Source organism: Juglans regia, chromosome 15 (assembly GCF_001411555.2).
Source record: "Juglans regia cultivar Chandler chromosome 15, Walnut 2.0, whole genome shotgun sequence".
Classification (NCBI taxonomy): Eukaryota; Viridiplantae; Streptophyta; class Magnoliopsida; order Fagales; family Juglandaceae; genus Juglans; species Juglans regia.
Window position 1 is genome coordinate 12,204,346 of NC_049915.1, and position 72,089 is coordinate 12,276,434.

Genomic DNA, 72,089 nt, shown 5'->3' on the forward strand with positions numbered 1-72,089 from the left:
TTTTTCCTATCACACACAAAGTGTAATACCCAGCCCCTGAAACCCAAGCCCAGACAGTATGGAAACCCAACCTTTCACGAGGGAACGACGCCGTTTTAGTAAGATCTTCCTCCTCACATTTCAATTGCTTTCCCGATTTCTTATCTTCCCTTTCAGTTTTCTTTACTCTCGAAGTTTGCTCTACCCAGGTTTCCAAAACCTCCACATCTCTACGGTTTCTCTTCTACTCCTTATCCTCATATCACAACTCCCCTCTTTAGATCAGGCTCTCTCCCTCTTATAGCCACTGTGAAACTTCAACATTCTTCTCACCGCTACCATCTTGCACTAATGCTGTGCAGACACTCGAAAACCACCATGCATCACCGAGTATAAGCCGCCATCTTCTCTTCCCTTCACATTGTGGTCACCTGCCCTTGCTTTATACCCCAACCGAAGCTTCTCCCTTCGCCGTTGACCACCTTGGAAACAGCCCAGGTGCACGGCTCAACGCATGTACAAGGACCTCTGTTTTGGTCAAGCTGAAACAGAGCACCCACTCTCTCAAACTTTTTCCCCCTTTGTGTTCGGTTCCTCTCGGTTTCCCTCTCCTCACCTCTCTGCCATTGCTGCCCTTACACGCCAGATGAATATAGGTCGCCGTCATTGCTCAACCACCACGTTGCCGCCCATCACCGAACTACCGCAACTGACCATCACCAAGAGCATGGTTCCTTTAAAAACAGCTTCCATGCTAGCTGCATGGTCACTTGCCGTCCGTGCACCGTAGCCCAGCCGTTAACCAGCAAGTGGAGCCACCGCAGATCACGAGCAAGACTCCATGGTCGGACTGCAGCCCCCATGTTGCATGGTCCGTAACTCCCTCTCCCTCTTTCTCTTGGATTCTATCTCTTTCTCTCTCACTATCAGTGCACTTCAGCCAAGCCGTACACCGTAGATCTAGTCCAGCCGCCGCTTCCGTCGTTCCTAGCCACCCCTCTCAGTGAGTATGGACTGATCCTTACAAATGGTTTGATTTTGGAAGTTATAATCTCATACTTTTTTATTTTTTGTGACCATGCATGCTTTGCCCAAAGAGCCCTTGTATATATTTTTATTTCCCTAAACACCTTGTCATCAGATGGTCCAAAAGGTATTTTTTTATATTAAACTTGATTTCATAGAAAATATTTAAAGACTTTAATTATACTATCAGGTATTAGTTTTATGGTTTGATTTTGGTAGAAAATTGTAAGTGTTTAAAATTATATTTTTAAAACACTTTAAGCCTATTATATGAAATAAATCTTGGATAGTTTTAAATTAGATATCATTAGAAATTTACGATGATTTTTAAATATTTTATGAATTAATATTGCTTAAGAAATTTATGACTTTCTACTAGATTATAGGTTGGCAGTATTAAGTTAGTGTTGTAATAATAGTTTATCGAGATACGAGTTTTAATTATGATTATGTTCATTTTCGAAATGAGTTTAAGTTGTTTTGCCATACTTGATAAAATTATAGTATAATAAGTGAAGATTATTTTTAACGATAATATATTTATTAGATTTCTGATACCTATACAGTTATCAAAGCCTTTTCCATAGTATGAATTTAAGTAGATGAAGAGTTTTAGCAGTTCTTTTAGAAGTTTGGTAACGTTTAGTATTCTGTATATGTGACAATTAGTATTTATTCGGCACGATTATGAAAAGATTCAGTAAAGTTAAAAAGTCCAGGTAAGCGGGGTTCTTATGTTAGATTTGTATAAAAAGAATGAACTGATGTTGGTTTGTAAAAATGTGCATGTTGTTTTTAAAAAGAAAATGTGAAAAACAACCTCAGTAGATGTTTTGCATTCACTCATGAGATATGTATGAAAGAGAAAAGAAGTGCTTTTGACATGAATAGTGTAGACATGAGCAATATTTGACATATTTCTGAAATGTGCAAAAGAGTGAATATGATATCTGTGAATTTTTGTATATATGATATGAAAATGATTTGGATCTATTTTTGATTAAATAGAAATGATATGAATGTGTTCAACACGTGATTTGATATGATATGGATATGAAAAACCTTTGACATACTTATCTGTTTTGATTCTGATTCTGAATATGGTTCTGATATGATGATACTAGTTCACGTGATATGATTGGTACCAACATGATATGATATGAGTGCACCCACTTTGGAAACAAAGTGGTCTTTTATGTGTTCTTTCCTATGTGCACACTCAGGGCCCCGAGATTGAAAAATGGAAAGTTTCACAATATGATAGTGCTTGGTTTGGCCACCTAGGATAACACAACTCTACCACGGGGGTTAAACATAGTATATGATACGATACGATATGATACGATAAGATGAAGATGTTCAGTTATGTTATGCCAAAGCATTTTTGAATATGAAAAGTGTCTTTAAATATGAACAGTTGGTTTTTAAGCATGAAAAGATTGAAAAATCGCTTTGATTTTCTGATAACACGTTTCTGAGATCTGTATATGAAAATGAAATGTTTTATTTTTGCATACTGAACTTTCTAAAAATGGCTCATGTTTACATGCTAGTATATATTCTCTGCTTACTGAGTTGTTAATAACTCACCCCTTATCTCCATAACATATTTCAGATATTTGATGGTACAATTAGGGATCAAGACTATAAATCTTGTATAAGGCTATGTGAGCATAGTGGAATAAGTACAAAGATGATACTTTGGTTATTTGAGCATTTTATTCAATAGTTCTATTTTTGCTTTGGCGATTGGGTATTTTGGAAGGTTGGGGTTTATTTTGAGATTTTGTAGTGTTTTAAATTATTCATGTTGGAGTAGTTGATTTGAAACAATGAGTTGTATGTGTCATCGAAAACTTTGGAGTCTATGACTATATGATTGAGACATGATTTTGAGTGACTGGTAGTAACTCTCCGACCCATCCGGGACCGTGGCGTTACACAAAGACACTCTCTCTCTATTTATTTACCTTTGAGACGAAATTCATTCATTGGCAAGCAGAGAACTCTCAATGAGCTAATGCAGTGGCTTTGATTTGGAAACTATATACTACCTAGAAATGCTAGAAATCCAATATTCATAACGAAATTCAAAACTCATGTTTTAGATATATATTCACGTACTGTCCAACATACGCATTTTTGCAACTGCATGCACTTAGACCTGCGCGCTGGCATATCCACAGAGATGGAATTTAACAAAATTAGAAACCAAGCTATGCATGTAGATTTCTTGATGTTTTGATCATAAGAACACGTCGTTTTCTTCCAATCCACGTAGTCATCCACGGCGGATCACCAGAGACAACTTGATAGCCTGCACTTGCATACAATTTTCGTGCACCTAAATCATCTTCATAAGCTCGGAGGGCAAGATACTCGAAACCCCAAAGCGTGGAGAGCACGTCGCAGGCTTTTAGCAACACCGTCGCGATTTTCTGCCTCCTGTCAAAACAGCAGAACATGATGACATCAATCATGGTAAGTGGGAGGAGAAATGAAGCAGCAGCAGCAGCTGAAGTGATGAAAATAGAACTCATACCAAGTAGGATGGACGTATTTCACCTGAATTCTTTCAAGACAGCAATCCCAGACACATAAAGATACTCTTCTGCTCCAGCTGGAAGATGCTCAAGCACAGCTTTATCTCTCAACACTGTAACATCTACAACGCCCACAAGTTGCTTTTGTACATCAGAAGCATTGGTGTTAGGCTCAGTGACCAAGCAAGCGTATCTGTTCATGATATATATCAATTGCAGGGCCGAATTAATGAAACGCTTTGGCTTAAAAAATTGCTGTAGTGATTAAAAGTTGGCAAATTCATTTTCCCCTTAAGAGTATTGTCTTAAGAATATAATATCATTCCTATGAATTATAGATGACATAGTCTTGATGAATTCATGTTTTTTTTTTTCATGGTCAAGGTTTACCTGTTAGGAGGTGAGTTCCTAAGTTTGTATAGAAGTCCAGAAAGCACTTCAGCCTGTATTTTCAGCAGGACACCATGAAGCTGTTATAAACTGATGTTGATCCAGTGATGGAAACAAAGCTTAATTGTTATTCGATTTCTTTTTTCTTTTTCACTTGGGTTAAGGAAGATAAGGATATCGTCCAGAGGATGCATGCTCATATAAAAATACAATGAATTCTGAAATACCCAATTTTGTCCAGGCTAAACCAGTCCAAAAAATAAAACCATCATTAAATTCAAACCCAACTGAAGATACTGCTATGAGGGCCCTGATGATGATTCAGCTATGGACCTCTCGGATTCCCTCCCAAAGACGAAGGGATGTGATCAGTCCCCAAGGAATCATTTAACATGAATGTTCATCTTCCAATGCAAACAAAAAGTGCAAAATGCGAAACCTGTTGCCTAGGTCATAAATAAATTCAGTCTTAAAGCAATTAAGACATGACAAGCAACTTAATTATGATCAACCATTCTCCTGTCAGAAAAAGGCAGAGTTCTACCCCTAATATAAGCAACTAGGCTCACAGACTCACGAGCAACCAAATATTTAAAACACAGTAACACACCAAGCAAAATATCTCACTCAAGCACCAGTCTCTCCCATCCATGGTGCCCTGCTCCTACAGTGGCCTTAATGCCTCTAACTAAGGTCACCCCCTCCAAAGCTGCCCCGGGAGAGCTCACTTACTCCTGTACCCTTTATGCCCTCGAAGTGGATTGTACATAGCCTTCAGGGTCAGACCTTATATAAAACAAATATTAGTGTAACCAGAAGGACAACCATCCCCAGCATTGAAGAAACCGATCACCACATACCTCTTCTGCCCAAGAATTGGACCGGAGGAAGTAACCTCTAGAGGTTCTCACCCACCACCAAGGTAGACATATCTTCCCTCAAAATGCAAAGAATGAAGCCAACCCTGCCAAGCTCTTCCTTGCTCAGTGTTGGTACTTCCAAAGCTATAAACTGAAAAGGACAATAGTTGAGGTAAGTAGTAGGGAAGGGAAGAAAGGACAAAAGAATGCCCACCTATTCGTCCGTCTCCTTGACTCATGGGAAAAAGCAAGATCTACACCCCAAGGAAGGGTGAAAGACAACCCAGACAAAGGCTTGAGCATCATCATCCCACGCAGCAAACCACAACCATCAGTATAGGGTTCTGTTGGCCTATAACAATATAGAAATTGCCATACCATCAAATTGTCAAGAGCCCTAAACGAACAGGCCATAGCACACCATGCAAGGACCAAAGTCCTTCCATCGTGAGGCAGGAGCTACTCAAGGATAGCCTTGCCATTGAAGATCCCGTACCTAGTGAGGCATGGGAAGACGAAGACTAGCCTTGAAGGTGGCTTCGAACAGGCTGCGTCAAGAATCAAGGTGTTATCTCCAAAAGTTGGAAAGCTAAGGTCAATTGACTATGATTCTCAAACTATGAAGATCAGCTGAGAGAGCGAAAGTATATAATGAGGGGACATGAGAAGCGAGACTGAACTGTGAACAGGATTCCCTTCTGTATCTTTATGCCTCGAAGTCAACCAAAAATATCATACCGCAATGCCTCAAATCCTTTCAAAAGATAAGGAAAATTAAGCAAGAGGAAGGGCCACTCCGAAATCCCCACCACAATGCACATGCTGCCAAGGAAATCGCTCACTCAATCATTGCTCTCTTGTCTCTCCTATCTATGTTTCCCCTTCTGGGAACCTGTTGGTTGTACATGCAAGCGTCCAATTGCGCCATCAAGTGCAAATATACTAAACCAGAAGAAACCAGAAGAACTTGACATGTGGTTTAAGGCATTCTTTGCTCTTAACGATATTCAGAGTAACTATTCATTATTCATTAACCTACACACTGCTAAGAAATGTCGAAATATAATACATATGGAAAACAGCGAGCAGAGAAAGAAAACGTTGTAGCCTCTCATTGAATGGAAGCGGGCATTTAGCAAAAAAAATTCTTTTCTTAAAAGAAAAGGGGTTAGATCCCAAAAATCAAAAGTTAAAAATTAGCGAACGCAATAATACATGTAATTAGGAGAAAAATGTGGGGGAGAAACCTGAAAGAACTCGAAGAAGAAGTCATTGAAAAGAGCTACAGGTTCGTGGAATGCTTCAGCTTGAACTTGAGCTGCCTTTTTCATCTCATCTGCCTTCACAACCAGCCTTCTCACCCTCCATCCATACTCATCTACCAAATATCTACTCTTTTCCTCTGCGTTAATTGCAGAATTCCCATTTCCAACGAAACCCACTTCCTGATCAGCTGATGAGGTTGAACAATGCACTGCAAAAGCTCTAGCTTTCGCTAAATATAGCAACGGCTGCTCACTTTTCCCCCCACTTGGAATTGCATTTCTCCAACTTCCACCAAAATCCATCAAACTAGTCCTCCTACCTTGTTTATGACATGTAAAAACATTGGAAGGTTCTGAATGCAATCTTCTCAGAATATTATTGTGATTTGCTAGCAAATGAGCCATGTGTTTTTTAGGATGGGGAATTAAGTTTCTGAAAGATACCTACATTACACGACGTTGTAACGAGTGCGTATGCGTGCTTGTCCCAGACTAGCTATCGAGAGCTACCAAAGGAAAGCTGTCGAGGGTATGTTGATGGGAATCAGGGCTTATATTTCTATACCATCTGCAACTCAACAGTTGATGCTTTGGCCGGATGCCCCATCTCAGACATAGAAGATCAGCATTGTCGTTTTAGTTGAGGTGGGAAAAGGTTGGACTTTAATTGGAGGGAAAGATAAAGGGATATGCGCACTGAGTGGTCATGAAGTCTCGCCTGCTTAAGACCATGAGAACCAAAGACGTCGACGTCAAAAGGGAACGCAAAGCTAAATCATGTCTCTGTTATGAATTGTTTTTAAATTCACATGTCTGTGTTTGATTATTTATTTTATTTTATTTTATTTTTGTAAGTCACTCATGGGACTTCGCTTTTAATAAATTGAGGTTTATTTTTCTCCAATCTTCTGTTAGGATTTCTTCTCTTTTCCTCTAGGGTTTGAACTTTACATGATATTAGACGTTTTTTCCTTCCATGGCGCTGTCTCACAAATCCATCTTTGAGGATGCTACATCTCCTTTATTTCTTCATGTTAGTAACAGCCTTGGTGTTCTCCTTGTCACTCAGCCCCTTGTTGGCGACAACTACCATGCTTGGTCTCGATCAATGTTCATGGAGCTTTCGGCTAAGAACAAACTCGGTTTTGTCAATGGATCTCTCACCATGCCTTCGGAATCAACATATCCTCTTCTTTCTTCATGGCTCCGATGCAATAATATGGTGATATCTTGGCTCTTAAACTTTGCTTCTCGTTATATCTCTGCTAGTATTTTATACATTACTAATGCGCATGAGATCTAGTTAGATCTTAAGAACGTTTTTCACAAAAGAACGGTCCTAGCATTTTTCAATTGTAGAAATCGATTTATGCTCTCTCTCAAGGCTAGGTTTCCGTGAGTAATTATTTTACTCACCTAAAAGCTCTTTGGGATGAATTAGCTAATTACAAGCATGTTCCTGCTTGTTCTTGTGGAGCTATACGTACGTTGAACTCCTATGTTTAACAAAAGCATGTTTTACAGTTTCTAATGGGATTGAATGAATCTTTTGCACCTACTTATACTCAGATCTTGCTTATGGAGCCTTTGTCTCCTTTTAATAAGGTGTTTTCTCTTATTTTACAAGAGGAACAACAACGAGAAATTTCTATTGTTTCTTTGCCTTCTGTTGATTCACATGTGTTTGTTTCCAAAACTGATGGAACCAGATTTGTTAAATCCTTTTCTAAGAAGGATAGACCAGTGTGTAAACATTGTGGAATCACTGGTCACGTGATTGACAAATGTTACAAATTGCAAGGTTTTCCACTAGGCTATAAACCAAAGACAAAGAAACAGTCTGTGGCCAATCACGTTGTCCTTAGTGATAGTAATTCCTCGGCTGCTTCTCCCTTTTCCTTTAACCAAGGCTCAGTATCAACAGTTTCTATCCATGCTTCATCCTCCAAACAGTACTGATGAGGTTTCTCCTGCTGTAAATGTAGTCACTACAACTTCTCCTTTTTTCTGGTATAACTTTTCCTCACAACGATAATCAATATTTTGTTTTCTCTTCCATTCAATATCATTTGATTCAAATGTTTGGATTCTTTATATAGGAGCCATAGATCATATGGTTCATTCTATTAATTGTTTTTCTTCTATTACCAAATCTGTTAATGCCTCTGTTAAGCTTCCTAATGGTCAATCTGTGTCTGTTACACATATTGGCTTTGTTCATATTTATGAACACCTTGTTTTACATGGTGTTCTATGTGTACCTTCTTTCAAATTCAAATTAATTTCTATCAGCAAATAGACTCAGTCACTGACTTGTTGTTTTTTGTTTTCATCTGACCTATGCTTCATTCAGGACTTGACTCGTTGGAGGCTGATTGGAGTGGGTAGATTGCAAGGACTTTATATACTGCAACAATCATGTTCTTCTTTTTCTAAACCTACTTCATATACTCCTTGCTTACTTGATAACATGTCTTTACATGCTTGTTCTGTATCATCCAAAAGGTCTAAGTATGAACTTTGGCATAATAGACTTGGTCATCCTTCTAATTCTAGGATAATATTTGTGAATAAATTTGTTCCACATTTGATTGTTCGATGCAATCCTTGTATGGTTTGTCCATTTGTTAAACAAAGAAAATTACATTTCCCTAATAATGTTCATCTATTTGCTGCTCCTTTTGATCTTGTGCATTATGATATTTGGAGACCATGTTCTGTTCCTACTGTTGACGGTTATAGATATTTTTTTACTATTGTTGATGATTCAACTCATGCCACATGGCTTTGCCTTCTTAAGCATAAATATGAGGTTTCACATGTTTTTAAAGTTTTTTTTTTTTTTAAGTTGATTAAAACATAATTTCATCTAAAAAAAAAAAAATTCGTACTGATCATGGTGCATAATTTTCTTTTTCTCAGTTTCTTCATTTCAAAGGTATTATACATCAACATAGTTGTATTGAAACTCCACACATAATTCTGTAGTGGAGAGAAAACATTAGCACATACTTAATATAGCTAGATCAATGATGATTCAGTCTCATTTACCTATTAATTTTTGGGGTGATGCTATTTTAACAATCCCCTGCATTATTAATAGGTTACCTACTCCTCTTCTAAATCACAAACTCATTTTGCCTCCACTTTGCAAAGATCTCACACCAAATTTGATCCTAAAGCTCGTACTTGTATTTTTCTTGGATATCCTTTTGGGATCAAAGGATACAAATTTCTTGGTATTAAAAAAATTCAATGTTTTATATCAAGACATGTTGTTTTTCATGAGCACATTTTTCCTTTTTCATCTAAAACTTCTTCTCATTTTTTGTCTCTTCCATCTATTGTTTTTCCTTGTCAATCTTTAACTTTAGATCTACTGCCTATGCCTTCAACAGTGTCCTCTTCAAATGATTCACCTACTGATTCTCCATCTTCTCCTTCCCCTATTCAAACACATGCTCCTGCCACTCAACCTACTATCTCACCAGTCACTTCTAAAATTCCTAGAAGATCCACTAGATTCAAAAGAGTCCTGGTTACTTGCAGATTTTCACTATAATTCTTCTTCTTCTGCACACTCCACATCATCAGATCTTTCAACAAGTTCTTCTTCATCAGGTTCTTCTTCATTTCTTTCTTTACATCCTAAATATGATATATTCAATTTCCTTTATTATGCTCATATTTTTCCTCCATATAAATCTTTTTTTCATGTCCATCACTGGTGAATTGCACCTGAGTCTATCATCAAGCTGTCAAGCACTCTCATTGGAGAGATGCCATGTCAACTGAGATTGCAGCCTTGGAACACACTAACACGTGGACTGTTACTTCCTTACCTCTTGACAAGAAACCTATAGGTTGCAAATGAGTCTATAAAATTAAGTATCGTGTTGATGGCTCCATAGAGTGTTACAAGGTAAGATTGGTTGCTAAGGGTTATACCCAAAAAGAATGCTTTGATTATTCTGAGACTTTTTCTCCAGTTGCTAAAATGGCTACTGTTCGAATCCTATTAGCTATCGCTGCTGTGAAATGTTGGCATCTTACACAACTTGATGTCAATAACGCTTTTTTACATGGGGACTTATCTGAAGAAGTGTACATGACATTACCTCCTGGATTTCATATTAAGGGAGGGGGAATCCAAGGTTTACAAGTTGAACAAATCACTTTATGGTTTAAAACAAGCCTCACGACAATGGTTTTCAAAGTTTTCAGCTTCTGTTATAAATCTAAGATTTAAACAATCCAAAGCTAATTATTAACTCTTTACCAAGTCCAAGGGTTCTTCTTTCATTGTACTTCTAGTTTATGTTGATGATATTCTCATAGTTAGTAATGATTTGAAATCTGTGGAGCATTTGAAGTCCTTGATGAAAAGTTCAAGCTTATGGACCTTGGCCAGCCCAAATATTTTCTTGATTTAAAAGTGGTTCGGTCTCCTACTGGCATTTCTCAATGTAAAAAAAGAAAAAATACTCTTTAAAGATTCTTCAAGATGCTGGTTTTCTTGCATCTTTCTTTTCCTATGGAGCAAAATGTCAAGTTAAGTAAAGAAATAGGAGATTTATTGCCTGATCCTACTGTCTATCGTAGACTTGTTGGTAGACTTCTTTATCTCACATTGACATGGCCAAATTTGTCTCACTCTTTGCATAGATTAAGTCAATATATGGCTTAGCCAAGATAGCCCCATTCACAAGTAGTCTATAGAATTTTACAGTGCATAAAGGGTACTCCTAGTCATGGCATTTTTTTTTTCCAGATGTCATTTCTCTATCCCTTAAGGCCTTTGCAGATTCAGATTGGGCTTCTTGCCCCAACAACCGTCGATGTACCAGTGGTTATTGTGTTTTTCTTGGGAATTCTTTGGTTTCCTGAAAGATAAAGAAACAATCAATTGTTTATCGCTCCTCAACAGAAACTGAATATCAATCCATGGCTTCTACTACTTGTGAAGTTATCTGGTTCCTCACTCTTTTGTCTGATTTTGGCATTTTACATACTAATAGTGCTCAACTTTTTTGTGATAGTCAGGCTGCAATACATATTGCTTCCAACCCGATTTTTCATGAAAGAACAAAGCACACTGAACTGGATTGCCACTTCATTCGGGACACGATTCAGGCTGGCATTATCAAGACCTTTCACTTGGCTTCACATCATAAACTTGCTGATGAGTTGGATAAACCTCTTGGTCATCAAAAATTTCATCACTTAATAACCAAGATGGGAGTTCATTCCTTCTACCCTTCATCTTGAAAGGGGTATCATGAATTGTTTTTAAATACACATGTCTCTATTTTGTACATACTATAAATACTGTTTTTTATTTTATTTTTGTAACTCACTTACAAGACTTCACTTTTAATAAATTGAGGTTTATTTTTCCCCAATCTTCCGGACCCTTTCTCTGCTAGGATTTCTTCTCTTTTCCTCTAGGGTTCGAGCTTTACAGTTCGCTCCTATGTATGTGTGGTCATAAGTGAACTATACTGATTGAGAGAGAGTTCATTTGTGTTTAGGTAAAGAAAGGTAGCTAAGATTAATGTTAAAAGATCTCTGAAGTCCACAATTGGTAGAGAGATTGTATGAAGTAGACCCTACTACAGTATATATTGTTGTCTGTATCAATATTTCAAACAATATTAAATAAGCAATAGATATTGTAGGTATGACTGTAAATGAACAAGGCTACTTGATAGGCAGATCGAACTCGACTTGATTAAGCTCAAATTCAATTTGAGTTAATTATTAAATGGGACATTCGCGAACTATGAATTAGACTTGATTATTAAATGATATAAACTCGTATAAACTCACCCGATTCATTTAATGTTTGTGAACAAATTCGTATAAAACTTGAATCAACTCGTCAGTTCGACTCATATATATTTATACATATACACCCAATTATATAAATTGTATTACCTATGTATTATGTATATAGTCCACTACATATACTATATATATCTATATATATATCATATAGAAGTTATGATGAATGCATATATTATGTACGTATGATATATGTATATATACAATATTACATATCAAATGTTACAAAACTTTATCCTATAGTTATCACTTATCACGTACTATAGCTATTATTTTATGTAAGTAATATGCATATTTAGTATTGATATGCTTAGCCCCTGTTTGGATGTTAAGTTGAGTTCTTTATGAATAGTAGTGAGTTGGAATAGTGGAGTGAGTTTTGTGGGGCTCACTTAAGATGAGTTTATATATGTTTGGATGTTAAGATGAGTTTAGATGTATTTATGGAAAGTTAAAAAAGGTTGTGAGTCCTGCTTGTAAAGAGGTGTTGAGTTGAAAAATATTATGGATCCCACGTGTAAAGAGGTTTTGAGTTGAGATGAGTTTTGTAGTTTGAAAGTTGAGTGTTTGGATGTTAGAGTCAGTTTAAAGTTAGACTGAACTGAGTTTATTTCAGTTTAGTCCAAGTTCCAAACGGGAAATTAAAGTTAAAATGTTTGCTTAAAGTTGTTAACAAGTTCATATCATAGATGACATGTGGATTTCTTTTAAAAAACTTTCATATATGGTAGGGACATGTCATTATATAGATATTGGTTGGCATCTTCAGAGGTGTGTGTTGAACTTTTGTAGCGTACCACCTCCACATGATGAGTTACTTATTGTTGATGCTTTATATAAGTGTTTTTGAAATTGGGGAGCTAAAAATAAAATTAGCTCAATTGTTGTAGGAAATGCAAGTTCCAATCATGTTGCCAATAAGATCTTGAAGGATGATTTTAAGTTGAAGAAAATATTGTTTGTTAAGAGGAAAATTGTTTCATATATGCTGTTGTGCACATTTGTTTGTGTAGTATGGACTTGGGGAGATCAGGGAGATTGTTGATTGTGTGAGGGTTGGCATAAAAATTTTGGTAACAACAGAGAGTAGGTTAAAACGGTTTAGCGAAATTGTGAAGTAGTTACAATTACCCTCAAATAAACTTATTTTAGATGTACCTGTTAGATGGAATAACATATATTTAATATTGGATGTTGCACTTCAATTCAAAGAGGTGTTTCCCATATATGGTGATAGAAATCAAAGTTTGAATGGGTTCCAAGTATTTAAGAATGGGAGAAAGTTGCAAATGTTTGTCAGCTACTTATGATTTTCAATGAGGTAACTAATATTGTATTCAAAAATGATTACCCAACAACAACCATATTTCTTTCTCAAGTATGGAGAATGCAAGACATCTTAAGTGTGACACCCCCAACCCCTCCTTGGGATTTGACAGTGATTGAAACGTCGAGACATGTAACAATATGTTACATACCCCTTATACATGATTGTTAACATGCAATGCACGAACATGTTTCTAGCGGTATGAATAAATCACAACGGAAAAACAAAGGGTCTTAACAATAATTATCGTACCAAAATAAGATTTTTATTTCATCCCAAGATAATGTCTTTAACAAAACTATATATCAAGGTTCGGGTTCCAAATATTGACCTTTTCATAAAAACCACAAAATTTAATATATTGTTTTATACTACATAATTAAAACTTTATTCATCAGTCCCCAAAATCTCCTTAATTTCTGCTATCAATTTCAAGACAATCTCTAAGTAATGGTCGATCAACTCGAGTCGATTCTCAAAAGTAAGAATCTCTTCAACTATCAACGACCAGTAAGGCTTTCATTTTCCCATCTTGCTCACCTTCTTCTGAACCAGCCACAGCTTCTACGATTCAAAGGGGAAAATGGTAGTGAGATTACCATAGTGAGATTCCTTGAAACCTCAATAAAGTTTACCACAAACATATACATAGATCACATAAACATGATTAGAGTAAACATGAACATGAATGCATGAGTATGAACATGCATTTTCATGAGACTATATTTTTTTCCTATCTAGATTCCTTTTAAAAACATAAGAACTTTGTAATGACATAACATGCATAAAACCTCTCGTTTCCTTCCTTATTCTTACTTGTTCTTATACTTACTTATGGATACCTCACGATTTCCAGTAAAATGTGTGCACCTTCTTATTACTGCACCCTATCAGGTTTTGCCCGAATGTGACTACGTCATCGGAGAAGACATACTCAGGTAGATCGTAATGCCTTCACCATGAGCATTTAGTTACTTTGGCAGATCGTAACGCCCTCACCACTAGCATCTAATTGCTTCAATAGATTGTAATGTCTTTACCATCAGCATTTAGTTGTGCACCCACCAACGTTAAGTGCTTACAACTTCGCTCCAACAACCTTTTGATCCCCATTCAAACCTTAAGAACATTTTAAAAACAACAACAGTAAGAATGTTCTCATTTTTCGACAAAAGCAAGAACTTTAAGCCTATGAGCTGCCAAACACAAGCTAGTAATTTAAGTTAAAGTCTAATGTACAAGCAACCAATTAACTAAATACTAATATTTCCTTTCAAAACACAAAAACTAAGTATGATATATATATATATATATATAACATGACTAAACTCACGCTCCACATACATGTTAATTAAGAAAGACCGATTAATTACTTGTTTACTCTAATGTTTCAATGCTTATAAATGTCAGGCCTATATAACTTCATTGGGAATGGCTTCATCCACCCAGGAACAAGAAAACCTCATTGCCAAGAAATACATAATTCCCTCATCCATAAAACAAAGCCATTCAATGATACACTACACACCATATATCAAACTAAGTGTACTATCTACATACTTGGAATTTTATAGAAGGAAAATTCCAAGTAGCCATACATCTTTCTTCCAAAGTTTCAAGAGTACTCAAATGTAAACAATGGAGATGATTACTCCACATAAAAAAAAGTACCAATGCAAAAAAAAAATACTATTTTTTTATTGGTAGAAACAATAATACTATGAACAATAAACGAGAACTTAGCCATGCCTTGAGAAACGAGAGTTTAAAAAAATTATAACCGCAAGACAATTGAGGAAATTGATAGTAGTATTTATTAGGGGATGTGAATTACAAAGAAATCATTTCAAGGCAAGATTGGCATGAATCAATCCATATAATATATAAGCCCTACCATAACATTAGAATAGCCACATCTTTTATCACAAGGCAAGGGGTAAGACGGCCAAATTCTAGTGTTCTTATTAATAGATTACATAGGAAATTTCAAAAAAAATGTTCTTCATACACAGGGAAACACCAACAGTGCATAAACAGATCAAGTGTCTAATAAGTTAGGGTTTCTGTTACAAGATGGCAATCCAAAATCAATGAACATAGATTTGAGCCTCGAAAATGTAACAAAAGGGAAATCATGAGAGCAAGGGGGAAAATTACAGATATATATATATATATATTCTAGCAAAACATGAAGAAAAAACAAAAGAAAAGAAGAATCAAAACTCACAAGGGAGTGGCAGATGAGTAGCAAAATCGCGTGGGGGCCGTGGGTTGCGAATAGAGCAAGGGAGAGACGGAGGGCCTTGGGCTGCTGGGCTAAGCGTGGAGGAGAAGGGGGCTCTGCGGAGGATTGGCGATGGTGTCAAGGTGTGAGTGGTGGCGAATGGTGCCCCTAGTGGCGACGATATAGAGAAATGAGAGAGAGAGAGAGAGAGAGAGGTCGATGCCAAATTTGGGGAAAAAGATGTTTCTACCATGGGGGTTGGGGGAGAAGGAGGGGGTGGCCGTCGAGGTGAGGTGGCGGTGGCATGGTGGGGTCGCTGAAGATAGGCTGTGCGCAGCGGAGTGGGTTCAGGGAGAAGAGGGATTGGGGAGGCAGAGTGGGAGAGGGAAAGAAATGAGGGGAAAATGTAATGCGTTTAAATTTAGGAAAAAGCTACTTTGCCTCCCCACTTTGACCACTCTATTTAACCGCTGGTCAATTTTTTATTTTTTTTTAATGATTAAGGAAGTGATTTTAAGTGTATTGGTGTATTTTTTTTTTATTTTTTTAAAAATATTTAAATGTATTAAAAAATGTGAAAAAAAAAGAAAAAAAAAAAAACCGCCCAGCAGTAAGAGTGGGCATGCAGAGTAGCCCCACTCTTAAATTTAATTTAACTTTTCCGACGATTTGGATTCGTTGCTAATAACATTTAAGTGACTGCAAATGTTCTTATGGCGACAATGTTCACAGCAAATAGTATGTGTTGCGTCGATTTTCTTAATCGACGAAAATGTTTGCCGCTTACTAAAATCGACAACTTTTTGTGACGACAAAAATTGCCGCAAAAAGTGAAAAGTAATTTTTACTCCATTAGTTCCAAAATTTGAGATGGAAAGCAAGTGGCGACTCGGAAATTGCCAAAAATAATGTCTATTTGGGGTTAAATTTTTTGTGACGATTTTAAAATCGTTGAAAAGGCTTGAATTTTCTAAAATGCTATTTTCAACACTTTTTATTCGCCACAAAAGTAGCTATTGTGGCGATTTTACCATTAACCAAAAATAAAATACCGCTACAATTACAAATATTATTTGCAGCGGCGACACTAAAGCACTGCAAAAGGTTGAATAGTCGCCACATATACGTGAATAGTAATTTTAGAATCAAAATTTTGAATACATTGCTTTGGATTTCAGCAGCGAGACGAAAATTGTCGTAAAATCTGGAAAATGCCTTATTTCTTTTAGTGATTAAAGTTAAAAGTTGAATAAAATATTGTTAGAATATATTTTTTTAATATTATTTTTGTTTTGTGATTTGAAAATTTTAAATTATTTATTTTATTTTGTGTGAGAATTTGAAAAAATTGTAATGATTAAATGAAAGAAAAATGTTAAATATACTTAAGAAAAACTTATAAAAAACTTGCTTCTTCTCATGTCAGTTATTGATACATTGAAAATCATAAAATTTGAAATTCAAAATTTGAATTTTAAAAGAAAACTAACAAAATGAGTCTTGTAAATAAAACTGAGACATTACCCCAGTTTTTATTATATGGATTATTTGGATTCGGTGATGTAAAGCACGAATAGAGGATAGAAAAATGTCAGTTCAAGCGTGTTGGGAGCAGATTCTGTTTTGTAAAGAGAGTTGAGAGAAATTGTAAAGACAATCTAGGCCTAAATAGGATATTGCTCAGCCTTGAGAATGATAGACACGTTGCATGCATGGCATAAAACATGATGATAAAAAACTCCAATAACCATGCTCAGTTTTCCCTCCAAGTTTTCCTTCCATTTTCCATTCTTTCAAGACCAATAGGTGGCCTTCTTTCCCTATGATTAAGCTCATAAGATTTGGAGTACATAACCTAACAAAAACCCTAAGATCTTGTTGGTTCAAGTGGGCGTCAAGGTGTATGCACATGACCTTCATGAGTGGCTAGGCATAGGCCATCGTGTCCTCCTTAATGATGTGCCATTTTTCACAATCCCCTCAATAAATGATATTATCTCTCCATTAAATGATCTGAAAACATATTAATTAAGCAACCTGAAGCGAGGATTTCAGCCATAATTTTCTCAAATTCTCATATAAAATATAATAAACAATTCAACTTTTTTAAATCTTAAAATATTAATAATATTAAAAAATAATATTCTAACAATATTTTATTCAACTTATTTAAAATCATCTCATCTCATCTCACAATCAAACAAGCCATAAATCTAACCCTTAATAAATGTACTACCTAATCATCATCACCTATTAACCAAAAAGCTGCCCAGTCTCAAGTTTATTAATAAACCTTTACTTATGGCGGAGGAAAACCGTGATAACATCATTACACTTGGGAGCTTACATGATAAATCGCTATAAACTAACCCAGAAACCAAGTGTAAAAAAAAAAAAAACAAATCTAAAAGAAAAAAAATTCTAACAAGCCTAATAAAAAAATACCAGAACAAGAAGAAAGTGCAATTCAACGTAAATCTGACAATTACATAAAGCCACAAACGTGAATCAATCATGATATAAAAATCATAACTGACCAACATGGAACACAGTCATGACATAAAAACGTAAACATAAAACGAATTAACGTAAACTTAAATGCCAGACCAATAAAATTAGCTGCTACGATGTAAAAGTAAAACGTCAAAAACCGCAAATGTAAAAAGCATCAAAGATACAATTCAACGTAAACGTAAAAAATAAAATGCTAGACACAAAAAATAAAATTTAGCTGCTACAGCGTACCTGTAACTTAAATCCTGTGGATATGTCTAAACACCTCTACAATAAGAATCTGGCACCTCTAAAGATATCAATATGTGCAATATTTAATCTTTTCTTTCTTCTCATTTTAATAGATATATTCCTGAACCAAAACAGAATCTGCTCCCAACACGCTTGAACTAACATTTTTCTATCATCCATTCGTGCTTTACATCGCCGAATCCAAATAATCCATATAATAAAAACTGGGGTAATGCCTCTTAAATGTTCTAACTGCGACGACCTTTTTCCTTTGGAAATCCAATTCCACAACCTTTCTCTCCAACTTTGTTGCTGTTCAAAATCAACTCCCAACAGGTCCGAAACCATTTTCCACAGCTACATTGCAAAATCCCCCTCTCCCAAAACGTGATCTATCGTTTCAATCCTCGGCTTCTCACAACATACACATGACGAACATAAAGAAATACCCAATCCCTGAATATTGGTGTCTACACTCAAAGCCCCTTGTAATCAATTCCAGCATACAAAAGAAATCCTGAGAGGAATACCAGGATCCCAAATAGCATTTGCCTTCCTAACTTGCTCATTTTTTATTCTGCACAACTCCCACCCATCTTTAACAGTAACATTCAAATTGTTTGAGGACTTCCAAAATACCTTACCTTCCAATTCCATCCTACCCAGCTTCACATTCAAACAAATATACCGAGCCTTCTCTCTACCTATCATCTCCGTGAGCTGTTCTTCATGCCACTCCATTCCTATAATCATCTCCCACAATATTAATTTTGGTTGATCTATAACTTGTACTTGCCTACCCAGAATACTCAAACCAGACCAATTTTCCCACCAAAATGGAATTTTTGCCTTGTTTATTTGCTACCTTGAGTATTCCATTACAACCCCAAAACATGATGCAATTGACTTCAATCGACTTTCATTAGACCCTAGGTTCAAGATGGGGGCTAATCTAATTTTGTTTTCCTTTAATTTATGAAGAGCCAAATCTTTCAAGAATGTTGACAATGTCTCTAAAGTGGTTGCATGATAAGTATGTTTAGGAATACAATTCAAATCTTATGGGACAAAGAGAGTAGAAAAATGTTCAAACAAACTCTTCCAGTGGTTCCTTCATTGATGGGAGAAACATGCTGAGTGGCTATACATTGTTTAAATATTTTGTTAGAAGTGTTGATACTGTACAACTGGTCAAATCAAAATTGGGCATCTATTTAAAAGATCATCAACTATGACGGCAAGTGTTATATTTATTTATAACTTTTAAGTTGCTGGTTTATTATCTTATATAACAGAAGTACTAACTACATCTTTCTTTGCCAATAGAAGATGTTCCATCTACAAATCAGATTCTTTTGCCATTGGTAAAAGTATTTTTATTTGATAATATGTAATCTAAACTCATAATTATTTACTTTTGTATGTTTGATGGATTTGTAGTTTTGTTCGATGCAAAATTTTGCCAGTGTGTATCAGTATATGCATGTATAGATTCTAGAGTGGACATAACTAGAGAGCCTTTTAAATTTGGTGTTTACAAATTAGTGTATGCAGGTATAGTTGCTTAAGTGTACTTAATTGCAGGTATAGTTGTTGAAGTTTGCATGCATCTTCGAATTTTCTAGGAGATTCAATTTTTATTTTGGTTGTAAATTTGTATTTTATTTGGAAATTGCTATATCGTGTTAGTACATATCAAATATACTATTATCAGTTGAAGATTAAGAATCTTACACCTAATTTTATGAATGGACAATCTGAGAGGCCTATTATTGCAATGAAAAAAAATCACCAATATGACAAAATATATTTTGTGAAGGAAAATTAAATTTTGCATTATTATCAAATAGGGCTGCTACCCACATGGTGCGGGGTGGGCCCCACACCATGTGAGGGTGGGTTTTTTTCCCCGGCCCCTACCTAAGCCAACACATTGGGTCTAAAAAAAAATTTTTTGATTCAAAAATATTTTTTTTGACCTAAATTATAATAAAATTAAAATTAAAATTTATAAATATAAAAAAAATTTAAATTCATTAGAATTAGATTTTAGATTGTCTTGACCTCATAGGCCAACCTTTATATATGAAGTCAATACAATATAATAATCATTGAGACTTAGTAACAATTTGAAAATCTAGGCAATGCTCTAGCCTCTTACTCTCACTCTAGAATTTTTTTGTTTTTTCAGCTTTCTTGTAATCACCAACTAGGTCTGAATTCCTAATAATTGCACTAACTAAAATGATTAGAATCTGACTAAAAAGGTAGGAGTTCCATTAGTGAGGAGGATCATCACACGACAGATAAGAGCAGTAAGGATGAAATGCCTGATGGAGGGGCTCGGCATTGTCGGCAATGGGCCTTTTCTTTCACTTTAATTTTCCAGCTTTCTACGGCCAATATATGACCCTGAAATTCTCTCAAGTACCTGGCCAGAAATTATTAGAATGACTGACCGAAGATAGTTAATTTCATTGGTTTTGAGGGGCTGCACACACAGCTGAAGCATGGCGACAAAATTCTGAAAAAAAAAATTATTAAAAATAAACAAGCTTGTGTATAACGCTTTTATCAACCGTTTATTATATGAAAAATAATATTTATAATCGTGAGTATGTAAGTATTATATAGTTATTTTAAAAAAATAAAAAAATAAATATAAAATTCATGTGAAAAGAAATTAATTTTTTAACAATAAATTCTATTCTTTTTTAAAATGACTGCACGATATTTACGTATTTCATAATTGTATATAACATTACTCTTATCATATTTGGGACAACAAAGATCATTATTCAGGTGGTGGCTTTGGAGTGTAGGGCCTTAATTAGGTAATAAAGTGGGCTGCCATGTGTCGAGCCCGGATTGGGCCACTTGGTGTTACGTCATCACAAATTTTTATTGCACCAAAAATTTCTGAAAACTCTAACTAAAACAATGGTGCTAGTTTTTTCTTCACCTCAAGTACCTCTAGCCCAACCCGCAACCTCCATGGTTTAATATTCACAATCAATTTTTCTAGATTACTACTTTTCCTTGGGGTGTCACATACATTAAATCTGTTATATAATAAAAAAATATTTTATAATTTATCATATCACATCAAGTCATTTCAGACTGCAAATTAATTTTATTTTCTAATTCTTTTGTAAACTAAGAATTTCTATTAATAAACTATGTATAGACAAAAGCCATGCCCTTAGAATATCAGAACATGTAGATGCGGGGGGCTATTCCTTGTTAATGGAGGATCCATGGGTGGGGTAAAAGAAGAAGCGAACATTTACACCTTGATATTGTAATATGACAAACACATTTTTCCTTGTTCACATCTGTGACTACTTTACTAGATTTGTATACACACCAGAAAGAGAGAGAGAGAAAGAAAATGAAAGAGAGACATCAGGGATATTTTACAAGTCCTTTTTATGCTCTGGCTTTAAGACTTCACATTGATATATCACATGATAAACTTAGCCCTTTGGTGATAAGAACTTATCCACCTTAGCATTAGTGCCTCGCGACAAGAACTTCATACAAATCGGTGGCTTGACGCCAGCCAGAGCAAGGATTGAAGCAGGCAAAGTCCATATCCCATCCCCACAGATCAAACCAGATGCTACTGCAGGACCAAAAGCATCAGCCTTGCTCTTGTTTATCTTCTCCCAGATGAACAGTATTAAGCTTCCAACACACATGTCAATGGCAAAATATGGTCCTATGTAGAAGGGTATTGCCATTGCCATTGGAAGTGGAATGTACCTTCCCCACTTCTTATCCACTGTATCTCTTATCAAATTTATCAGAATGGCTGCACCAAAGAACACGTAACAAAGGAGAAGGCAATTCTTTGGTAGACTTGAGAAGCCTTCAACCCCCACAATAGCCATGTTACGGAACACAATAGCATATGGTGCAGCATATTCACTTCCAGGAACTCCAATGTCACCAAAAGCATTGTAAAAGAGCCAAAACACAGAAGGCGCAATTACACAACCCATTGATGTGCCAATTAGTTGACTCACAAACATGGCACGTGGTGAAGCCAGTGTTAAGTAACCAGTCTTAAAATCCTGCATTAGGTCAGAGGCTGTCGCGACGATGTTCATCATAACTCCACAAGCTGCTAGGCCTGCAAGTACTCCACCATGTGAAGCACCAGCCCATGCTCCGATGGTAAAGATGGCCAGCTTTCCATAGGTGGATGCAAGGGACCAATCAGTGAGCCCACAACCATAGGCATTACAGAAAGCCAAGGTTGGTGCAAATATATAGATGACCAATATGTAATACCATTTGAGTTGGTGAAAGATATGAGGAAGAGTGCCTATAGAGATTGCAGCAATAGCAACATAACCTCCAATGGCAAACCATGTGGGAATTTGATCTTTGAGAAAGAGTTGGCTGCGACGCTTGTCATCATATGAGAGCTGAGAGCTCATAGGTGAAGAATGGTCTGCAACAGGGAGATCAGAGCTCATTTTTTTGGTCAGGAGCTGATGAGACAAGCCTAAGATGGTTTGACTAAGAACCTTGAGAAAGTTATATAAACCATCACCCAGGATCAAGGCTATGGCGATAAATACCTGAAAAAAGGATATAAATTAAGTTTTCAATATTTTGAAAAGTGTTGACAAGGAATGAAAATCTAGAGGTGGTAGTGGTACAGCTGTCTCGTTTAGTGGGAACTTACCTTGTAAGCTTGAAGACCATTCATGCTATTTGATGGGAGGCTTGCAGAATACCAGTCACCCTTCCTATTTTCTATGAGAGGCCACATCAGACCCCAAGAAAGAATCCCTCCCACCAGCACTGATACATTTATGATATATGGGCAAATCATTCCGACTCCAACATATGTTGCAGAGAAATCAAAATAAAATCTGGGGAATAATCATATTTCCACATTAGCCAAAACATTCATAAATGAGAGTAGGGTTTTAGTTGAGCAAAATGCTTATCAAATGAAATTTTTTCTTTGCATCAAGTAAAACAAAGTTTTATTAAGAGGAAAGAAAAAGAATGATTCTAGGTGTACCTATATTTATATGCCTTGAGCCCTAGTGAGGGGAAGTATAAAAATCCACAGTCATCTCCAGCAGTGTAGAACCATTGAAAGAAACCCCATAAAAAGCTGAAGGTGAAAAATTTTCCCAACGCTCTCACTTGTTTCCTGTAAAGTAGAATAAAAGAAGACAGCTTTTAGAATTTCCATAGGGTCAAGTTTAACCAGAAGCCGGAAATGTCAGGGTGCCTTACTTTGCTAATTTTGCTCCATGAGGAGTGTGGAAGCTGTTGATGAGATGAGCAGTGGCAGTACCACTGGGATACGTCAGTTTGAAGTCTATGATCATAATCTGAAACCAAAATAAACAATATGATTGTAGAAAAATGGGAATATGATAAGGTTTTGTTCTGTTCAATGAATTATTTTTGTTCCCTTTTCACCCCCACCCCCACAAGCATAACATGTATTCACATTTCACAGAACAAGCATAAATATGCTGCCACATACCCTTCGAAGAGGCACCACCGAGAAGAGTCCTAGAAAGCTGACAACAAAGAGAAAGCCAATGATCCATCCTAATGACGGGTTTTTGAAATCATGAGTATCTGATGATTGTTTGGAAATGCGTTCACTCATTCCAAAGAGGTAACTTCCAAAGCCTCCTGTTATTACAAATCAATTAAAAGTAGTAGTTTTCAGTCTGCAAGTTAAAGTTATTAGTTAGAGGAAAACAATATTACTTCTAGAGTACAGAAAATGAATTTTAACGATGAGATATTGATTGGGTCAGACCATCATCATGAGATATGGTTGTAAACTTCTAGATTAGTCATCACAACTCAGAATCTTTGTGCAACACACTCAAACTAGGCCATCCATACTCTAGTTTTCAGATATGTTGAAAAACTCGACATAGTATTTAACAATAAAATAAAAGGAAAAATTTTAATGCCAATGCATTCATGTTCACACGCATATGTGTATATATATGTATAAGAATTCATCACAAATCAGACTGGTTATTGACACTTAACAATAAATTGTACCAGTAAGGATCATGGACTTGAGTGGATATAGCACTCTGATGGAACCTTAGAAAAAGTGTCCAACAATCGCCTCAGAAAATCAACTGAGCTAGTTTTATTGCAATTATTGGATGAACAGATATATTTTTTTAATTTCAGTCGCTCAATGTGGTCAAGTCTTAGCATATGAAACTTGCATAGGAAAGCAGGATTTGGTTAATTAAAGCTCTAATCTCAATTTTCCCAAAATGAACAGAGCTGAAACATCCCACTAATAGTTTATTAGCTTCATTTAGACCTTCACTTTTACTGAAGTTTTAAACTTTGGTTACTTACTTAGGATACATAAATTATAAATCAGGAAAATTCTTCCATGTTAACACTTAAAAAGAAACGGATATAAGGGGGGAAATGTAAAATGCATTACAGAAAGAAAGTGTGTTGTAATGAATTAAAATTTGGATACAAGAGAAATGAAGCAATCAGTACTTATCAAAAACTTTAATGAAAAGATGATGTGTTTCTCATCCAGCTCTTCGCCTATAAACAGCAACTAGTATTTTCTTAACAGAGTAGTAGTGGCAATCTTATATTTGTTGACTAAAAAAAGTTCAATTAATAGTCAACCAGATGCGGACCAAAACAGACTGTGTATATAACACAGAGGGAAGGATAGGTGCAGAGAAAGCAAACACGATCTTTCATAGTGAATTGTTGTCCCACTCTAACACTCTAAAAGCTTGACCATGCCATGATTGCCATCTTATTTTTATTTGTTTGACTATTTATGGGAAAGGTGGGTTCTTTCTACTTTGTTAAAAACTATGGTAAACACTTTGGAACAGGTGAATATCTTTTAGTAAGACCGAACAATACACTAATGTTTTTTTAATTCTCCTTTATCACAAGAGACAGTTTGGAAACCCTTTTTTATGGCATGAGACTCATTGAGACAGGGTTCTTCAAATCCATCTCAGAAGAATAAACTCTCAATATACTATCCTACCATCAAAATTTGGATGTTCCCTATGATCTTTTGACCTCTTGTATCCCATATTTTCCAAACCATCATTGATTAGTCCTAACTATGCTTTTAACACAATCCAACAAAACTGGTATCTAGGCTCCATGCCGTCCAGAGATTCCTAATTGAGTTTATGAGTGACAAAAAAAGGTTCATTTTTACTTGTACTTTTGTCCCGTCAGACAACTTGCAGCTTGTTCTCCACTCCAGTTGCTTGGTTAGGAAAGAAAACTACCAAAAAAGTCTAATAATCATTGGCTGAATTAATAATGTAAAGCCAAACCGCTTGAAATCTCCACTGATGGGCAATATTTTAAGTTTTTTTTTTTTTTTTAATTCAATTAATTGCTAAGAATTGAGACTAAAATTTGAATTTAGAATGAATCTAAATATATATAATTCTTAAAATTTTTAAATACATGATAAATATAGATTTTTTTTAATTAAAGAGGCTGAAAATTTGATCTTTTAGTCAAGGGTTTGGCAAACAAATTCAGAGAGGCCACATGATTAACAGTTCCCTTAACCCAGATTGAGAAATTGGCACCTATTCAATTGATTACTCGCTATTTCAGAATTAATGTTCAGACCTTTCTAATGTTCAAACACTTCTAACAATTCCATTATGTTTATCTATAAAAAATTCCAAAATTACATTCAAATAATGGTGATGAAGCGAAGAAGTAACGAATCAGAGAGATGAGTAAAATGAGTGAAGGGGAGACTCATACCACTAAAGGCAATGCCTGAAGAAGCTACAACACAGGTCTGGATGACAGTATTTTCCTGCCGGGTGAAAGGCTGCTTCAACAAGCCAGATTTCTGAAGCAACTTGGTCCATGTCCTGACGAAGAAGAAACCCAAGAGACCAGCAGATACATTGAGGGAAGGTATAATACCTGTGGTGAGGTTGAGCTTCATCACTATAAAGGTGAACAGTATGCTCAGGAGGAAGCTCACCCCGAAGGCTCTCATGGTCAGCTGCTTCCTCCATGACGGCACCTCCTGATCTTCAAACAATCGCTCCACCGATGTCTCCCCTACTTCTTGTTTGAGCTTTTTGTCCCCCGGATCACCATTATGTTCATCTTCCGGATCAACGCTATTCTCCACCTTGTCCTCAACCTCATTCCGACCCATTGTCTTCTCTCTTGCTAAAGATAAATGGCTCAAAATCTCTAGGAAGTGCTTTATAACGCGGATTTTTCTTATTGCAAGCTGGATTTGGCTGTGCTTGATAGTCACTATAGTCTATTATTTAATATTTTTTTTTTATTATTTGCAGAAGTTAATAATTGAGGTCGTAATCACGTCTAGAAAGTCTCGGAAAAGACAGCAGTGTGGAGACGAAAAAGAGATCCAAGAATCCAAATTCCTATCAAATCGAGGGCAAGCGTGACGGAGTGTCTGAAAATCCACCCATTGAGGAGACGAAGTATTTGACTCATAAACTGATGGATCTGTAAAAAACTATTATTTGTCGGATTAGTTTTAAAACACATAAACTTTACGGTTGCTATTAATAATAAAAAAAAAAACTAGCAATCGTCGGATTGGTTCTTTTATGTTTTTAGAACTGATTTGATTATACAGAATTAAATTATATCATTTTATTTTATATAATTATTATAACTTTCTCAAACTCATAGATAAAATATAAAAAATAATTTAACTTTTTTAAATTTTAAAATAAAAATTATATTATAATAATATTTTATTTAACTTTTAATAAAACATCTCATCACATCTCATTTGAACTGTATAATCAAACGAGCCTAATGTTTTATGAGTAACACTAGAGCAACTGCTGGGCTCTCGCTCGGAGCTCCAGCTAATGTATTTTATGTATTTTTTTTTTTACATACATTTTTTTAACACTTTTTAAATATTTAAAAAAAAATTATTCACATTATTAAAAAACACTTCCTTAATCACGAACAGCAAGAGCCCTAGTAGAAAGCCTAGTATTGTTCATGTTTTATAAAAAGAAATAATATTTACAGTTAGGGCTGTAAGTCAATTGGTCCAGATCGAGAAAACTGACTAGACCGACCAGACCGAAAAAAGGCTTGCTCGGTTTCAGCCCTAGGAAAATAGGGTTTTTGGTCTTCGATCCGGTCCTGGGTTGGGGGGTTTCCAGACCAGACCGACTGAAAAAATAAAATAAAATATTTCTTTTTTATATATATTTTTTATATAATAATTGTATAATAAATTATGTAATTTTCATCTAACTTACCTCATATACAATATAAAAGTTTAAATATGTAATTACAAATTTACAAATTAATATTCTATTAATTGTATATTATCAATTAACCTATCATCAATTCATCATTAACTAATTACTAACATCTACATCTATCTAAGTTATTGAATAACTTTTTTTGAAGATATCTAAGTTGTAAGTAAATATATAGCAATTAAAAATAACTAATGTAAATTGTAATTAAATTAGTATGACATGAATATCAATTAACCAACCTATCACTAATTCACCATTAACTAATTACTATTTACTAACATCTACATCTATGACTTAAGTTGCAAGTAAATATAAAGCATGTATGGATGATTAAATTATCTATACTTATTGCTTCATATCCAAAAGAGCAATGTTACACAACCTCTCATCCTCCACACACTACATTTTTTTAAAATTTTTAAATTTTTTAATATTTTAAAAAAAAAATTTGAATTTATTTTTTTAAAACTAATTCAATTTTTATATTCATTATTCATATATTAAATATTTGATAAAAGAAAAAACTAATAAAAATTAAAAAAAGTGTGGTGTGTGGAGCTTGTGTGAATAGTAGGAAGTTGTATAGATTTTTTGTATCCAAAATGTAAATAGTTGTATATAACTCATTATGCATTTTAACTTAGAACTATTATAAATTATAATACATTGACATGCTCTAAGTTAATAACAAAATAACAATTAACATCATCAGTATAATTATAACTAAACTAAATCACTATAACTATAATTATAAATTTATAACTAAATCTATAAGTCTATAACTACAAGTCTATATATAGCATCAATATCACTATGACTAATGAGTATTACTAATGACTATATCACTATGACTCTATGACCATATATTACTATTAGTATAGTATAGTCCATAATTTAGTATCAATGTATCAATGAGTTAAGAGAATAATCACCATTAAATGGTTTACTTAATTTTACTAATTTTAATAATTTTTTAATTAATTTATGTGCCAAAAAGATTAAAAAATCACAAGTTAAAAACACATTAAATCTGCCAAACATCAAATGACGCCGTTTAATACGAAATTGGACTTAAACAATGGTGCTTAATACTAAGGTCACATAGAATTCATCGCTATCACCAATTTACCATTAACTAATTACTAACATCTACATCTATGACCTAAGTTGGAAGTAAATATCACTATTAGTATAGTATATAGTATTAGTAATAATTTAGTACCAATATATTATTATATAATATATATTAAATAATGTATAACATATAGTAATAGTATCTCAAGTTTTTGTAAATTTGTTTTATTATATTTATACTCTTGCTTATCTATTTTAGTTAGTTATTTTAAAGTGTTTAAACTCTAACGTTGAATCTAAGGTAAAAATCCTAAATGATGAAGGGCCTAGATTAAATTAGTTTTAAATTTAAGTTGGTTTTAAATTTGTTTTACTATATTTATACTCTTGCTTATCTATTTTTGTTAGTTATTTTAAAGTGTTTAATCTCTAACTTGAATCTAGGTTAAAAATCCTAGATGATGGCCTAGATTAAATAAGCAAAGGAAACCCTAGATCTTTATTTTCCCTTCTTCCCTCTCTCTCTCCTCTCCCCTCCAGCCATAGCCCCCTCTGCGATTTCCCTCTCCCTTTCCTCTCCCTTCCAGTCGCACCGCCGCATCCCAAACCACTGCGAGACTCGCTCGTCGCCGACGGCATCATCAGCTCCTCCACGCCGGCCAGATCTCCTACCCCAGATCCTGATGCAACCCCCTCTCTCTCCCTTGCACGCTCTCTCTCGTGGCTCCCCCACATCACCGCCGCATCCCAGACCACGAGAGCCACTCGTCGCCGACGGCATGGTACTTGCCAACATCATCATCAACTCTTTCTCGCCGACGACATCATCGATTCATCAGCTCTCTCTCGCCACTCATCCCCACGTCACCGCCACATCCCAAACTTACAGTTTCAAATGTTTTTTTCTTTTTTTGATTGAATCTGTGTATTTTTTCTTTGATGGGAGAAATCTTGTATTTTTTTTAACTAATTACAATATACACAACAAACATCAAGCGACACCATTTTGTCTTTGTGCTTTATTTGATTGATAATTCATCGTGGGGTTTCTAAATTGGTTCCTGAAACCTAAAATGGTGTCCCAAATGGACCGAATGGCTAGAAGGCATGGACCGAATGGGACCGATAGGACCGGACTGTCCTGAATCGGTCCCTATACATTTTGGTCCGATCTAAGGTAGAAAAACCCTGAACTAAATAGGTTCGGTCTGGACTACAAACCTCATCAAGACTGACCGGACCGGACCGAATTCACCCCTATTTGCAGTCATAAATTACGCAAATATCATGCACTTTTTTAAAAAATAGTAAATATAGGATCTATTTGAAAAAATATTTTTTTTGTGGTAGATCCCATCTTTTTTAAATGAGTATGCATTTACACAATCTATGACTGTATCTAATATTAATCTTTTATAAAAATTAGAGATATGATATTTGCAATCAGAGAATGTGCAAACGTCACGGACTCATTTTGAAAAAAGTAAGTAAATATAAGATTCATATAAAAAATTATTTTTTTAATAGTAGACCCCACTTTTTTTCAAATTTTGTACAATCCATGATTGTAACTAGTATTACTCTAAAATTTCTATTTTTGTTTTTCATTTTTGGATGAAACTTAGACTCCAATTCTCTTCAATATTGCAACTGACATATTATGATCTAATTGGTAATAAAATTTAATTTCAACTTTTTTCATAAATTAAATCTTACAATTTTAACATCATGGAAGGTGATTTATATACTTTTAGAAATTTACATTTTGATAACTTCATCTATCTTGCAATTCGCTTGCTAATGAAATGAAACAAATTGTCGTGTTCTTGTTGGACATTAAGGTTGGCAATATTTGACACAAATCCACGATCTATAATTTGGACATAAAATAATAAGGTTTGCATTAATATGAGTCAACTTGTATGACCCGATTATATATAAATATTTAAAAATTTATATATGTTATATTACTCTCTCTCTCTCTCTCTCTCTCTCTCTCTATATATATATATATATATATCTATTCTATTATAATAAGTAGCTATCTAACTGTAAATAGTAAGTTTTGTTATTTTTTCATTAATATTTCTTATTTTTCCATTAAGTCTTGTTTTACCAAAAGGCTCTTAAAACCATTTATCATTTGACATGTAGCTCCCTTATAGAATTTAATAAAGGATTTTGTTTTACCAAAAGGTTCTTAAGACCTTTGACCATTTGACGTGTAGCTCATTTGTAAAATTTAATGAAGAATCATGTTTTAGTAAAAGGCCCTTAATAGCCCTACAGTTATATATTTTGCTGAAGTTTAGATATTTTTTAAATCTTGATTTTTTTTCTTTCTTTAACATTATATTTTCTTTTCATAGACAAATAAGTTACTGACTTTTTCATTTTTTTTTTATTATTTAAGTTATTATGTCATGTGCACCCCAGGGCTAACGCACCCGGGGCCATTCCCTAGTGAATATATATATATATATATATATATATATATGAACATAGGATGGATATTAGTGTGATCTTTAATATTTTCTCATTTTGAAAAAGAAATCAATTCTTTATTCCGAAATATCTTATGGCACCTGATATTTCGAGTATCCATGTTTCTTTGTTATTTCTTTTATAATTAATATTTGTAAAATTTATTAAAAATGACTCTTCATTTTGGCTTTCTTGGATAACCTCTCCCACATTTTAAATAAAACAGGCATCACTCATTTTAGAGAAGAAGAGAAACAATAAAAGATCATTTCTCATCTTTCATGTGGAAAATGATAAAACATTGATGGTCATGTTTGGTAAGTTAAGAGAAAAGAGAAATATTTTAGCCACAAAAGGATTACACAAAAGTAAATTCACAAAATTACATGACTTGATAAAGTACGTCATATTGTAAAGTTGTCTTTATCGTAAAGTAGATTAAACGGATTATATGAAATCAAGTCAATTTGTGAGTTTACTTTTATGTAATCCCTTTATATATGTAATACTACTCCTTAAAATATAGGATAATTATGTATTTAAATAGATTCATTGGAAAATGTATATAAGATTATGTACACAAAAAAAAGTTGATTGACCAAATATGAATCCACCTATTCAACATGAACTCAAATTAGTCATTTGGGTCAGGTTAGGATTGACTTTCAAATAAGGAAAATGATTTGTATAGTTATATGATATTCAAGTCTCGCACACTCTTTAAAAAAGTAGATAAATTTTGAACTCGTGTGAAGAAAAATCTATTTTTAATTATGAACCCCATTTTTTTCAAATGGAATATGTGGAGCTTGCACACCCTTAAACTATATCTACCATTACTTTTTTCATAATTTGAGCTTGAATAACCCAACATGAACCCAAATGACACGACTTGCAAGCCTTAGTTGATGCGTAGCATTTTGGTTCTACATCAACCACCCCATTAGAAAATTTTTTAAAAAAACAGATAGTTGAAAATAAGAACAAAATATTATCAAACAAAACTAAAAAAAAATGTGGAATAAAAAATTTAAAAATAAAGTTAAAAATAAAATAGGGGAATAGCCTCTAGCCCAAGTGCCTAGATTGAGAGGGGATTCCATCTTGACCCTCCTCTCGACTATGGGAAAGATAGATTCTTTAGGTCTGGTTTGTTTTGGCAGATGAAACACAAACCTTCTCTAAGTTTCATACAGAGAAATGATTTCAAAAACTAAACTGTCATTTTACAAGATCTCATCTCATCTAACCCATATTTCAACTTATTCCAAAATTGTGCATTGATTCAACTGAAGAATGAGCATTGAGCAAACTGACAGCCCCGTATGCCAATGTTTTTTCTCTCCCGGTAGCCTTTCTTTTTCTCTCATCCCATGTTACAATTCTCGGGCCCTAGGGTTTGCTGTTCTTGGACCTGAAACCTGCAAGCCTGAAACACCCCCCCTTCCTCCTTTGTTCCCCAAGTCCGAGAACTGCAAACTCTAGGGTCTGAAACCTACATCTCATTCATGGTTTAAGTCGTGCGAATTTCCAAGTTGTACCGTGCGAAAGGTGAAGAGCCCCATCTCACACACTGAAATGCTCTTCTGCCCTTTTCAACAATAGTGCCTTCACGTGGCTTCAAACAGTCGAGATTTCATGCCCTTTAGAACCATAATGGGTTCGACTTTACTTGCAAAGCCACTTCACCCCTACCATTCTTCCCTGATTCCTTGCAGTGGGTTTGTCCATATTCTCGCTTTGGTTTAGTGTGCTTTGGTTGTTTGTTGTAGACAAAAAAGTCTATAAATTCAAGATGCCCAAGCCGAGCAAATCCACCACAACCAATCTATGACGCCTCCAACCTCTGCTTGAGATGGAACTTAGAGCATCGGGACATACAACACATAGTTACATACCCACGTTCATTACAAATAATGTGCAATGTATCTTAGTATGCAATAATTACAACGACTTATAAAAACATTTCATGCCAGAATGAACTAAACATCCCAATAGATTAAATTAACCATAGATAATTACTGTCTTACTTAAAGAGGTTCACATAGTAAGACATAAGTTTGGACAAAAAATGGGAGATGGATTCTCCTTATTACAGAAACTGCATCAAAGTTTCATAAATAAAGCAAGTCAAATAATTTCTCTCATCAGCTCTATGGTATACAGATCCATCGTTATTAGGGGTGGCAATATATGACACGACCCTTTAACCCAATACGAAAACGACACGATAAAAGTGGGTTAGGGTTTAACCTTAATGGGTTTGGGTCAAAACGGGCTAACCCGTTAAGACACGATTGCTTAACGGGTTGATAACGAGTCAACCTGTTATGACCCGTTAAGAAAATTAAAGTTACAATCATACCCTTATACCTAAAAATAAAATTGTTAGGATTTTAATTTCGATATTTTTATTGTCTGGATTGTAATTTTGGAATTGTAGTTAGTTTTATATTTTTTATAGATATTGTGATTTTAACATTTATATAAAATTATGCTAAACTTAACTAGGTCAAACGGGTTAATTTCGGATATGTTCAACCCATTTACATAAACGGGTTAAAACGAGATGACACGACATGGCCCGTTATTTTAATATGTCGTGTTAGGATTTGAGATTTTGACACGATAAGCTTAATAGGTCGGGTTAGGGTTGACCCATATAGTATAATATACATGTCTTGACACAATACAAACACGACTCGTTAATACAATTTGACACCCCTAATCGTTATAAACATCAATATTAAATCCAACTTCCAGTCAGGGTCGAGCTCATTCTCAACCATCTAAAGCCAAAGGTTGGAGTTCATTACCATTTTGTTCGTCGTAAGCCGGTTCTGACAAAACTTCTACCATTCTAGGAGAATGGTAGTGGAATTACCACAATGAGATTCTATGAAATCTCAGTAAGTTAAACAATCAACTTACACAGAGATAAGATATGCATGATTAATGATAAATATGATATGCATGCTAGATATGTAGAAAACCCGTATTTGTCTCCCATTCAGATTCCTCAGCATCTTTTAGAAAAATTTTAATGTACATTTTCTTATAGAGAATATTTTGTACTTCATTTTTTATTTATTAGAGTCATCATTAACAAAATATAACATATGGTATCGTCACAACTCCTCATTTGCATTACGAGTACCTGCTAGTGACTGTAGTACAACTCATGTTAAAACTATATTATCTGCATACTCATAACTCAATACATTGATATCATAACATTTCATCATCATAACATTTGCACCCACCAACATTAAGTGCCATATACGACTTCACTCTTGTATTCTTTAAAAAGAATCCATTTAAAACCTATTGACAGTTCTTTGTCAATTCAGGAGTTACCACTTCATTTTTACCCACTCTAGAGTGGACAAAGGAGTTCCATTTGGATAATTTCCCGTTCTAGCATTTGAGGTTGTAACAAAATTTATTTCTATGCTATGATCAAAATGTATTTCATGACATGTGCTTATGTAGTATGCTTCATGTAATGACATTTTTATGTAACATGCTAGAATGGTGCAACACAAGTCATGTAAGTAAGTAATTAAATGATCAATGATGTATCACATGAGAATTTATGCGCAAAATGAAATTTATAATATGAATGTGACGTTTATAAAAAAAAATCATAAATAAAATATCCAAGAGTAAGTTAGAAGCTAACTTCTAACTTCTCAGGTTCTTAGAAATTTGGTGCGGCTATAATAAGAGTTATTCTCTAAGTTAGGAATTTTAAAATTAAGGAAGATGTTCATAATCAAAAAGGTTCAAAATAAATTTATAAAACTGCCCCTATATTTCCCGAAATTGCCACTTAGGCTCTAAAGTTTCACTATTTGTATTTTAGCCCAAAATTTAACCAAATTTAACCAAATTTCACAAACTTCATATTTTTAATGTTCTAAATCCATATATAACCTTAGTAATTCAAGAAGGAAAAATCTACTATACCAATGCCATTGAACCCGTCGCATGCATTTGTGGCCCTTTTTGTGACTTCAAGCCTATAACCTCTTTGGATGCATGAGTTGCCGAATTTTATTAAGTAGAAAACAATACATATGTTCCTAATGGACATGTTAGAAGCTTAGATTCAGGTCAAATGGGTTATTGTAATCATCCATGCATCAATTTGCACCAAAATATCATGAAACCTTCAAACCGGGTATAAGCCTGATGCTTTTAGTTTCTTTGTAACTTGTAAACCTTTAAGGCCTAAATAAATCATGCACTTCAACCCCTAACATAATGATAATAGGTTTATAAAAATTTATAATACAAACTTTTCAAAAATAAATCATGATATGCCAAAATCATCTTCATGCAAGTGGAAACCAAAATTGGTTAGATGATCAACAAAAGATACTGACTGATAAACCTAACATGACATCCTGTTTTCCTTAAATATGAACCTTAGATCAATCATTCAAGACATTAGTAAAACATATAAGATCAAATCAAGACATGTTATGGCTAAAATTTCATCACAAAACAATTTATTCAAGTAAGTCTCCAAATCTAAACTGAAGTGCATTTCTTCAAGTTACTCTTCATATAACTCAATCAAATCTTCTTTTTCATGCCATAATTCAAAGTCTAACATGTCAATCTAACACCCAACAAAAAGATAGGGTAGGATTACTCACCAAATCGTGGTTTTTGATGCTCCAAAAACAACTTGCTCCAAGAACTCACTCCCACACCACTCAGTTTTACCCTTCTCTCACACTAGGAGTATTTTGGTCTCAAGAACACTAAGGTTGTATTTGGGTAGTGGAGTGATCTCAACTACTATTCATTATTTTATCATTATTTTTCACTACTATTCACAGATTATCTGAGATCACCTCAGTACCCTAACGTACCCAAAGAGAAAGCTTGGAGAAGTTGTATAATGAAGTGAGGGGTGAAGGGGGTATTTATAGGACTCCATAGAGGGATGAGGGGTGATGGAGTGCATGGTTTGGTTGAAGGGTGAGGGTTGGGATGTGAGCGGTGGAAGTGTTGAGTACATCTTCAGATGTGCCATTGCGTTTGTCGGTTGAATAGTAGCCTAAAACACTTGATTAACTCATGGTCAAGAGCTAGAGGAAGCACATAGATGTAGGGGTTGAATGGTTTTAGAAACTTGAAACAAAATCCATGGGGAAACACATTGGTGGCCGACAATTTTGGCTTAAAAAACTGCCCGATGTTTTTAGTGTCCTTTGTCCCCATTCCTTTGGTCTGTTTTGCTAGCATAGTAACCACTATTGAGTGGCTTTCCCAGGTGGGTAATGAGGTGTGATTGAGTGCCATGTGATTTGGTTTAAGCAGAAAATGAAGAAAAGGTTTGAGTGCATAGGTTTCAGCCGAGTGATCTAACTTCATCATCCTATTTGCCAATCAGTTTTGTTGGTCATGAAAGGGGATTGGCCAAGCATGTAATTGAGTGCTTTGAAGCACTTCTTTAGGGTGAAATGGCAGAGATGGTGGTGTGGAGGTGGCGGATTTTGGTGCAAAAAAACTGTGAAGAAGCAAGGGTATTCGGTTAGGCCAATTATTCATTTCTTGGGTGAATAGTTGTGTTTTTGGCTTGGCTCAGGGACTGTTCTTGACCTTATTTTAGGTATTTTTAGGTGACATAATGGGGGTTGACTGGTGCAAAAAACTTTCTTGAAAACTTGTGGAAGAGTCATGGTTTTGGTGACTTGTTAAAGAGTTGCTCGATTTTCACTAGATGTGCCGATTGGCGGGTTTTTGGGGCAGTGACATGCCTTTTTCTCAAGTGACATGGGTTGGGTTTAGTATACCATTCTAGGGTTGTCTAAGAGTGATGCAAAACAGGTATAAAAGACAAGAATGGCAGATACAAAATTATGAAGAAGAGAACTTAACTATGTAAGTAATGATGTTTGAGTTATTATTCATGAAAATGATAAGGGTTTTGAAATAGTAACCTAAACACAAGTTAGAGATCTTACCATGGTTGAAAGGAAAACCCTAGGGGGCGTGTGGGATGGGCTTTGGAAGAACGGAAACCTGTAGTATGGTATATGTGGAGTCCAATTGGAAGAGTGATATGAATACTAAGTTTGGGATTCAAGTGTTGACTTCTCATTGGGCCAGTTATAATTCCTTTTGTGTGGGCTTAGAAGTGGACTTTTCCATGGGCCCTATGTCTAGATTTTCATTAGGCCTTTCCTTGGCCTCAATAGTTCACTAGGTTGGATCTTAGTCTTGGATTTCACCAAGTTGGGCCTATAGCCTTGGATCTTACTAAGTTGGGCCTAATTTCTTGTATCCCATCAAGTGGGGCCTAAAAGTCTTATGTCTACTAAAAGCACTGGCATTGGCCTAACCAAATGCCAGTGCATCCTCATATTTGGCTTTATATAAGTAAAACCTTCTACATTGGACAAGCCAAACCAATCAAGCTCCACATATAAGCTACAATAAATGCAAAGCTTTCTTCATCTTTGGCTAGGTACTGTTCATAGCCATAACAAATATCTTATTCGACTTTATTACCGCACAAAATAAGGAAGCCCCAGATCAATTACATAGGTATTTTATCGTAGTAAGAGAAATATTAGACAAAAAGATTTTGGTGAACCACTCTTTTCTACATGCCTGGAGCTCTCCTCAATCCCACACAGAAAGTCCTTTTCACCACAAATATTTTACTCCACAAATATTTTATTCCACTAACAAATATTTTAAGTTCTGATTTTTTACAAATGGCTATATTATGTTAAGATTTTTCCAAGAAATTTCACTAACTACACGATAATTAGTTTAGATATAGTCTTATAAAAAGTGGATTGGATAGTTTTGTGCATGTATTGGAACAAATAATATTATATTATTATATTATATTAATAAAAATATTCCAATTTAAAAAAATATTATTATGAAAAAAATAATATTATATTATTATTTAATGTTATAGTTACCTAGTCCAATGTGGAGTTATACTTGAATGTCTTTGGCTTTAGGCAAAACATCTAGTTTTAGCCAAATTTTGACTTTGGCTAGACCATTGCCAATGTTCTTATTTGGCCCTAAGGTTTTTGTGTCTATCCTTAGCCCTCTTATCTTAGTATGTTAGGGCCTTTATTAAACCACTCTTGGGCCTCTCCAAATCCATCTAGTATTTTAATCAAATCACTTAGCCCACCAAGGTGGCAGGTCTCCCATATGCCACTTGTCATTCTTCCATTTGCCTAGTGACATCTTTTCTCAAAATTAATATAGTACTAGAATTCTCTAAAATAAAACTAATTAAACCCATGGTGTAAGGTCATGGTTCAAAACTTCAAAATTTCCCTTTTTCTCAAGGATCTCAACTACTTAGCTAAGGTCATGGTTACTAGGGCCAAGGCTTAAGGTGGTTTTAAGTGGGGTGTTACACAATCTCTACAAGTGGTGCACCAATCTCCCTAACTCTGCCCATAAACGTCGTAGCACCCATACCTCAACCACGATGGCTCCAAAGACGCGGTGGTACTAGGTAACCAGATCTCTTCTCCCATTTTTATTTCCAAAGATTCACCATGGGTATTTCAATTTTTTCCTTTACAATATAGTTTTTATCTGCTAAACTGGGTTCCTAATTTCATAATTAACATATTTTTTTAAGATGTTTGATGTCCTTGTGGGTGTATGTGTCTTTTCATTTTCCTTCCCACCATGGTTATTGTGAATTCTACTATCAATTTATTCAATTTTGGTATTGTCTTTGTGATCTATTTCTATGACTAATATGTGAAGAAGTTATTGTATGGCCATGGAAGCTTTTGTGGATGAGATGGTAAATACTGAAGTGAGATTATGCATATAGTAGGAGTAAGAAGAAGAAATATGTAGGAGTAAGAAATTTGTTTAATAAGGGTTTATAGAACCGATCCTCATTAATTACAAAAAATAAGTACTTGAAAAATTATCTCGGATGAATGTTGTTGCTTAGGTTCAAACTTGGGCTACTTGACATCTATTTACCATTTTTATTTTGTTTTTCTATTACAAATTTGGGTTTATTTCATTTTTTTTTCTTTGTTAAAAAAATACAATGTCGACTCATCTGCTGTCAACTACACCCATTGATGTGTGGAATATTATTTCGATACATTTCATGTAGGCACCAAATTGTGTTGACATGCATTGCATAAAGTTGTGTCTTGGATTCCAATACCTGTGCAAATGAAAGTTTTCCCCTTTATAGTGTGTGAGGCATCATAAATTCTACTATAACAATTATAATGCTTCTTTCATATATTCTCTCACTTTTATTTTTCTTATTGTTCCTTTATTATTATTTTTTTTGTTGCTTCTAGAAGGGGGTGTTGTGGGTGAAATCATGTGAGTGATGAATTTGTGTATTTTACTTATCTTCTATTTAAAATTGCCTAGAAGTGTGGGGTTTAACAACTGTAATGTCATACCCTATGTGATGGTGTGTGTGGGTTTGATGTCTCTTTTTGTGTTGTTTTGTTGTGTGCAGTGTGTTATTAATCCTATTTTATTTTTGTGGGTACCATGTGTAATACCTGTGCAGTGTGTTGTGTGTCTTATTGGGCTCAATATATGTGAAGTCCCCAAATTCTATTTGAGATTGGACGGACATCTGAAGTGTCGAGACATGCAATACAAGATTACATGCCCCCGTTCATGACAATTAAATATGCAACGCACCTAGCATGCATATTGCAATATTTGCAACCAATAATTTTTTTTCTTTGAGCAATACTATGCACCAAACTAATAACATCCCAAATGACTCTGAAACGTATTACATAAAACATGAAAGTGATACATATCCATGATTATAGCACAAGTCTAAAATATCTGTAATCTCAGAGTTACGAGAGACAAAGTTCCATAAGTACCAAAACAAAACTACTGGGCTAGTCCATCGAGCGACTCGCGTAACTCGACTAGGGACGCCATAATGCTATCTATAAACCTAATCATGGAGACCACAAGCTCTGCATCGCGTTGGTGCTACCTAATCGACCTCCTCCAATCGGCTAGGCTCCGCTCCATCTCTTGGTCCTAGCACATCGCTTACTATTCAGGGGGAATGGTAGTTGGGACTATCACGGTGAGATTTGAGTACAAATCTCAACAAGTTAACAGAAAATTTTTACATACAGTTTACGGATGCATGCATGGCAGTGAAGGCATGAAAGCATAATCATAATCACAAAAAAGCATGACGTGACTTGACATATAATATGGCATAAATTGACATGACTTGAATTTGAGCATAGATCGAACTGAAACTGAACTTGACATGACATGAATTGATTTGAACATGAACTGAATGTGTGCTTGAGCTTGAATAACATGGACTTGAACATAAAGTAACATGAACTTGAACTTGAATAACATGAGCTTGAACAGTTAATTAGGCCTCATTCGTAGCTCTTGATCTTTACCTTGTCAACACAAGGGATTTCACACTAATTTAGACACTCCAGTGTGAACAAAGAAGTTTCACTAGGATATTACCTCATCCTAGCACTTGGAGTTATGATGAACGTACATGACTTGACTTGTAACATCCCGCTAGAAATTCAATGGTGGAATTTCTTTAGGCTATAGGAACCATGTGAAAACTCCATAAGTTTTCACAAATCCACCAATCGCGTAGGTTTTAGTCTATCTATCAGCATAGTCAGTGTTGTTAGTTTCCGTGGGTATCTGGTTTCCGTGGGTATATAGTTTGAGTCTAGTTTCTGTGGGTATCTGGTTTTTTTGATTTCATGGTCGTTTGATCGATCAAAATCTATTTTAGGGCTAGTTTGGGTAGTGTAGTATTCTCAGTTACACTACTATTTATTATTTTATTATTATTTTTTAACTACTTTTCATTACTATTCAATATTATATCATTACTTTTTTATTATTATTCACTGAATATTTGATATCACCATACTACCCAAACACAACCTTAACCATGGAAAGGTCATTCTGGCCGATAATCTAGATAGAGTGTTGTATTTTGGAGTTTTTGACCAAGCTAATAGACAAATCTTGGTCCGAAATTTTAATGGAGTAGTTTCAACATGTTTCTGTGAATGTTTGTTGGATATTAGTTGCATGATTAAAGCTTTTGATGAAAGATTTTCTTAGATGTAGAAACTTAGAAACATGAAGAGGAAAATCAGTTTCTGTTTTAAGAAAGTTTGGATATTTTGTGGTCTATTCTTACTCCAATGGCTTTGATATTTTTATTTGATGATTATAAGCCTTGGGTATACATGTTAGGAGATTTTCTTTTGAAAATGTTATGTGTTAATTTGTGAAGATATTATTTCATGCGAGAGAATACTCGATTAGGTCAAACGTTTGATGTTTTCAGCTAGATCCAGGTTTTGGTTTATTTTTAGCCATGTGATTTTAAGTTTAATGCTTGGATCTACTTAAGGACATATTTTTAAACCGTATGATATTGTTGGTTTGAAGATTTCATCAAGGTATGTCTCGGATCAAATGTTTGGCCGAGTACTTCAAGTGAGATTTTGTATTTTTGGTGATTTTTATGTGTTGCTTCAAAACATTTTAGTTATTAAGAATGTGTTATGAACATGTCAGAAGAAATTTTAAATTTTTTTGGAGTTCATGGTGATGTTTTAAAAAAGGTCAAAACCATCAGATTCAAGAGTTTGTATTTAGTTAAAAAGTTTTGATCTTTTTACTACAACGTTTTGTGTTTATGACAAGTATATTTTTGTTAGATGTTTTAAGAATGTTTTTAAGCTTAAGACAGGAGGATCTTTGTTGCAATATTTTGGTTTGAGCTTATGTTTGAAGTCGGATAAAATTGCTACAAAAAATCAAAGAGAAATGGCCTTTGAAAGTTTCGTCCCTTTTGGCCATATGATGTTTTTCATAGTTGTGTTCGATTTTATTTGTTTTTCTAAGTTGTATTTGAGTTTATGACAAAATTTACATTAGGAATGTAAATTTTAGTATTTTTGGAGTTTGGATGTGAAATCCTTAAGTTAGGGGTAAAATGATCATTTTTCTACATGTAGAGGGTAAAATGGTAATTTTACTCTAAATTAGCATTTTTCATGTTTCTAATTGTTAGTGATTAAGTTTTGAACATTTAAAACTCATACTTACAGTTTCTCGTATTTCGTACTTTACCTCGTAAAAAGTGACAATAACTGTAAGTTAGCTCTTAACTTACTATCATATTACAATATATGTGTGATAGTTAAGGAAACTACAATTTATGTATGTATGTTATCATATACGCCATACTATGTCATGTCATTTCATGATTATATGTTAGACAATTTAATTTTGTCACAAATTGGTATCTGTTACAAGTATATCATGTTACGTAATGCTATATGTTACTTGTATGTCATATCACGTAATATTTTCTATTAAATTTATGGCATGTTACGAAATTTTGTATGTTACATGTTATGTCATGTTATAAAATATTGTATGTTACATGTTATGTTACGCTATGAAATGTTTTTTGTCTCATAGTACGTCATGTCTTTCATCTCATGTTTATGTCATGTTATGTCAGGGCTTCTGTCCTTTCGTTTTATATCACGTTTCGTCTCAAGTATAGTTTGTGTATCTCGAGAACAATCTTTCCCAAGCGAAATTTGGAGGCATCACATGACTTAATGGAAAACTATTCTCGAGATGCACAAACTGTACTCGAGACCTAACTTGACATGAAATGAAAGGACAAATAACCTGACGTAACGTAACGTGACATGTATGTGATTTACATGACATGACGTAACATGAAACAAAAAAATATTTCGTGACACGGCAAAACGTCTAACAGATAAACATTATGTGACATGGCATAACGTGTAACAAATAAATATTGTGTGATAGAAATTATCGTACAATAGAAATATTTTATAACAGAAAATTATGTGTAATAGATAAATATATAGTGACATGGTATAGCATGCCATATGTGATATCATAAGTACATACACAATAGTTCTCTTACCAATATACATACACAGTAATCTGACAATAAATTAGAAACTAGCTTACACTGATTATCGCATTATGGAGTAAAATGCTCGAAATACGAGAAACTATAAATAAGGATTTCTAAACGTTAAAAACTTCATCACTAATAACTTAGAAACATGAAAATACCATCTTAGAGTAAAATTACTATTTTACCCTCTACATTTGAGAAACTGACCATTTTACCCCTAATTTTAAGAATTTTACATCCTAACTCCAAGACTCACCAAAATTTATATTCTTCATGCAAATTTTGTCCTAAATCCATATATCTAATTAGAAAAATTTAGAATACATCACAACTAGCACAAACACACTAAGGTCGAAACCTTCAAAGGCAAAAACTCTTGATTTTTTGTTGTAATTCCATCAGCCTCATTCCTCATGCATAAAACCGAAATATTGCAACATTGATGATCACATACTATGTTTAAAAATCATCCAAGATCAACCAACAAAACCCACGTTACAAAAATGACAAAAAATATTTTTAAAACAAAGCTCCAAGCTTTAACTAAAAACATAACATTTGATTATCAAGGTTTTGCCTCTTTTTAAAACATTTCCAAAATATCTAAAAGTTCAAAAATAAACTTCCAATATATTCATAACACACTTCTAAGAATTATCATGCTTTGAATCATCAAGCAACATCGCAAAATCACAAGATCTAACACCAATCTTTCGGCTTCAACACTTATACTCAAAATTGATTGCCTTAAGGTTTGGTTTTTAATCAAATCCTTTTATCCGACACATACCATGACAAAAATCACAAATCAACAACATCACCTAGTTAAAAATCATGTCCTAGAGTAGATCCAAGCATGAAACTCAATATCAAATGACCAAAACTAAACCACAATATAGATCTATCCAAAAACCTCAAATATGTGACTTAACCGAACCTTTTGATGTATAAAAAATCTTATCTTGAAAGCCAACATCAAAGATCCTTAAACTAACATCCTAACATGTAAAACAAAGTCTTGGGATCATCATATATAAATATCAAAGTGAATGGATCATGCTTTCTCATCAAAAGATTCAAGCTTACATAAAACAGAAACTGTTTTACTCCTTCCAGTTTATAACATTTTTTATCTAAGTAAAAATTTCATCAAAAGATAACACGCAATAATGCCTCATCAAAATTTCATATAAAATTGTTAAATATACTCCATAAAAAACAAATCAGGCCAAGATCTTTCCCGTAGCATGGTCAAAAATACCAAAATAACAAGCATTGTCCAGTTTAGCACTCAAAATGGCCTTTCCAAGCTTAAACAACTTTGGGCCAATCAAAAGACATCTACAAACACTAGATTCAAAATGGAAAAACTCTTGTTAAGGAAAATTTGTAAGAAAATACTTTAAAAAAACTTAGAAAATGGTGTGCAAAGTGACTCAGAAAAACTGTCCGACAGAACTTTTAGGTTTCTCTCCAAGAAAAGTGTTGGAAATGGATGAAATGAAAGGGAATTGTAACAACCCGACCCAATATTATTAGGGATAAGATAGGAAAAAAATCTAATGAGCCTAAAATAAGTTTAATGGGTCATATTGGAATAGCCCACGAGCTATTAAAATTCTTGAAGTTATTGGATTTTATGGGCCATATTGGATAAGCTACGAGTTATTATTTGTTAGGATCTAGTTAAGCCCAAAGGCCCATGATTTTATTTTAAAGTCGTTAAGGTTAGTTGAAAATTTTAGAGGAAATTAATAAGCCAATTTCTTAGAAACCCAATTAAAATTTTTGAATTTTTAGCCCATGAAATGAACCCCAACCCGTTAGGCCCAAGGTCGATTATCTATAACTCTAAGTCTTGTAAATCTCCACCTTCCACTAGGATTCACGTCCCAATGAAATTATCTCCCAACAGGGATACAACTCTACAAGTCATCTTCCCAGTTAAACTCTATAACTGACTGCCTTCTCAAACTCTAATTCATGCATGTCTCCACTTTCCACTAGGATTCATGCCAATGGAATTCTTTTCCAATAGGGATACAACTCTACAAGTCATCTTCATATTAAAACTCTTTAACTGACTGTCTTCTCAAACTCTAAGCCATGCATGTCTCCACCTTTCACTAGAATTCATGCCCCCAATAGAACTCCCTTACAATTGTACAAATCATCTTCACATTAAAACTCTTAAACATACTCCTTATATATATGCTCAGCCCCCATGCACTTTACGTGTATCTCATTCATCTTCAAGCCCAAGTGTAGTTTCTATTTACCCGAAACCACGCAGATCACCTCCAGTCCACCAACAACCCCACATGACAAACCCAACACCCTTACGGCCTCCACATCTCAACCGACAACGAAAGTTGCCACCATTTGGTCTCTATTGCACAGTGAGTCTCCATTGCCCGACCACCCCCGTGCGTAGCCCTCAACTCAATTGGTAATCTCTCTCTCTCTACCTCTCAATTATTATACTACAGACCGCAGCACACACATTTTACTCTTCCTTCCCTCGGTGTAAGGCATCTAACCATCTATTATTCAAGTACTTATAGAAACCAAGCTGTTAAATTCAAAAGGACGTCTAGACCTTGAGACTTAAGTCAAATTACTTAAATATTGTGATTAGTGATTTTAGGTCACAGATTATGGGGTTACTAATTATAACGGCCAGTAAAAAATTTAATTAAGTTTACAAGTTTTAGCACGGATATTGTAGATAAACCAATTTAGGAATTAATCCTGAAATTTTTGGAGAAATTATATGAAAATTAAAGTGTTTTGGGGAGTGTTAGGATTTCAAGGATTTTAGGCTTTAGGGAAATATAGATTATTTTAATATCTCAGGCTTTTATTACAAAGTACGTATAAATTAGAAATTTATCGTAAGTTATGTGTATTTTATAGGTAATCAACTTCGTTCTGGAAACATTGGATTAGCACTATGAGGTAAATAGCATGATCATACCCTTACACATATGTACGGTAAATGACATTTTTTTTTATAAAAGTAGTATGCATGTATGCCCTCCATTGGAAGCTCATTTTTATGTACCCAAGTCATGATTTTATGTGAGAGTTATGAAATAAAATATTTTGTAAAAAAGCTATGATTTTACGTAAAGAAATATGCATCAAAAGATTTATGAAAAGTCATGATTTTATGTGAAGAAACATGTCTCATGACATTTTATGAAAATATGCGATTTCACTTGAAATCTATGATATGACATGATACGACAAGTATGGAAGTATGATTATGATGAAGTATGAATGATAAGATACGTAATGACCTATGTTATGATATGAAGAAAATACCATGTGTTATGGGCATATTGCATTGCGAGGTTGTACATGCTGGTAGTACACCCATTGTGTCTTTCTTATGTATAGATTCCACAACCCGCAGCCAGGGGCGAAATCGAAATTTACTTAGATTCACTAACCCTAACTCCCGGGGGTCAACAGTAGGTACTGGCCTATGACAAGTGAAAGATAAGTTCATGGTCATGTTTATATTCATGTTATTTACATATGTATTTATGAGTCTGCATATTTTTCAAGAAACCTTATATTTATTATGTTTATTGTATGATGTGTTGTTTATTGAGTATTCGACTTATTTTTATGTGTTTTTATGTTTTAACCACCTCAGTTGATGATCTTTATGAGGTTGAGACTGTAGGATAGGACTTAGCCTAGGGAGGCGAGGCAGAGGCCTAGATTGTTTAGGTTATGCTCAGTCTTATGATTTCTAGTTAATAAGTTATTTTTGATACGTACATAAAACTTTATTAATTTTAAATAAGTGCTTTCGCAGACTTTCTTTTGGATTTTAAATATTTAATAAAGATGGACTTAATTATTTATGGGATTTTTCATATTTGGCGCTTCATTAAAAGAAAAGTTTTAAAGTTCAAGTTTAGTAGCACACTGATTACCCGAAAATTCTAAAAATAGTTTTATTGGGGGTGATGAGTGGGCTGTGAATGACACTTAAGAGATGGTTGTGTCAGCCCAAACAAAGGGCAAAACCAGCCCATGGTTTTGGTGCTTAGAGCTACCGTGTCAGATGGAGGTGATGAGGTGGCCTTGACCTTCACATCAAGTACAACTTGTGGCTGATTTGGGCAATGTTTGGTCAGCCATGGTAGTGGTGAAACTTCCTCCACAAGACTTGCAAAGGTGGCTCAATTTCATGGGCCTTAACTGAATGGGACTCAATTTGGGGTTTAAAGAGGGTTTGGGTTGCTATCAAGCCCAAATCTTTTTTTTTTTGCCCAACAAAGTTTTCAAAGTTTAAAATAATAAATAATGATGTCATAACATGAATTTGAGTGGTTAATAGCATGTGAAAGTGATTAAACACTAAGCTAGAAACCAGATCCATTTATGGTTTGGAAGCAAATTTGGAGTTTGGAGAAACCGTTTAGGGTTTCGGTTTCAACCAAGTTTTTGGAGTTTCAATTAGATTCCAAGTATTTAGGGGTTTCACTAGGGTTGAAACCCTCTTTTGTGTTGTCCAATATGTGTTGTGTGTGTTTTTAATCGTATTTTTTGTAGGTACCAAGTGCAATACCTATGCACTCTGTTGTGTGTCCCTTTAGGGTCAATAGAAATCTGCATTGTGGTTTTTTTGCAGTGCCATTTCTTTAATGCAGTGAATGTCATCTTGTAGAAAAATGGTATTTTTTGTGTTGTCCAATGTGTGTTGTGTGTGTTTTTAATCATGTTTTTTATAGGTACCAAGTGCAATACCAGTGCACTCTGTTGTGTGTCCATTTGGGGTCAATAGAAATATGCAATATCATTTTTTGCAGTGAATGTTATCTTGCAGAGAAAATGGTATTTTGTGTGCTGTCCAATGTGTGTTTTGTGTGTGTGTGTGTTTAATTGTGTTTTTTGTGCGTACCAAGTGCAATACTTGTGCACTCTGTTGTGTGTCGCTTTGGGGTCAATAGAAATCTACAGTGGCATTTTTTTAATGAAGTGAATGTTATGTGGCAGAAAAAGTGTATTTTTTGTATTTCAATGTGTGCAATGTGTGTTTTTAATCGTGTTTTTCACACGCAGTAAGGAGTTCAGATGTATTCTATTGTGCAATCTACTGCTAGTTGCTATTAATTGTGTTGGTAGTTGGTGTGTTCTAAAACGTTCGTAATTTTTTGTTTTCATAGCGTTACTACCTACACTCCTCTCGCCTAACTCACCCTTTATAGATATGGTCCAGTTTCCTTGTTGTTTCAATTTCCATTTCATCATCTATTCACATGCAATTCAATCATTTAGTTGCTGGAATTCTTGACTTCCCTATGCCTCTTATCGATCCAACCTTTGACTAATGCAGTGTTTGTATTTACTTATTGTGGCTAAATAGTCTAACTTATGTTACACACAATATCTTCCATATATTCTTTATGTGCGTTTTTAGCTAATTCAAATAGATGTTCCGGAGAATACACACACTGATAGTGAACTATGGGCAGATGGAGACGAGGCAAATGCCCTTAGGGTAACAATATCTCCCTTGTCAAAAAACATTCTACCATATTTTATATGTTAGATGAAAATGTTATATTTTATGTCTTGTTAACCAGATACCATAAATCTGTTTAAATATTTGTGTTAATGGATGATGTTTCAGACCTGGCCTGCCCAAAGTACGAGATGCTTTGCACCATTTTTGGTGTGTCAGTTGCCACTGGTACTACTTTTCGTTGAGGCTTATTTTTACTACTTTTCGTTGAGGCTTATTTTTATGGATTGTTTGCATGATTATATATTACTGACCAATTAAGCATTCCAAATGTTTTTTTTACCTTCTTGATTACATGCAGTTATGCTTGTATTATGAGATATTTTATTATAATCATTTTTATTGACATTTTTGCATTTGTGGATGGGATAATATGTTTGAGATTATGTCTGTTTTTTGTTGACTTATTGTAACATCTTGCTCCTCAATAAAAGACATTTTTAGAATTTTTGGGGAGTCAGTGTGCGATTAAACTTGACTAAAAACTTTTTTTTAATGACGCGCTAGATACGAAAGATTTCCATAAATAAAACAAACTTTATTAAATATTTAAAATAAAAAATAGAATCTACGGAATCACTTATTAAAAAAAATACTAAAATCTCAAATGAAAATAATTTATTTAAACCTTAAATCATTAACTGAATATGAAATAAACTATCTAGGCCTCTGCCTCGTCTTCCTCGATCAAGTCCTGTCCTACAGTCTCATTCTCATAAATGTTATCACCTATGGAGGTTTAAAAACATAAAAATATACAAAAATGAGTCAAATACTCAATAAGCAACATATCATACAGTAAACATAATAAACATAAGGTTTCTTGAAAAACGTGCATACTCATAATTACATATGTAAATAACATGAACATGAACATGAACATTAACATAAACTTATCTTTCACTTATCATAAGTCGATACCCACTATTGACCCCCATGAGTTAGGGCCAACGAATCTAAGTAGATTTTAATTCTGCCCGTGGCAGCGGGTTGTGGAATCCATACACAAAGAAAGACATATTGGGTGCACTACCACCATATACAACCTGTCAATGCAATAAGCCCATAACATAGGTACCGTCTTCATGTCATAACATAGGCCGTTACATATCTTATCATTCATACTTCATAATAATCATACTTGCATACTTGTCATATCATAGATTTTTAAAAAAATCGCATGCATACTTGTCATATCATATTATAGATTTCAAATGAAATCGTATTCTTTTATAAGTTTCCGTGATACATATTTCCTCACATAAAATCATAATTTTTAATAAACATTTTGATGCATAAATCTTCACATAAAATCATATATGGTTTTTCATAAATATTTTAATGCATAACTCTCACATACAATCACATCTTTTCATAAATCTTTTTATGCATAACTTCTTTAAAAAAATCATGAATTTTCATAAATAATTTAATGCATAATTCCATACATAAAATTATAGATTTTCATAATTTTATCATAACTTGAGTACGTAAAAATGAGCTTCCAATTAAGAGTGTATATACATAATATTTTTATAAAAGACATGTCATTTACCGTACATACGTGTAACTATATGATCATGTTACTTACCTTACAGTGCTAATCCACTATTTTTGACTCATAATCAGTACTTATACAATGAGCGTGCAATTTCTATAAATTTTTCAATCGAACACGTATTTAAATATTTAATCCTGAAACGCTAAGATTAACTTATTTTAATTCTTTAATACTTAAAATTCTCCTAATCTCTAACATACCATCATTTCCTTAAATTCATCTATATATAACTAATATTTACTTATCCTAATTTTAATTCAATACAAGTCTACCACTAAAATTAGAAAAGACAGCATAAAAAAATCTATACTAGTACTAGTCTGTACACACTTAACAAAAGAAACTAAAACAAGAAAGCAACTTCAAGTACTCTCACTATTATTTTTTATTTTATTATTATTTTTTACCTACTTTTTTACTATTTATTACTTTTTATCTACTTTTTATTACTATTCAATATTTTATTATTAATTTTTTATTACTTTTTTACTACTATTCATAAAGATTTTCAATACTTTTCACTACTAAAACGTATCCTAAAAGTTTAAAGAAGCAATAACTTGAAGACAAACTTTCAGTTTCAGTGGAGAGAGAGAGAGAGAGAGAGAGCCCTGATGTAATTACACGAAATAACCTTCAGGTAGAAGAAAAGAAAGTAAAAGAATTGAAAGGTACAGAGTTTACGGTTCTCCAGGCGAAAAGAATTAAAGCAATTGAAAACTGGTGCTATTCGGTAAGAGAAAGAGAGAGGAAAAAACTTAGAGTTGGTCAAATGTAATTTTAAAATTTAGTTAATATCATATTTTTTTATATTTATTTATTTTATTTAAATTCAATTTTTATATTAGATTAATCATTCATTCTTTATATAATAATAAATATTATTAAATTAATAATTTTTTTATTTAATTTATTTGTATTATATTTTATAATTCTACTAATTTAATATTAATAATAATTATATTCTAATTAAATCAATATTAAAAAAATCATTTAATGCTAATAATCAAAATTTGAGATTAAACTTATCTAAAATTTTATCTAAATTTCTTATTCATTAATCAATATCTAGCAACATACCCATTTCAATGTCAATAAAAAATATGCACCCACATAAACACCTACAAGTGGTTGGAGTGAAAAATTAATATTTTAATGTTTGGTGAATCAATTGTGGTTCTCCATCTTTAGTCAACCACTGTAGCAAAACTCCAAATTGTTTTAGAGATACACAATCTAATGTGGGATCTCTTTGGCACAGATTATTTAAATTTTAGCCCTCTTTCAATTTTGGCCAAGCTAATGAAGATGCTCTTATAAAGGCAAAATATTTGTTGTGTGATAGTGGGAGAGGCCAGATTTGTTGTGCTAGAGGTGGGCATGCGTGACGCTAAGGAATATGAGGAAAATGGCAAGATATATGGAGAAATTTGGGGAAGGACGAAGAAGAGTTAAAGTTGGACTCTGATAGTGATCGACGGATGAGATCAGAGTTTAAATTAAAGATATATTTTGCAATTAAGTAGTTGATTGAGAATGACTGAGACTATCTAGGTAACTATAATTAGTAGTAATTTTAAATTGAAATAAATTTATAATAGATGCTCTTTAAATTCTAAAATAAGTCTAACTTGTTCAATAAATAATAAATGAGATTTAAATTAATTATTAAGCCTAATTAAAATTTCTAATCAACCTCAATAATTTTATCACTCATGGGTCTATCCAATATGACCATTAAATATAATTTAAGCTCAATAAAATTTATCAATATTCCAACCTTAAAATTATTGGACTGGGTCGTTACAATTATATTGCCCATGTTTCTAACATTTTCCTGACAACAATACCTTTGAACGTGGTAGAGAATGGATTATGATAATTGATAAGCAGGAAGTCCATCTATGGACGTGAACGTCGATGGCGAAGAGATAAGCTTTGACCACAAAATGAGCTCTAGTGGTGATGATGTCGAGTACGAGGCAATTCAAATCGTCACCCTTATTAGGATCATAATCTCTCAACTGAGATTACATCATAAAATGCCACAACACAACATAAGCATTCGAGGAGATCAATATATTATAGCAATTTTGAATGGACATTCCCAAAATTGTAAGGACTTCTTCTGACGTGAGGTTGGTACACTTCACGCATTATGCTCGTTGTTACGTGGAAATCACTTCTTGGTTGATTCTAGATGATCGATGACAGTGGAGGAATCGATAGCCATGCTTTGCCTTCTAGTGGGCCATGTACAGGGACAACGCATTGTGGGGGACCGGTTTCAACATTCCAGCCAAACAATTAATCGCCATGTGAGGGTAGTGATAAGGGTGCTTTATGAGCTTAGGAGACATATTATTGCTCCAACACACAAACGAGGTGCATCCCTATATCGCAGGCAGCCCCCGAAATTTTCCTTGATTTGAGGTAAGAAATTTCTCATTATTCTAAAAACATCAGTAACTTGATTTGACTACTTTTGAAGCTAGAATAAAATATATCTAAGGTAGATATTTATGTATGATTTTATTTTTGTGTTCACAACGATGCCTTGGTACGATGGATAGCACAATGATGGACGCAGTAGTACTAGTTGAAGTACATGAGGCATATTGAAACTGGCATGGGCGAATTGTCCAAAATGTATTGTGTATATGTGACTTCGATATGAAGTTTACATTTGTATATATTGGATGGGAGGGAACAATGCATGATGCTCATGTCTTACTCCATGCGCTGAATGAACTCAAAGCTCAATTTCCATGGTCGCCCGAGGGTAAAATTCCAACATTATTTAATTTCATATATGAATTATTTTTTGGACAATTTTTTTATCTGTTCATAATTAGCTGTGTTTTTTTATGAAATGTGTTCAAGTTACTATTATCTAGTCGATTATGCTTTCTCAAGCACTATGAGATTTCAGCCCTCATATCCCAGAGAAATGTATCACAAGGGTGATCATCATAGTCACCATTCATTTAGAGGGTATAAAGACTACTTTAATTACTGTCATTCCTCAATTCAAAATATTATAGAACATACCTTTGGTGTGCTAAAAGAACGCTCTTAAAAATCTAAGCTTAATGCCTACATATTCCTTTGGGAGGTAATGACTCGTTGTTATAGCATGTTGTACACTGCATAATTTTATTAGAAAGGTGACTCCCAATGACTGGATATTTGAGAGATGGAGCAACATGCAGCTCCCTGAAAACACGTGTAGGGTTGGTGACGGTGTAGGATCATCTCGTCATCCAAACATGACAACTAAATCAGGCTAAGCTATGATTGTAGTAAGAGATAGGATTGCAATACTTATCTAGGCAGTTAGGGGTGGCCATTGAACATGTAGTTAAAACTGGGCATATATGTAATTAAGTTATTTATTCTAAGGATGTAGTTCTTATTGAAATATATAAATATTTTTCAACATTTAATGCCGGTACGATTGGTGTTTTAAATATTAGTATTTCATAAATTTTATGTAATATGAATTAAATAAATACCCTAATACTAAAGTTTCTAAGAGCAATAAATTGCGTAATTTGAACTTATTAATAAAAGCTTTTCTACAACTGTCTGCTAGGATGGATTTCTGAATGAAAAAAATCAGGGATTCAACTATGGTTTATAAGAATCCTCAATTTATAATCGATTATTATATAGTTTTTCAATAACAGGAAAACTGACAATTCTCATCCCTATATTTTTACAATACTTCTATATACAACCGTCGGTACGAAACCTCGCTGAACCCCCAGAGACCCTTGGAAGGATTCTGTCTGTCCTTGTCGTCGCCGTGGATTGAAGAACTGGTTGTTGCGGTCGCCGTCCATCACATATTCCGGATCTGAGCCAGCGTTGACATGGGTCTGCTCTTGATTTCGCCGTCTGCTTCTTCTACTGTATAACGACAAAGTAAGAATTTCTCTTGTTTAAGATTTGATTTTATGTTGTTCTTCACACATTCTCAATGAAATATATAGAAGAATTTCTCTTGTTTTAGATTTGATTTTTTGTTGTTCTTCACACATTCTCAACGAAATATATAGAAGAATTGTTATTACAGCAGATCAACAGCCTTTGGTTTTATGGATTCGATCTTATAAAGCTAACGTTAATATCTACTAATAAGCATTGCTATTTGTTCAACGAAATATATAGAAGAATTGAGGCGAGTTCAGAACTAGGTAGTTTTTCACTTCTTTTATTTGATCTGATTTTTTGCTCTTTATCTATAAATAGAGGATTTTTCAAAAAATAATGAGAAACAAGGGAAATCCAGCAAGATACTAAGAATCTCTTTATATTTTCATTCCATTTAATACTCCTTAAGTTTCCTGGAGTCCTCCATTATTCTGGTCTTTTCAAAAACCATTCTTAGTACCTCAAAATTAACCATGCAACTCATTTTACCATGTCATGGCATTGTTATCTTTTCACTTAATGGGCAGAGACATTGTTCTACTGGATTGAAGTTCTTTCCTTGTGATTAAATAACATCATATTCCTTATTGAACCTTATAATTATAACTCATGGTTACATGGATGCCCTTTCCCTAAAAGTCAATAATGTGCATATTCACTTTAGAAATACCATTTCTCAATCTGGTAAATGGTGATTCTCTAGTTTATCTTGGGTGATTGAATTGGGAGGTCTGATTTCAAATGATTATGGATCATCATGATACGATTGTACTAGTTATGCTTGCTATATCTGCCATCAGCATAGATATCCTACAAATTGGGCTAGTGCAAAATTTTAATCAGCAATAAACTCCTATGATCACTACCTGCAACAACATAAAAGTGTTTTATTTCCTAGAAAATGTATTTCGGTTATTAAGATAACACTTATAGGAGAGGAGAATAAATGCAATCTTTATGGTTTGTGTTCTTTTCTTTTTAACAGATTCTTGGCAAACAATTGGCATGTAAATGAATAGAGCATGAAAAACTTTATGGTGTAGACAACAAGATTTCCTTATTTTTGTGCATTTTATAGCTTATATCACATTTCACTAACTTGAAAATACAAGTCACATTAACATTTGACCATGGGTATGTCTTGGTAGGAAAAATACTTAACTACACCAATTTGATAAAATTATTTTCATTTTCAAAGAATATGAGAGTAAATATGATAATCTTATAATAAGCAATTTTCAAAAAGGAAATAAAAGAAGGAAAAGAAAAAGAAAAAATCATTCTGAAAAGAACTTGAAAAGAGCATAAAAATGTCAACATTTTCAATCTAGAATCATAATATAAAGTATATAGATATTAAACTTTGCATCGCCACATGCTCATGAATGAAATAAATATTAAACATTTTATTTGAAATTAGATCTATTGTACCAGTTCATAGATTTTAATGTGGTTGGAGTTATACAATATTGCTATTGACAAGATGCATTTGTCTCCCTCTTAGCATGGAAAAAGGAAAAGAACAGTCATCTACCTTAAGACCATCTAGCTCAAATCTTCCATCCGCGGTATGTTATTTTATTTGCAATATATCAATAAAATTATATTCGAGATTAGTTGATATTTATTTTCTCAACACATCAATAATTTATCCAAACACATTTCAGGACATACCATCAACTTCTCCAAACATCCCAATGCATGGTTATTATGGACCCTCATCCGCGGTATGTTATTTTATTTAATTATCAATAACATTAGATTTGAGATTAGTTGATATTTATTTTCTCAACACATCAATAATTTATCCAATAACATTTCAGGACATACCATCAACTTCTCCAAACATCCCAATGCACAGTTACTATGGACTAGTGCATGCGTGGTCACCAGGTTTTCTCCCATTTCCCGCTGTCAACCAATATCCAAGCAATATACATGTGGTCATGTCATGTTTTCCGTTTAATTTTAATAAGTTAGTTTTTTTGAAGAGTTGAATTGCAGTGGTTTTTTTTAAGAGTTTAATTGCACTTTTTTTTTTTTTTTCTTTTTGCCAGAATGCTAATTACACATTTCAACATGGCATGGAAGACCAGTTGTCTCTCAGCAATACCTCTGTTACAAGCATATTTCTGGGTAAGAAGGATAATAGACCCTCAGTTGGGCAAACTGAATCGCCAGCTACATCTTCTGAAGTTGAAGAAATTCATCCTGATAGACCAGATGTAGAAGAAATGAAGTGTGGTAGTGCAGGAACATCAGAGAAAGTGCAAATGGATGGTGATGATGAGCCAGTTTCGGGGATGATGTTTAATTCCTTAGAAGATTTAATGAGTTATTATAAGGAATATGGTAAGAAACGCGGGTTTGGGGTGATGACAAAAAGGAGTGAGAGGGGAGAGGATCAGACTGTTAGAAATGTCACCCTTACCTGTGCCCGTGGAGGGAAGGCCCAGAATAGGACTATAAATGTTGCCAACCCATGTCCAACAGGAAAGACGGAATGTAAGGCAAAAATTAATGCCTTAAAAGTTGCTGATGGAAAGTTTCGGCTGACTACAGTTCATAATATCCACAACCACGACCTCAGTCCAAAGAAATCTTGCTTCTTTCGATGTAATAGAGAAGTGAGTGAATCTGTTAAAAGAGTCCTAGACACGAATGATTTGGCCGGCATCCGAATGAATAAGAGTTTCGGGTCTTTTGTTGTTGGGGCGGGAGGTTTTGAGAACCTCCCATTTTTGGAAAAGGATTGTCGTAACTACATCGACAAGGCACAACACCTACAATTGGGCGCAGGTGGTGCTGGAGCGCTTCGAGACTACTTTTTACGGATGCAGTTTAAAAATCCGGGGTTCTTTGCACTAATGGACTTGGATAATGGATGGAGGTTAAAAAATGTATTCTGGGCAGAACCCCGTAGTAGAGCAACCTACCAATATTTCGGAGATGTCGTAACCTTCGACATCACATACTTGACGAACCGATATGGGATGCCCTTTGCGCCATTTGTTGGTGTAAACCACCATGGGCAATCAAATGTTGATGGCATGAAAAAGGACACAACTACAATTAGTAGTTCAACAAAAGTACTCAGTCCACGTGTTGTGCGAGGAAAAGGCAGACCCACATCTCTGAGGAGAGTATCTAGGATGGAAAGAGACCTACGAAAAGTTATGGAGAAGACGAAGAAAGCTGCAGAAAATGGAAAACACAAACAGGTGATTCCTTGTAATATTACCTTGTTTATTTAAATTTTCATATAAATGTTATTTGACAAATTGATTACTATTTTATTAGCAAGATGGGGAAGATACACTAGTCGAGGACACTTGCAGGAAGCTATTTGGCCCTTTTGATTTGGACTTTTCCAATGTTGGACACGCGAGGGTAATATAATAAGTATATATTTTTATTTGAGTTATGAGTTATTGCTCTATTTTTTTACAAGTATTTATCACCAGGCTATTCCAAAAAGCATACCAACTGTTGACATTAGTGGAACCCAAGCCCGAGAAACAATACTTCAAAGTCAAGAAAGCGTAAGTGGATCGAAACTATAACGGTATTTTAATGATATTAGACGACAGTACATTAATATGAGTTAATATTTTTTACAGATGCAATTTGGATTTGATGGATCACAACCACGACAATGATATGATCATCGTGGGTATGTATCAAATAATCATTATTCTTCATTGAAAATTGCGCGGACTTACAGTCATTTAATCAGACATATGCATTGGAATGAAATTTGAGAGATACCTTCAGTCTATATACATTCTTTGATTTAATGACTAATTCTTGTTTGCTGAGAAGACTTATATGTAGATTGAATCATTGCCATCCCGATTTAGGTCTAATTCACAAGCATTGGAAGTTGCATAATTGGTCTCTCACTTCAATCTATCAGGCCAAGTTCTTTTAAATTTTAGTGTCAAGTTTGTTTTGGTTTGGAACTCAAAACTCTTCCAACTCATCACGTGATTTAATTAGATGTTGACATTGTTTATATTCTGCATGGTACTTCTGCATGCACCAACTAATAAAGTTGCCTATATTGATGGCATATATTGTTTGATAAATCCTCCGTAAAGAGTCTGATATATATAGTAGTAATATATATATATATATATATATATATATATTACTGCAAGCCCAACGCCTCGTAGCCGCTTCTGCAAGCCTCAGACTGATCTATTTTGGTATCCAAAAATAGAGCATGTTCAGCCACCTTGAGCTGCTGAAATCACCCTCCACCGAAAACTCCACCGCGATGTGCCCCCATAGAAACTATCGAGGAGGACGTCCCATCACCCCAGTCCACCTCACGCCGCCCAAGTTCCCCGGTAAGCTCACACCATTTCTTGTTGGTGTCTCTGTTCTCTCTGTCTCTCCCTCATTCTCTCACCGTGTGCCTCTCTTGCTCGTCGCTCTCTCTTCCTCTCTCAGCCAGTGACCAGGCGCCACCCCACATCCTCCGTAGTCAACCGCCAGCTCCACGCTGTCGTGCCCCCATCTCGCCGTAAGTGCTGCCGATGCACTATTGTTGCATTTTTGTTTTCTATTTCCTAGTAGTTCATTATAAGGTGTATACATATATATATATATATATATATATATGTAATTACGTTAACCATATAGTAGGAAGTACTATTACTTTTTACCCTTATAGTATTCCTCCAGAGTTATTGTTTCGGGTGTTCAATTTAATGAATTTATATTATGTACTTTGGGTTTAAAATCAATGAGTATATTATGTAGGTTGCAGAGTATGTTTTTTATTTGGACGTCCACGTGTGGACTTATATTGTTAAATTGGTTTTTGTAAGAAACTGATATTTTAACGGAATATTTTTATGTAAATACTGATGAATTTTTTTGAAGTGATCGACAAGTGAAAAATCTTAATTTTAAATCCTTTTAAAAGAATATTTTTTATTTAAATAAAAGTATGTTTTTCTACTTATGATGATCTCAATATAGTTATGTTATTTTAGTTTTATAAATTATACTTTGTAAATAAGTTGGAATTTAATGTTTTACTCAGAGTAATATGTTGGATATTGATGAGTTTAGAAAGTGATGTTGGTTTTTCAGGAATAATGAGAATTTTGGATTTGAGCAATTAAAATGGATTATTTTAGAAGTTTTAAATTTGAATATCAAAATACAAGATTGATTGGAAATTTATGTAAATTTACGTGATTACCTTATATGTAATGATTAATAATTGTCTGGCATTTTTTAAGAAAATTCTGAAAGAGCTAAGAAGTCCAGATAAACGGAGTTCCTATGCTAGATTTTGCATAAAATAAAATGAACTAAGGTCCTTTTTGGAAAATGTGCATGTTTTGCTATGAAAAGAAATCTGAAAACAATCTCAAATATTTGTTCTGTATTACTCATGAGATTTGTTTAAAAAGAAATTATTTTCTATCATGACTGGTGTAGACATAAGCTTATTTTTGACATTCTATTTCTGAACTTTGGAAAAGAAAGTGAATATGAAATTTTGTGCATAAGTTATGTTTTTTGTGATCTGATTATGTTCAGTACTTTGTGTTGATAAGATGTGGCACTTGAAAAACCTTTGTAATGACTTTCTGATTCTGATTCTGATATGGGGATTTTGATTCTATTTTGCTCTGATATGTGGCCCTATCACGGGATATAATAGTGACTTATGGCCCTGTCATGGGATACTATAGTGACCTCTGGCCCACCACAGGATATAGTAGTGGTTTTCTATTCTGAGTGCAATCGCTTTGGTAACATGGTGATTTATGTTTTGTTTGGCTTTCTGCAGGATGCACAACCCTACCACCGGGGTTAAACATGGTCTTTGTTCTGATATGATATGATAAGACGAAAATGTTCAGTCATGTTGTGCCAAAGGAGTCTTTGAATATGAAATGTTGGTTTCTGAATATGAAATGTTTGAAAAGTCACTCTGATTTTCTGATAATATGTATTTTTTTAGATTTGCATATTGATACTGCAATGTTTTGATTCTGCATTCTGAACTCTGTGAAAATGCTCATGTTTACACACTAGTATATGTCTTCTGTTTACTAAGTTGTTGATTACTCACCCCTTATCTCCATATATTTTTCAGATGATTTTGAATAGTCCAGCTAAGCATCAGGATTATGAAGCATCGGTGAGATAATTATTTAATCATAGTGGCTTACTCATAGAAGATTTTTGAGAAGTGGCAGATTTTATTAAGAGATTATGTAGTATTCTGATGACTTTATATTTTGGAGTCTATAAATACATTGATAAATTGTGAGTTTTAAGTCATAGGGAGTAACTCTTCGATCCCTGCGGGACCGGGGCATTACAGTTGGTATCATAGACAGGTTAGAGATTTTGCATACTATAAACCTTGGAGGTTTAGATATCTGTGGGTTTAGGAAGAAACTTCAGATTTGAGGTGTAGAAATTCTAGGACTAAGAGATGATGATATTTGTATTTAAGGTTTTAGAATCTGATAGGCTTTTGGGAATATATTCTAGGAAATTTGAGGTATTAAAGTTTGTAAATTTCAAAAACCGATCTTCATGACGTTTAAGGTCCTAGATCCATTCAGTTTTTAACGGAATGTAGAAAATGATTTTGATAAGATTTAAGGTTTAGATTTTATAAGTGTAAATAAGCTTGATCAAAAACCAAGTTTGAAGTTCCATAGACTCTGATATATGAGGTCTTGAAATTTTAGACTTTAGGAAATAAATTTTTGAATTGGGGTTTAGAATTCTACGAACTACAAGAAATAGATTATTGATTCATGATTTATAGATTAATTAGTAGTTATATTTTTCGCGTAGTTATCACTTTATTATTTTCTTCCTTTGACACGTTTAACCAAGGATGAGTCTTCCAGGATGGCTGCTCAACGTCGTGTTCGAAATCTTGGGGGCTTGAATGCAGGAAATGAAGAGGACAGATGCACCGTAGAGCAGTTCAATCATATGCACTCTCCCACTTTTGATGGTCGTGGCGACCCGACCTTAGCTGAGGATTGGATCCAGGACATTGAGGAGATACTCCGTGTCTTGAATTGTACTGACAAACAGAAAGTATTGTACTCTGCCTTCAAGCTTACTGGTGAGGCTAAACAATGGTGGATATTAGAGAGAACCATCAGGAAAGCTGATGGGAGGGGAGTGATTAGTTGGCTCCACTTCAAGCAAATTTTCTTTGATCGTTTCTTCCCAAGATTGATTAGGGATGCTAGGGCCAAGGAATTTGCCGACTTAGTGCAGGGTACTATGACCGTGCACCAGTATACGGCCAGATATATTGAACTATCATGCTTTGCCTTATATCTTATACCCGATGAGGAGAAGAAGACCCAAAAATTTGAGGAGGGACTAAATAACCAGATTTATGAGCGAGTGGTGGCCCTTCAGATCCAGAACTTCTCAGAATTAGTAGATAAGGCCACAATAGTCGAGCGAGGCCTCAAGAGAAGTGTTGAACTTCAGGAGCAGAGGAAGGGGTCGACGCTATTGGGGTTTCCCTCGAGCGAGAATCAAGGACCATGGAAGAGGATGAAGTTAGTGAACAACCCAGGCCAGAGACAGGTGCAGGACAGTCAACAGAATGACTCCTGCAAGTCATGCAACGTATCCACGGGACCGGGGCGTTACATATGCTATGTTGGTATATTTAGTCTTTTTTATTCACAAAGACACTTTTTTGGGCACCCAAACATGTGCTTAAACATATCTTGCAATGAAATATTGATGTTTCATTTGGACCTCAAATATGCTTGTCAGTACAAATTATTTATGTGTTTCAAGCATTAAGGGTATTTGGAGAGTGAAATTTTTTGTAATTTTTCAGAAATGTAGATTTGGAATAGGAAAATGCTTGCATGGCCACCGAAGATGGTGCCCCAAAAGTGACAAATACTCTATTTTATTTTATTTTTATTTAATGATTAATGAAGTATTATTTTATAAATTTGTGAACTTTAAATATTTAAAAATTTATAATTTGCACTATCATTACAATGCAAAACTATTTTCAAATGATTGAGATTTGAATGTGCAAATCATCGTATGAAGGCATGCGTGTTGACAGATTAGTAAATTTGGTATTTGAGGTAGTTTTTATTCATTGTGTTGACAGATTAGTAAAATTGATTAATTCTAAGTTTTAAATTCGGTATTTGAGGTACTTTTTATTGATTGTGTTGACAGATTAGTAAAATTGATTAATCTTAAGTTTTAAATTGATTAATTTTAAGTTTTAAATTCGGTATTTGAGGTACTTTTTATTGATTGTGTTAACAGATTAGTAAGCATGAAGACTGGAAGCAGTTACCTGAACCCAAGAAATGTATAGTCATAATGAATTTGCTCTGTTTGGTCTGCCCTTGTTTATATATCCAAGGAGTTTTGAGTCCTTGATGAGCTAAAGTAGCATATAGCTGGGAGTCATGGCTTGTATTCTAATTAGGGGTGTCAATATGTGACACGATCCATTAACCCAACATGAACACGACACGATAAAAGCGGGTTAGGGTTTACTCTTAACGGGTTCGGGTCAAAACGGGTTGACCCGTTAAGACACGATAGCTTAACGGGTTGATAACGGGTCAACTCTTTATAACCCGTTATGACTTGTTAAGAAAGTTAAAATTACAATTATAACCTTATACCTAAAAAATAAAATTGTTGGGATTTTAATTTCGATATTTTTATTGTTTAGATTGTAATTTTGGACTTGTAGTTAGTTTTATATTTTTTTTATAGATATTATGATTTTAATATTTATATAAAATTATGCTAAACTTAACTAGATTAAAGAGGTTAATTTTGAGTTTGTTTCAATCCATTTACATAAATAGGTCAAAACGGGTTGACACGACACGACCCATTATGTTATTAGGTCGTGTTAGGGTTTGAGATTTTGACACGATAAGCTTAACGGGTCGGGTTAGGGTTGACCTATATAGCATAATATACATGTCTTGACACGACACGAACACGACCCGTTAACACGATTTGACACCCCTAATTCTGATGCCTACCAAGCAATTTTTTAACTTTCAAGAATTATGGCTATGTATATGATCTATCTTAAAATGTATACTGACTTATGCAATCTTAGAACTGAGGTCTATAGGTTCATATAGTGGGAAGAAACTTCTCCAGGACGTTTATGTATGAATGCAGTTGGTTTTACTTTTGGCTTTGATTTGTAATGGGACATTACATGGAAATTACTCCAGGACATGCACCTGTACGTTACATGGGAATTCAGCTTGTACATGACTTTGATTTTTGCCAGCTAACAGTAAATGAAAAACAAACCCAAAATATTTAAGTAAAATTGGAATATAGCCACAATGAAAAATTTCGGCAGCATGTGTTCCAATAAATCTCATGACAGCTTGCCCATTTGATATAAGCAGTACAACACCTTTCAGTACAAAATATGTAAGCAACGTCCCATTTTTACACAAGTTTCACAAATAATTTACAAAACAAGTTCACAAAATAAGCAAAACAAAAACAAACCAAAATACCTAGTTATATAAACCAGCCAAAATGAACCTCTACATTAAGTAATGATCTAATCCAACAAAAAGACTTTTTACATGAAATTTATCCGAACCAAGTGAATACTATTACAAAGGTGACAACCCAAAACAAACACAATAACTTTCACTTTTCCTTTCTTAGATTCTTCGTCATCTCTCTCACTTTATCTTCCCTTTTGCGAACGGCATACTCGCAGTTTAATACATCATCCCATGTCTTCAAAACTTTATTCTCTCTTAATAAAATGTTCTTCTCTAGCAACTGAAATATATCCGCCCATACAAAGAATTCACACATCGAATCTCCCTACGCACAGTACAAACTCCCAAGTTAACATGGATCCCTATACACCCCGCAATCAGCAAATCAATATGCAAATCTAACAAATTTAAAGTTGCTTTACTGTATTATACTTTGGGCGGACAAAGAATCTCCTTCCAGGATTTTTCTTAGTGTAGGACGTCTTTAGTGGTGTTTTTAAACCACGCCAACAAATTGGTGATTCTATGACATCATCAGTAAATAAAGCTGATGATTGGGATGATGCCATGCATGATTCTGAAGAATCAAGCCATGGATCCCTTGTATTAGTCAATGCACACTTAAAATTGATAAGTAAAGCCATGAAAGGAGAAGAAGAAAGAGGCAGGCGCTATAGTTGGACATTAACCATGAATCTTTTCTTATCTAATATTTCAATAAAAAGATATTCAAATTTTAAAACTTTAATTGAATTCTATTTTGAAAACTCAAGAAGGTCAAGACAGGTGAAAAGTAGGGAGATTGAGAAATTGGATAGAACCTCATGATATTGACTACTCATCAGTCTATAAAATTGGATAGAAAATGAAAAAAAAACTAACAAGAAACTAAAAAATTATTCATATTCCCTTCTCTGTAATCGAAATATAAGTTGAAACACTCTAAATAAAGTGGTATTACATTCAACAGATACGACCACTTAATCAAGTAAACCTTATGTAAAATTATTAAACATAATTTTTATAATTTTTATAATTTTTATGTCCAATACATTCACAGCTCAAAAATCTGCACACAAATCCTAACATTAATGGCCATTAAAACATTGGTTAATAACACATCCAAAAATTGGTAGAGAAAATATCCACCTTCAAAAATTTAGAAAACCCCCCTCCCCTTTACCAATTATTGTAAAATGTTATATACCACATCTCTACCTCTTAAGAATTATAAATATTAAACACATTTTTTAAAATATTATGAAGTTCATATGTTTAAATTTATGCTAAAATTCAAAACTCAAATCTCAAAGTTTTATGAAAGAAAGTGCGCAAGTCTCGAGCACTCTCTTCGAGAAAGAATGTGATTCATTGTTAAAAAATACATTTTTTCCATGTGAATCCTACATTTACCTATTTTTTAAAAAGAAAGTGTTCGAAACTTGCACACAAGTACTCAGTCTAAAATGGGGCAGGCTGTAAGGACGTCAAATAATGCAATTTTTTAGTTTTCCAAGTTATTTTCATGCTTTATATATGCTGAGGTTGAAACCAAGTGCATGCATAGTACTAGAAGTACTCAAACTTTAGTTGAAACTTTGCTTAACTTGGGGTGGGATCAGGTTAATCATTTAGGGTTGAAGTAAGTCTCACGACAGCTAGGTAAAGATATTAAATAGTTGAAGAGGGTTTGAGCCTAATGGAATTAAAAAACAAAAGAAAAAGAAAGAGAATAATATTGGTAGATTCTGATGAAGAGTTTGAGTGAAATGCCCATATTCTAGTACTATTTCTAAGTTGGTAGATAAAACATCAATTATCATGGATGATGTGATCACCCATTATATAAAGTTATTAAGATATTAAAACAAAAATACTTTTGTATAAATTGTGTTAACTCATGCAACAAATTTCCCCAACAATAATGTATTTAAAGTTTGTGAATAAACATACTCGCAAATATATATATATTTTAAAAAAACTAAGTATATATATGAGTACTACCTCTTCTTGAATATATATAGCTATTGGGTCTGCTCTTGCACATCATTGGACAAGATAAAGAATGCAGAAACCCATTTGGCATTCACACCTTCCTATACCCAACCCAAGGTATTAAACTAGAACTTTTATTCTTTGAGACAAGAAAATAAAATCACATGAAACCAAATGGATTCATCAATTCATTGCATGAAATTAGGCTAGTAAAAGAGAACAAGGAAACCTCAAGTTCGTTGTGTGATTGTATTTGTTTTTAAAATTGCTCCTGAAAATCATTCACCTCTTTCAAGAGCTGCTCTTGCAGTGCCTGTTCACGCCCTTTTGCAGCAGCAAGCTCTTGTTCTGAATATAGAAATCGATCTTAAATTTCAGATCTCAATTTTTGTTAGGATCATAAATGAAGTAGGGGATAGAAGCTTACACCAGTACACACACACACACACACACATATATGTATGAATGCATGTATGCATGTATTCACATATGCTTGCATGCAAGCATGGAGAAACTTAAATCAAATTCTCAAAGACAATTCAAAGAATTTCAATGGTGCATACAATGATATCTATTTAAAAAGATGGAAAAAAAAACTGCGAGTCATACCATTTAACTCATAAAGCATTTGATCAGGACTCATGTTACAGTATATAATGATAAATTAGAAAACATCATTCCAAACAAATTATTATATTTTCTATCATCTCCTTAAGATTACTTGCCTCTCGAGCACTATGAGATTAATACTTGCAACAGAGTGAACACTAAAGTAACGCAAAAACTGATATACAAATACAAATAAAACCACATGGAAGTCTCAAGCACAGAGTGAACACTAAAGTAACGCAAAAACTGATAGAATTCAATCGAGGCAACGAACTAGGTCTACCTTTATTAGGAAATGCTGGTTTCAGAGTAAAAAATGTTGAGAAATATTGTGGAAGATTTCTTCAACTCACCAACCTTGCTTCTCTGCACAACTTAAGGCGTCAAAGAAATCGGATTTAACCTACAATAAGAAGAGCATAATCACCACAAGAGCAAATTTCATCCTAGAAGTGATGAAAAATTCATATCCTTCACAATAATATCTCGATCCATTAATATTTTCTAAGTAATTAAATATGATATTTATCCCTCAGAATCCATTGCTCATCAAATATAAATTTAGTCCAGTACTTCTAATTCTTCTTATGATTCTTCACAGGAATTCAAAGTGAAGTTCTTAATCGGACCTCAAAAATAGAAAATAAAATATAACAATCAGAGAACTAACCTAATTTTGAAAATCGGCCCGATGGATGATTATGCCAAATTATTTGAGGTTAGGGTAAGGGTTACGGGTTACGGGTTATGGTTACGGGTTAGGGTTAGGGTTAGTGTTACGGGTTAGGGTTAGGGGTTAGGGATTAGAGGCTCTATGGGCTTCACATTTTAGAACTGGTGTTCGAAGACGACAGGGCTTCGTGGGTTCAAATAAGTTGGTGCTGGTTCGGTGATGTGGTAAGAGCCTATGGTTGCAGGGTTTGTGGATCTTGGGTTCGAGGAGAAGAGGAGTAGAAGTGCCTACCTGCTCTATAGGCTTCGGATTGTCAATATGGTGGAGAAGACGAACCGACTTCGTGGCTCTGGTGGAGAAGACGAAGTGGGTTTGTGGAACTGGTGGCTGGGAATGGGGAGAAGAGGGCGCCGGCTTACTCGTTTCGACGCTAACCGAACCAGTGCGAAGGAAAACGATGGGATTGGAGAGAATGGGAATGGGGAGGAGGGAAGAAATTGAGAGGGAGTGATCGTGAATGTGAAATGTGAAAACGTGAATTATGCAGGGAAACGAATTCCCATCCTCTAAATGTAAAAGACGCCTTTTACTACCACATAGGACACGGTTCTGCAACCGGTTCCCCAAACCGGTTGCAAGCAGAATTTTTGATATTTTTATGTTAAAATGCTATTCGTAACTGGTCAGGGGAATCGTGGTGCAACCGCATCTCACGTGGCATAAATGAAACGGCACTGTTTCATTCAATTTGTCAAAATGCCTCATCTCATATCGTCTTCGTTTTCCCATTACCTTCCTTCTCCTTCTTCATCCTATTCTTCTTTGCAGTAACATCACCCCAAGCACAGAGAAGCCAAATCTTGATTCTCACATTTGTTCCTTTGTCTTCATCTCACAGTCTCACATTTGAGAACTTTGATGGTGGTGCTGGCCCTCTTGGGTGCCTTTTTTGTTTCTAAGAATTTTGACTTTCTAAAAGTTATCAGAGATGAGCTCACTTTTTTTTCTCAAGAAAATAATTTATTCTGATTCTAAATACCTCCAGGGAGGACAACTTGACCTCCGATCTGTTCATCTTGGGTGCCTTTTTCATTTTTTAAAATTTTGACTTTTTGGTTAGATATCCTCTTGAAGTTGATTGCAGGAAAGCTTACGAAATGAGAGAGATCCGACGAAAGCACATATCTAAGACCGAATCCTCTGCTTTTTCTCCTACCCACGAAGACAACCATAGATCTGAGTTATAGAAGACGACCCCTCTGCTCTCCTTTTTCTTCTAATAAAGTTTGTGCATCCGTTGGTTTCTCTTCTTTTGTCTATGTCTATTTCCTTTCATCCATTTTCTTCTTCTTCATTTTTTTTAATATATTCTCTAACGTGGCTTTAGCCGATTACACCGCAGTTGTATGTAGAAGAATTGTACAATACAATGTGATGAGGATATTGTTATTTTGGTGAAATTTCTGACGTGGCAGAAGTAGAGAGGGAGGCTGTTAAACCCACAGTTTCGGATGGACCGCTTCAAAGCATAAATGTTTGAAAGAATAGTAAAAAGAAAATATTCTCTGTGAGAACTGAGCAGTGTGCTAGAAGATTCCATATAGAGTTTGGCACCTTTTTTTTTTTTTTTTTTTTTTTTTTTTTATAAAAAGATCCTTCTTTCATTCATATAATAGCTCTAAGATTACACTAGAGAATTGTCCAACCAAACATGTTGTGCAATAAAATCAGGAAAAGAATGCATCCATAATTCCACATCTTGTACTCTCCAAGCATGCCTTGCCAAGCAATGAGCTACTTGGTTCCCCATGCGTGGGACATGTTGTACCCTAGCCTCTTGAAACTGATGAAGCATCCTCTTCACCTCAGAAATGAGATCTCCTAATACTGATAAGGACTCCCCTTCTGCTCGTAAGGCTTCCACTAAGATTAGGCAATCACTTTCTAGGATTATTTTGGAAAACCCCATTTGAGAGCTAACTTGTAACCCTCAAAGCATTGCAAGTAATTCCACTGATTCAGCTTCCGATACCTCTGGTTCTGTTTTACTTACTACCATTATTACTTGACCATGATCATCCCTAACCACAACCCCCACACCTGCCTTTTGATAATCATAGAACAATGCCCCATCCACGTTGAGTTTGAAAGAACCTGTTGGAGGGACATTCCAGCAAGCATTAGGTCTCGAATTTGGAGTATTCTTGAAAGATGAGATTGGGTTCTGAAGACTTAATGCATGATTGATAATAGCTACAGGATTCTCTTTTGATTTCTCATAAATCAACTTGTTTCGTCTATACTAGAAAGCCCAAGCGATGAGAAAGAATCTTTCTAGTTGTGATAAGTCACCTGTGTTCAATAACTTTTTGATTGTACCCTTAATAGAATCAGTTGGAGGACTAGTACTTATTGCGGGCATAAACATGTTCCAAGCAGCAAGAGTATCGAGACAGTTAATAATTGCATGAGCGAGGTCTTCATTCTGGGATCCACAAAAATCACACTGAGAAAATTTCACAATCTTTCTTTTGAGCAAATTATGTTTAGTAGGTAACCCATCTTTACAAGCTCTCCATGCAAAGATCTTAATCTTATGGAGAATATGCATTCGCCACAAAGACTTCCATAATTTCTTATCTTCATTTCTTGTAGAGTTTGGCACCTTTGATAGCTTGAATGATGGTTTTTCTGCCCATGGAATTGATTTTGCATAAGTTGTATTATGTTGACTCATATATATCTCATTTAATCTCCACTAGAACATGCATTGCACAACAATGCCCCAGAGCAACATGGTCATGTTATCAGGTTAACTCTGATACAAATCGTTGTGACCTAGGGATGTGGTATCCATAAATGATTATTCATACTTGTAATGCCCACTAATTGCTTGTAAATTTAGATTGACATAATGCACTCATGTAGGACTCAGATGCATTGATCTATAGACTTAAGGATTAGTCACAATTAATACACTGTCAACATGTTATTCAGATTATGTTTGGAAAATGCCCTCACACTACACAAACCAGGGTACTAGAATCTTCCTTTCTAAAATTCTAAGGTCTTTGTCAAAAGAAACCTATTCTAATTAGTTGGCCATCAGATTGGGGGATTTTTCATTTGAATTATCCAAGGTATATTTATAGGAAACTTTTTGTTGAGGGCCTGTTCACCCGGGATTAGTTGGGACGCTGTTCTTGAATAAAAGCTAGTTATTTTTCAGTTGAATAAGATCAGCATGGTTGGTTTGGGATGAAAAATGAAGGGACAGACTTAATGAAAAAGCCTGCTTATTTTTCCAGTTAAAGTAATCTTGTCCATTTATTTTTTAACGGTATTCAGTGAAATTTTAACAAGATGTAAGCCAAACTCGAATTCTTACCATGGTTAGGTTCTCAACAGTGAATTTTATTATTTAATGGCAAAGCCTAATTAATGGCATGGAAACTACTTGATTCATGCTTTGTAGGTTTAATTTTTGCTTTTGATTCATTCTACTCTTGTTGGTTTTTGATTGGTTGGTAAAGCTTTCTTTATTTTTAATTGTAAGGGTTAAGGTGATTGTTGTTATTGCGAGTTGTTAGGCAAGTTGCTCTGGAACCAAGAAACACTACAATGTAAGACAACAAGCATAAAAAATTAAAATTTGAAAGTAAAATAAAGAAAGCAGTGTTTTGAAAGTAATTATCAATGTTAAGATCTCGTTTGGTTGTTAGTCTCAATTAAGATCAATTTAGTTCAATCTAATTTTAAATTGAGTTTAATATCTAAATATCAAACTCTCAAATTACTAAACTTATCTCAACTCAAAACCTCCTTACACCTGGGACCCACAACCACTTAACACATTTTTATACGTGAAACCCACAACTTTTTTCAACTTCTCATAAAAAGTACTGAACTTATCTTAATATCCAACATCCTTTAAACTCAATTTAAATGGACCCCACATAATTTTCTAAACTACTCAACTTACTACTATTCATAAAGAATTGAAATCAACTCAACATTCAAACGCAGTCTTAAATTCCGGCCAAGAACTCAAAAGGGATCCAAATTCAATGAGAGCTGTGCACGTACAAGCTTCTCAACTACCAACGGTTGTACTTTGACTTTTTCTTTTTTGGCATTGACCAATTACAATTTTTTAATGTATTCCTGTATGGTGCCCTAGAAAATAATAAAAAAGATATAGACAAAATGCCATTCTCAAAACGGCCGTCCAAGAGGTCCTAATAGCTTGGTCGGTTTCAGACTGACTACAGCACTTGGAACTATATTTATCTACCGGAAAATGATCTATCTATATAATTATATATACATGCAGAGAGCCCTGTTTTAGTGTTGTCAAACAAATGTGGGTTATAACGGCTATAATAATTTATTAGTGTATCCCCGCCGAAAGATATTCCGGCCTTTGATCTCCTGATTAATCGATTGCAAATTAGAGAATCTTGGTCCCAATGAAAGAACAGGGATACTGTCATTTCCTTGTTAGGATTTTTTCTCCTTTTAATGGTATTATCTTTTCAATCTTGGCCTTACGTATTTTTATATGAGAAAAATATATTTGTAACCGTAAATTATGTAATCGCCACATAATCATTTTGAAAAAAGTGAATAAAATATAGGATCCACGTAAAAAAAATTAATTTTTTAATAGTGGATCCTACTTTTTTTCAAAGCGATTACGCGACGTTTATGCATTTTACGATTGTATGTAGAATTACTTATTTTATATAGGTAAATAGTATCTTTAACAAGGACAAAAGATAGAAAACCACAAACACCTCATAACAACTGTTACAGTGCAAATTAATGAGGTGAAGATGGTTTTATTTGTTTCTTAATTTATTTTTATCAAAGTTCATTCAAATTAATGAAGTAAATATGGCCTTTCTTTTGCCAAGAGAGAGAAAATGGTAGTGCTTGAAAAGAAGCCCAAGACTATGAAATTAGAAAACATTGCATTGCATTTTCGTTTCCCTGTTGCAATGTGAATGGAAGACAATAACTCTAGCAGTAATAGTTGCAGATATTCTTTTGTAGGTTTAAACAGCTGGGAAAAGCTTATTCAGCAGGCATGGGAGTCCATAGAATTCATCATTTCTAATGTCCGAAGCGTATAAGCTGAACTTCTCCCACCAATGCAAGCCTGTGT

The 72,089-nt window shown here is 34.3% G+C and overlaps 3 protein-coding genes and 1 long non-coding RNA gene across 10 annotated transcripts in view; 1 reads left to right on the plus strand and 3 right to left on the minus strand.

The window, feature by feature from the left end:
* Positions 1-3,066: 3,066 nt before the first annotated feature.
* LOC109012216 lies at positions 3,067-6,756 on the minus strand. Of its 5 annotated transcripts, none has more exons than XM_035686128.1 (5): positions 6,512-6,748; positions 6,046-6,379; positions 3,939-3,991; positions 3,571-3,741; positions 3,067-3,450 (listed from the first exon to the last, which is right to left on the minus strand). In XM_035686128.1, coding segments are annotated over exons 1-5 (789 nt in total). In that variant the 5' UTR covers positions 6,514-6,748; the 3' UTR covers positions 3,067-3,221. The 5 variants fall into 5 exon arrangements, with proteins under 5 accessions (XP_035542021.1, XP_018849293.1, XP_018849292.1 ...); XM_018993748.2 differs by having other exon boundaries at positions 6,046-6,383; positions 6,512-6,747; XM_018993747.2 differs by having other exon boundaries at positions 6,046-6,383; positions 6,508-6,747.
* Positions 6,757-6,936: 180 nt separating this feature from the next.
* Positions 6,937-11,465, plus strand: LOC109012215. Of its 2 annotated transcripts, none has more exons than XR_004798428.1 (2): positions 6,937-9,985; positions 11,103-11,465. It is a non-coding gene; the product is annotated as an uncharacterized LOC109012215 (long non-coding RNA). The 2 variants fall into 2 exon arrangements; XR_001999416.2 differs by having other exon boundaries at positions 11,107-11,465.
* A 10,000-nt stretch (positions 11,466-21,465) lies between these two features.
* LOC109012213 (probable metal-nicotianamine transporter YSL7) lies at positions 21,466-26,496 on the minus strand. Its single transcript, XM_018993742.2, has 6 exons — positions 25,995-26,496; positions 23,722-23,876; positions 23,466-23,563; positions 23,245-23,379; positions 22,900-23,089; positions 21,466-22,792 (listed from the first exon to the last, which is right to left on the minus strand). The coding sequence occupies exons 1-6, from the start codon at positions 26,401-26,403 to the stop codon at positions 21,680-21,682; spliced, it is 2,100 nt and encodes a 699-aa protein (XP_018849287.1). The 5' UTR covers positions 26,404-26,496; the 3' UTR covers positions 21,466-21,679.
* Positions 26,497-71,884: 45,388 nt separating this feature from the next.
* Positions 71,885-72,089, minus strand: part of LOC109014586 (putative nucleobase-ascorbate transporter 10) — a 5,714-nt gene continuing 5,509 nt past the window's right edge. For both annotated transcript variants that reach the window (XM_035685728.1, XM_035685727.1), the window contains exon 15: positions 71,885-72,089. This exon is cut by the window's right edge and continues 109 nt beyond it. In XM_035685728.1, the coding sequence (XP_035541621.1) occupies positions 71,980-72,089 (110 nt within the window). In that variant the 3' untranslated portion in view covers positions 71,885-71,979.

Bases quoted from the DNA above. Each gene is read 5' to 3' on its own strand.
- LOC109012216 (XM_018993745.2), bottom strand. From the start codon at position 6,468: ATGGCTCATTTGCTAGCAAATCACAATAATATTCTGAGAAGATTGCAT. The intron at 3,992-6,045 runs GTTTCTCCCCCA...CTGAAAATACAG, and splicing joins TCTTCTTCGAGTTCTTTCAG to GCTGAAGTGCTTTCTGGACT. The intron at 3,742-3,938 runs GTAAACCTTGAC...TATCATGAACAG, and splicing joins AGGAACTCACCTCCTAACAG to ATACGCTTGCTTGGTCACTG.
- LOC109012213 (XM_018993742.2), bottom strand. From the start codon at position 26,403: ATGGGTCGGAATGAGGTTGAGGACAAGGTGGAGAATAGCGTTGATCCG. The intron at 23,564-23,721 runs GTATGTGGCAGC...TTTTGGTTTCAG, and splicing joins CGGTGGTGCCTCTTCGAAGG to ATTATGATCATAGACTTCAA. The intron at 22,793-22,899 runs GTAAGTTCCCAC...TCCTTTTTTCAG, and splicing joins ATGGTCTTCAAGCTTACAAG to GTATTTATCGCCATAGCCTT.